This window comes from Takifugu rubripes, chromosome 2, assembly GCF_901000725.2.
Source record: "Takifugu rubripes chromosome 2, fTakRub1.2, whole genome shotgun sequence".
Lineage (NCBI taxonomy): Eukaryota > Metazoa > Chordata > Actinopteri > Tetraodontiformes > Tetraodontidae > Takifugu > Takifugu rubripes.
The window spans coordinates 2061134-2131572 of NC_042286.1; the positions used below are offsets into that span (position 1 = coordinate 2061134).

General features: G+C 43.4%; 4 protein-coding genes across 7 annotated transcripts; 1 reads left to right on the plus strand and 3 right to left on the minus strand.

Moving 5' to 3' along the window:
• Positions 1–464: 464 nt before the first annotated feature.
• Positions 465–18814, minus strand: pals1a (protein associated with LIN7 1, MAGUK p55 family member a). Its single transcript, XM_003962283.3, has 17 exons — positions 18609–18814; positions 12162–12470; positions 11774–11951; positions 11209–11309; positions 10526–10633; positions 9224–9301; positions 8984–9124; positions 7526–7687; positions 7204–7281; positions 6916–7099; positions 6729–6800; positions 5912–5983; positions 5329–5496; positions 5162–5251; positions 2846–2958; positions 2652–2762; positions 465–2551 (listed from the first exon to the last, which is right to left on the minus strand). Exons 2-17 carry the CDS (start codon positions 12345–12347, stop codon positions 2375–2377), a joined length of 2019 nt encoding a protein of 672 aa, XP_003962332.2. The 5' UTR covers positions 12348–12470; positions 18609–18814; the 3' UTR covers positions 465–2374.
• A 702-nt stretch (positions 18815–19516) lies between these two features.
• On the minus strand, positions 19517–38624 carry LOC101062745 (gephyrin-like). 3 transcript variants are annotated; one of them, XM_003962285.3, is made up of 24 exons: positions 38433–38622; positions 36118–36196; positions 35418–35475; positions 35236–35328; positions 34960–35054; positions 34758–34824; positions 34012–34305; positions 33767–33868; positions 31794–31931; positions 30144–30186; positions 29924–30061; positions 29746–29838; positions 27690–27745; positions 27023–27142; positions 26889–26947; positions 25973–26126; positions 25448–25569; positions 25056–25143; positions 24877–24950; positions 24139–24203; positions 23302–23405; positions 22901–22997; positions 22630–22768; positions 19517–22534 (listed from the first exon to the last, which is right to left on the minus strand). In XM_003962285.3, exons 1-23 carry the CDS (start codon positions 38494–38496, stop codon positions 22635–22637), a joined length of 2337 nt encoding a protein of 778 aa, XP_003962334.1. In that variant the 5' UTR covers positions 38497–38622; the 3' UTR covers positions 19517–22534; positions 22630–22634. The 3 variants fall into 3 exon arrangements, with proteins under 3 accessions (XP_003962334.1, XP_029682628.1, XP_029682637.1); XM_029826768.1 differs by lacking the exon at positions 33767–33868 and having other exon boundaries at positions 38433–38623; XM_029826777.1 differs by lacking the exons at positions 31794–31931; positions 33767–33868 and having other exon boundaries at positions 38433–38624.
• Positions 38625–42990: 4366 nt separating this feature from the next.
• tedc1 (tubulin epsilon and delta complex 1) lies at positions 42991–47273 on the plus strand. Of its 2 annotated transcripts, none has more exons than XM_011614315.2 (8): positions 42991–43308; positions 43445–43520; positions 43602–43819; positions 43909–44046; positions 44302–44367; positions 44527–44613; positions 45034–45174; positions 45483–47273. In XM_011614315.2, the coding sequence occupies exons 1-8, from the start codon at positions 43165–43167 to the stop codon at positions 45837–45839; spliced, it is 1227 nt and encodes a 408-aa protein (XP_011612617.2). In that variant the 5' UTR covers positions 42991–43164; the 3' UTR covers positions 45840–47273. The 2 variants fall into 2 exon arrangements, with proteins under 2 accessions (XP_011612617.2, XP_011612608.2); XM_011614306.2 differs by having other exon boundaries at positions 42996–43308; positions 43445–43523.
• Positions 46196–48931, minus strand: LOC105418615 (uncharacterized). The gene is made up of 3 exons (XM_029832920.1): positions 48862–48931; positions 48375–48538; positions 46196–46873 (listed from the first exon to the last, which is right to left on the minus strand). Exons 2-3 carry the CDS (start codon positions 48375–48377, stop codon positions 46232–46234), a joined length of 645 nt encoding a protein of 214 aa, XP_029688780.1. The 5' UTR covers positions 48378–48538; positions 48862–48931; the 3' UTR covers positions 46196–46231.
• Positions 48932–70439: the final 21508 nt, after the last annotated feature.

Genomic DNA, 70439 nt, shown 5'->3' on the forward strand with positions numbered 1-70439 from the left:
CATGGAGCCTGTTTCTGATTGTTTGGTCAGAAATGTCATCCAGGCTCTTGAGACTGTGCTGGGAGACACAGCAAACCTTCTTGCAACAGCACATATTGATGTGCCATCCTGGAGGAGTTGGACTACTTGTGCAACCTCTGTAGCGTCCAGGTACAGGTTTTGGGGGCCGTCTCATTGTTGCCCCTCTGATGCTCCTGTTGTTGATTTCATTAACAAGAAAGCAGCAGAAACTGATTAACAACCCCCTCTGCTACTTAACTGACCAGATCAGTGTCAGAAGTTTGACTGATAGGTTGCTATACTCTGATTAGTGTTCCTCTAATTTGTTTGAGCAGTGTACATTTACAAAATTGGAGGAACTCAACAAACGTAGACAAACTGGTGTTTCATTTCATGGTCATAACATAAAATCTTGCTTTTATTTTTGTTCCAGGTTTTAAATAAATAATAAAAAAACAGACTGATTTGTAGTAATTATCTATTTATTTATTTATTGTGAATATTCATACAAAATGTTTTTTTTTCCTCAGGAAGAAGTGGCGTTTCATAAACATGAAGTGGTATCAATAAACTTTACATTCAATATAGTCAGTTTCATGTTACCCAAACCCCCACACTCCCTCTCTGCTGAGGCGGGGGAGTCATATCCTGCCGTCCATTGGTGCTGTCTGGACTACACACATCTATTCATATTCCAAATACACAATTGCTCTACACGGTGATAACAGTGATACAGTGTCAGGCCTACGTTGAGTCACAATAATACTTCACCGTCTTCAAAGACAAATCCAGACACATACGTTCAATCGCACACACACTAAATATATCATGACTCCAGCATCGTGTGCTGATAAGGAAGCATGACTAAAATCTAGGACTTAAAGGCTTTTGTGAATCTGCAGAGGTCACTTCTACTTAAATGTGATCAAACAGGAATGGAAAACATCAGACACATTGATTCAGAAATGAGGCAGAAGATTCAACAGTCAGCAGAGAAACATCAAGTGCAGTGTGTGTTGTTTTAGTGTTTATTGTTAAGTGTATCACCAGGACGACCATGTTCGCACAGTTGCAACCAGCAGGCAGAGGGCGGGGTCGCACCCATTGCTGTTTCCAGTATAAACCGAATGTGAGAGGGTGCTTTTGGTCATTCGTAGGAACTCTGTGGGTCTTTCACAGTAGTGTCGAACAATTTGTACACTTTCTGTGCTCCAAGCCACAAATATAGAGGAAGCCTGAGTATAAAATCTCTCCGATTCTCAGCAAAGTCAAAAAGAATAAAAATGACCGTCATAATTTAAATACTCTTCAAACATAATGCTTGAAATGATTACAGGGTGCATTTCTCCGAGGAACAACACAAAAGACAGGGGAAAAAAAAAAAAAGAACGGTTTGGTCACGCTCAACATCAAAGAGTAATTTTCCTCCTTTTCAGGACAGTCTATAGGCAAAGTGTGTGTGTGTGTGTGTCGTTATCAGTGCCATAAGATCAATACACTCTAGAAGATGCTGATTATGTGCAGAGAAATATCACTTTTTGAAGGAAAGCAGAGAATTAGGGTTAAACAACAACTATAAAATCTGAGATTTCAAGAAGCCACATTAGTGTTTTCAACATTTACACAGAAATGGGTCATTAACTCAACACAGCAACAGTAACGTTGGACTTTGATGTGCTGAAGAGTTAAAGATTACTTTTTAATATTTTGGACTCAGTCGAGAAGATCTACATGTTTGGGGTTTAAAAACCAAAACACACAGAGTATAAACATTAACCAAGCAGTGTTAGAATAGAGAAAAGTCTTCATTTTAAAACGGACCAATTTGGAGCATATATTCAATATAATCAACAGTTATTTGGAAGACAATATGTGTGGCCGTTATGGTTGAATTGGGAATTTTAGGGAAATATTTCCAGAAAATAGAAAAATAAAGTTGCAGCATTAAAATCAGCATTTCGACAAAGTTTTAAGTTATGATTTAAATATCACAAGATGTTTTGTTGTTGTAAGGCTAACAGTCACACATGTCTATATTTATTTACTGAAGGTGCAACGCATAATACGAGAAGCTATCAAATACTGGCATTGTGTGTGTGTGGGGGGGTCACGATCTGAGAAAATGAGACTCACCTAGCAACTATCAAACATATTGCACCTCTAATATTGTGACTTCTGTAATGACCCTACAACATAACAACAATTCATTAAAATGATGCCAGTGTTAGTCCAAAACACTCAAAATCTCAGATTTATTTTAACCCCAACACTCTGCTCCACCGCTGTCACAGCATTTCGGTATCTACTCCAACCTCTGGAAATGTGTCCCCCACTATCAACACCGTGACTGGTGGTTGAGTGTGTGTTGTGAGTGTTAGCGTAACCAGGAGCATGGCACCCACTGGGGCTCAGTGTCCAGTTTGTTGATGAGTCGCAGCAGCTCATTAAAGGCTTTGTCCTGGTCTGTGTTGACAATGATGGCGTCAAACAAGTGACCGCAGCTCTGCTCCATCTCTCGGGCTCTCTCGATGATGTCACGCAGCTCCTCAGGCTGTTCACCACACACATACAGATGTTACCGTGGCATTTAGAGATGGAGGACCTAATTCTAGTCTTATTTGGGTGTAGATGCAGAGAATGGTCAAACAAACCTTGGGGTTCTTGTTGTCCTTAGCGAGGAGGGCTCGGAGTCTTTCCTGTGAGGGTGGGGCTATGAAGATGATGTACGGCTTTAAATCAGAGCTTCTCAGCACCTTTAGAGCCTGGGAATACAAACACAGTTCAGGAAATCTCTCTGCTGAGTCCATGTGCTGTAATGTCGTACGCGTGCACGTGTGTTGAGCACCTGTGTGTGCAGACACAGCACACAGATTTTTCCAGTGTTGATGACCTGCCTCACAGAGTCCGTGCTCGTCCCATATAGATTCTTCTCAAATTCGCCAGATTCGATCAGCTTCCCTGGAAGTAAAACCAACATATCTGAGGCTTCCAGCCATCATTTATCTTCAGTTCCAACCATGTTCTACCTTGGTAAACAACATGATCAATGTTGTGCTGCACATCTACAACCCACTTGGAAAATTTACAGATCTTTTTACTCTAATTTTATGTACAAATAAAAAAAAAATCATACGTCAGCTTTTACCCAATAACCCTCCAATGAAAAAGCGATGGAGAATCTTGATCTTTAGGAAATTGGACAATGCTACATCTACATACAGGATCTCTGGTGCTGAGCAAGAGTGACCTTCGGGCCAGTTCTGGGAACAGTCCTGGTGGTTCTCAACATCTTTAATTTTAGAATGCAATGAGATGGACGGTGAGACCTCAGCGCTTTAGAACATTTACGTTTTTTTGGTTGTCTTCATCAGATCTGTGCCTTAAAAAGAACCTACCTTCCACATTCACATGTATTTCATTTGACCAATAGACTTTTCCTGATATGATTTTTCAGACATGAAACCTCATACAATTGTATTAAATACTGTTTTCTATCTGTTCTGTTTTTTCCATCCATCTTTTGTTTCGTTTCGTTTTTTCGTGCTTATCCGGATCCGGGTTCAAGGGGCAGCAGCTTCAGGAGGGATGCCCAGACAGCCCTCTCCCCTCCACTTCCATCAGCTCCTCCGGGGGGACCCCCAGCCGCTCCCAAACCAGGTGAGAGATGTAATCCCTCCACCTGGTCCTGGGCCGGCTGCCTCCCGGTGGGACATGTCCGGAACACCTCTAAAGGGAGGCGTCCGGAAGGCATCCTAACCAGATGCCCGAGCCACCCCAACTGACTCCTCTCAATGTGGAGGAGCAGCGGTTCTCCTCCGAGCTCCTCCCGGATGTCCGAGCTTCTCACCCTATCTCTAAGGCTGAGCCCTGCCACCCTGCGGAGGAAACTCATTTCAGCCGCTTGTAACCGCAATCTCGTTCTTTCGGTCATCACCCAGCGTTGATGGCCATAGGTGAGGACTGGGACGTAGATCGACCGGTTCGACTATTGATCTGATCCTCTTTTCCAGCACCCTGGCATAGACTTTCCCAGGGAGGCTGAGGAGTGTGATTCCCTATAGTTGGGACACACCCTCTGCTCCCCACTCTTAAAAATAGGGACCCCAGTCTGCCAGTCCAAGGGCACTGCCCCCAGTGTCTAGGCAATGTTGCAGAGGCGTGTCAACCAGGACAGCCCTACAACATCCAGAGCCTTAAGATACCCCGGGCGGATCTCATCCGCTCCCGGAGCTCCGCCGCCAGGCAGCTGTTTCACTACCTCGGCAACTTCCGCTCTGGAAATTGGATGGTCCACCTCCTGGTCTCCTGACTCTGTTCCACCTTGAGGATACGTGTTGGTAGGATTGAGGGGCTCCTGGGAGTATTCCTTCCACTGCTGGATAATTGCCCCAGGAGACATCAGCAGCTCCCCACGCACACCTGGTGTGAGCAAGTTGCCGCCCGCCGCCCCTAAGGCGCCGGACAGTTTGCCAGAATCTTCTCGGAGCCAACCGAAAGACTTCCTCCGTAGCCTCACCAAACTCCTCCCATGCCCGAGTTTTTGCCTCCGCGACCATCTCGGCCACAGCCCGCTTAGCCAACCTGTACCGGTCAGCTGCTTCCGGAGACCCACAGACCAGCCATGACCTGTAGGCCTCTTTCTTCAGCGAGAGGGTTCCCCTCACCTCTGGTGTCCACCATCGGGTACGGGGATTACTGCCACAACCAGAACCAGCGGCCTTGCAGCCACAGCTTGTGACAGCCGCCTCGACAATGGTGGAGCGGACATGGCCCATTCAGACTCAATGTCCCCTATTGCCCTCGGAACGCGATCAAAGCTCTGTCGGAGGTGGGAGATGAAGACCAGCCTGACAGGTTCCTCCACCAAGCGTTCCCAACACACCCTCACTAAGCGTTTGGGCCTGCCAGGTCCGCGCGGTGGCTTCCCCCACCACTTGATCCAACTCACCACCAGGTAGTGATCAGTTGACAGCTCTGCTCCTCTCTTCACCCGAGCGTTCAAAACATATGGCAAAACATATGTTTTGGACACTCGGCCATATGTTTTGGACACTCCATCCATCCTGATTACGAAAAATTTAGTGTGCGGCTCGTGTAACTGATCCCAGATCCGTTATCTGAAGAAAGACCAGAAATCGTAGACCAGATCTTGGCATCGTACCTGCAGTCTGTTCGGCCTCAAATGTCTGACGGGACACAAAGTGGTAATCTCGGCCGCTCTGCTCGCCTTCTCGACGGCTCCGAGTGGTGTCTGCACACACAATGAAAGGCAGGTAGAGATGGCTGCTCCATCAGTGTGCGATTGTGTACGGCTACGTGTGATCTTACGAGGTACGGCTCCAGCGAAGCGATCTGGTTGGTTGTTCAGCAGTCTCTGTCTAAGCTCTGCCTGTCCACAGCCCGTCGGACCAATCAGTGCGATCGGCCTCTTCCGATTGGCCGGTTGGTGATACAGAGCCATTTCCTCGTAGGTGAGTATCTCCTCATTGTCGACATCTTGGCAAATGGAAAGATAGAATCAACAAATAACAACAATTATGTTGTGAAAGGATAAAATATTCTTAACAAAGACTGTTAAAGTTGAGCAGTTCTCATTTAGAATTGTCAAACAGCAAAAGTTAATGTCAGTTTACCCTGGACCCACTGGGCGCTAGTGCCAACTGGTGGCATACACCAGTTTACACATCTGCTTTTACAGATTGTGTCACGTACTATTTACAAATAGGGAAATGAGTATTTGCACACTTGAGTACACATTTACAGCTGCCACTGTGCACCAACAGATTGTGTCACACATTTACAAATGGATTAGTTGAAATACTGGCTTCATCGAGAAAATGCATGCTCCACTTTGTTTTTATGACACAAAGAAAATGATGACACAGCGTAATAAAATACAAGTAAGTTGTACCATCATTCCTATGGGCATTGTAGAGCAGTTTCTTTCTCTTCCTTTTGTTCTTCTTGGCACACCACAGTTTTCCTGAACACAAGCACCAGTCACATTTTAGAACCACAAATTTGCTCAAAAGAATAAAGGGAACACTTAAGCAACACAATGTAACTCCAAGTCAAGCACACTTGTGTGAAATCAAACTGCCCCCTATAGAAGCACCTACTTGTGCAAATAGGCTAGACAACAGGTGCAAATTAGAGGCAATTAGCATGACACCCCCAATACGTTTCAGTTCCTATGCTTTCTTTTTGGTCAATTCTTAATGCTGGAGGTGCTTTCGCTCTAGTGGTAGAAGGAGACAGAGTCTTCACCCCACACAAGTGGCTTAGGTAGTGCAGCTCATCAGGATGGCACATCAATGCGAGCGGTGGCAAGTAGGTTTGCTGATGTTAGCATAGTGTCCAGAGCATGGACACCATGGCTGCCAGGAGACAGTCCAGTACATCAGGAGACATGGAGGAGGCTGTAGAATGGCAACAACCCAGCAGCAGACTGCTACGTCTGCCTTTGTGCAAGGAGGAACAGGAGGAGTACTACGTGGGATACCTGCGGCTTAAAATCCGGTGCGGCTTGTATAAGTACAAAATTGATTTTCTTACTAAAATTAGATTATGCGGCTTTTAATCAGGCGCGCTCTGTAGTCCAGAAATTACGGTATGTAGGTATTTATATAAGTATTTACTAGGATGTGTTATTTTAGTGTTCCCTTTATGTTTTGAGGTGTGTATGTGTGTATATACACGCCTACATACACAAACAAAAAGACACTTACCAGACTTCTCTGGCTCCTTGTCCTCCTCTATGGTCTGTTTCATAGCCTCTCTCTGCTGCTGGAAGCTCTTGCCTAATGAAAAATAATAAACACTTTTAGAATGAAACAGATTTAGCTGTAGACAGAGGCAGTCAGCCAGGTCGTGTTCACCTGACCGAAAACAATCAGCCCTGACAAAAAGCACCACCTGGTACTAGTCCAGCTAGTGGCTGGTTGTCCTCGTCTCCATCCCTGTAGGCCTGCCACCAGTTAGGATCCGATTGGCTGATGATGTGAAGGATGTCTCCCTTCTGGAAGGACAGGCCCAACTCTCTACATGGCACGTAGGGGTCATCCGACGGGTCATAATCAAAATGAGCCTTTACATGGACCTGGAGGAGACGCAGCACAAAGTTGGGAGGAAAACTTTTAGACAATTCAATTCCCAAACTGTAACATACACTCTTTTATAGGAGCCTGGCAGTGAGGAACTCACCACATTCTCTTTTACAGGAGGGGGTCTGGTATGAGTGCTGGGAATAAGCACAAAGGTCAGGAGGCCGTGCATGTCGGCCTGATGTGAACATATAAACACAGAAAAACAAGCGGTCAACATACTTTTATAGTCTCGGCTGCATTCATGTGTATTTAAATAATGAATCAAAACACATGTTTAAGTGTAAGTGCAGTTGAGCCAGGGTCGAACGATGTAAAACAAAATGGAGAAGCAGAAAAATGGTTTAACTCGCTGATGCTGGAGATTAGATTGCATATGATAATCTAAGATTTTCTCACAGCAACCATATGTTCATACTTACAAGAATATCAAAGACTTGGTTGACATCTTTTCCTCTGATCTCGACACCGTTTATCTCCAATATTTCGTCTCCCTCTGATAATAGGCCGCTCTTCTCTGCTGCCCCTCCTCGAACAATCCGACTAATCACTACACTTTCCATTTCATTACGAACCGTCGCCCCCTACAAAACATAAACAGCAATAGAGAACATTCTGGTTTACTGAAATCAAGTCATTACAACATTTGTGGGGCACATTTATCAGAATAATTAAAGCTACTCATCAGTTAAAAAAGTGAAAGTAGTGTACAATGTAAAGAAGACAGAGAGCTTATTGATTACCCTGGTTAACTCACATACTGTGTGCTTTTCCATCAGCCACATATTACTAAAATACCATTTTCATTATTAATTTCACTTATGAAAAGCCAAAAATGGCTGAGGTTGGTTTTGCTATTCAAGCAGTAACCGTTGTAATCACTGAATAGATTTAAACATATCCAGGAAGAACAAATGTAATATTTGGGGCACTTGTGAAAATTGGATGTGAAAATTAATGTGCACAAATGTGACAAAAAATATTTGAATTTCCTTCATGTATTAAGCTGTGGCACTCTAATAGTCTCTGATCTAATTTGTTGGATTGCAATGGGAAGCAACGTGCAGTTTGCTTGGCCACACCTGCCTGGTCTGTGACTCATACTGTAGATTACATGGTGTCAGAAGTCAAGGGAAAAATGGATGCTGTCTATGATTTGGAAAGTAATCTCGCCAGAAAAGGGAAAGTGTGGATTCAGAAGATTGAAATATAGCTCAAATATGGAAAAAGTCAAAGGTGCCTCATTCCTTTGATGGCCTGCGACAGAACCTGACGAAAGAGAGTAATTTATTCTTAACCAGACTGAATCTGTAACAGATTTAAAGAATCAAATAAAGACTGAACTTAGAGGAGACAGTGTATCGTGTGGTGTAATAAATGAGCAAATACTGTAAGAGCCAGACAGATGTAGAAGGTGTTCGCCACGTTAGCAAAGCGAGCACCGCTCTGTAAAAAAAGCTACGTGACGCCACAGTAGTCTGAAGAACTCCCATTATTGAGAAAACATGTCAGCCTGACTCTCACATGAGTCTCTGCGATTCTCGCATTGAAGCAAAGTTTACAAAAATGTCCGCTTTCTTGAAGTAATGAAACCCCTTGAGATTGCCTGTGAAAAGAATCGAGATGTTTTGAGATGGGAACAACCTGGGATCCATCCAGGACAGGCATACCTACTGCGTAACAGGAGCAATTTAAAAAGAAAAATCTTCCTATTTGTAGTTTTAGACCTAAATGATTAGGAACGTACAGCCCCTTGTTTAAATCGACCAGACTGTCCTTAGAATAATGACCTAGAGAGAACCTTAAGCAGAATTTGTTAAATAAATGATAAGAAGGATCTCCTCTATCAACAGTCTTAAGTGAAGCAGTGCTGCTCTCACCAGTGGTATGTCTTTGGCCTTCTCTATCCGAATGATCTTAACAGTCTCTCCTCCCCACTGGGTCAGTGTCTCTCCTTGGGTGGGCAGCGGCTCAGGCTCCATTTCTTTCTCTGCTATGCTGTCGTGGGCCTGAAGCAAAGACTGCAACACAAACACACATACAAGAGGAATCTTAATAAGGTTCCATTGATACAGACAAAATCCAAGGAAGATCATTGGTGTGTGTTTGTGTGCCTCTACCTGCACATGTATCTCTGAGAGCAAGCTGTGTAGTTCCAGTCCTTCTTTGTTCTGGCATTGCTGGAGGAGACTTCTGACCTGCGTTCATGCCATGAATGTGATTCAATTAACAAACTCTTTTTGGCAGGTTAAGGGAATGTCCTGCTAGTTTGAACACCACCAGGATAGAAACTACAAAACCTCATTAGTTAAGTAGGCTGACCAACTATTTTCTCACACAACTTTAGTCCAGTCTGTATAAAACAGATCAACATAGTCATTTCCAAAACCAAAAAATAAAAATGAGATCCCATATCCTCTGCAAAGGCTATTAATTCCCTTCTATGTATTAATCAGTTCTAGTGTTTAGGCCTAAAGTCTAAATAAGTTCCTATCCTCAGTGTATGAGCAGTTATCTACTAGAAGTAACAATTTTAAGTTTGGAGGTATGACCCAACATTCCACTTGAGGAGACGTGTAAAAAAACAACAGCTACAAAAAGAATACACAACCAAATGTTGACAATCTGTTAAGTTAACTGGAAAGAAATAAAGAATATATGTGAGAAAAGCGGTCCAAAAATTAAAAGATTTTACAAAGTGTTTCAAGGGGCCCCAATCGAACAGCAATAGGAGCTGAACATGAAATGTTTTGTATCCCGGTCATGCACCTCTGTGCACGGCCACATTTTTACATTTTTGTTTCTGTCCAATAAGCACTTACAATAGAAACATGTTTCTGGGAGCACAAGAGCCAAAGCTCATTTTCCTGAAAGCCAAAAACAGGGCAGGGGGTGGAGAAACCCACACAGAGCAGAAAATATGTGCCTATTTTTAACGAGGTTTAACCACGGAACGGGGAGTTATCGCAGTAAAACGTTTCAACACCAACTAAGTAAATAAAAAAGTGAATAATAATTTCATAATCATGTTTACACTTGCAATATTACTTTGAAATGACTCATGAAGGAATCATAAATCAGTGCACTGCAACAAAATGTTCTACCTTCTTTACAAACGTTAGAGTAAAATCCTGTTTTACAGAGTAATTCTTTTGAAAAGTGAAATGAAACCAAAAAGTTAAATGATTATTATGAGAAAATCTGCTAAGCTTCTGCTGAACATCTAAAGACTGAGGAATGTTTGCATGATTATATGCAAAGATGTGTGTTGCTAAGTACACGCAGGGTACGAACCAGTGTTTCAGCTTTAATTGATGCTGAACAAAGCTTCTTTGTCTCTGTCCCTGTTATTAAGCACTCAATGACCAGAGCTCTGTGTGTGTGTGTGCGTGTTACTTTTGGATTCATTAAAATCATGTTACCTCCATGGCCAGCTGAAGTGCCTGCTCTGTGTGTGGGTACGGAGGAGAAGGTCGGTGCATGCTGGCGGCCACTGCATTATGTATCTTCAGCGCGGACTGGAAATCAGACTACCAGAGAGAAAATACCAGGATGTTCCATCACACTTGTAAACTCTGTTGTAGTTTTTTTTTTGTTAAATCAAACAATCTCAGTCTGGGTAACACTAACTCTTTGCAAGTAAATCATTTTGTCAATGATTTCTGGCATCCAAACCAATAGGTATTATTTAAAAGTCAAATCATGGAACAAAATTGAGAATATATGACTTGAAAATACACCTTAGAAAGCAACAATGCTTCCAAAATAACAGTAAACATCCCATTTATTTACTACACTGATCGGACCGAAACAGTCAAGTTATTTTTTTAACTTGAAGCATTGAGAGAAGCTTACGAAGTTTAATATCAGCAATATCGGTACTTGCAATTCCAAAAATATTTTAGCTGCCTACATACAGCCTTCAGCCTCCCTTTCCCTGTGTGGGAATCTGTGAGGCCCCACTTGTCACGGATCTCCTAGCTCAGTCAGTGGGGAGTGCGCTGCTGCACAAATACCTTCTACCTCAAAGCTCAGGAAATCTTGAAAAACAACACAATCACATACTGTCTGCGAGCTTTTCCGATCTTAATTCCCTTTATATTACCTTATGCAGCAGGGTAAGAACCAGCTCTATGTCATTCTGACTCTGCTGGTCAGCAAGGCAGCCCCGGACTTGCTTCAGCGACAGCAGCAACTCCTCCAACTCTGCAAGCAAAAGAAAAATCAGAAACAAAGGAAAGAGCTTTCTCAAATCAAGAAGAAAAAACAACCAGTTAAAGGAGCCTTTCCTGTTGAATGACCTTACAGTTAAAGCTACAACTGCCGGCAGATTAGCATTCGTATCAAAGACTGCAACTTGCTGCAACGCTTTACCTCTGCGTGTCAACAGGACCACTCCTGGCAAACTTTTAATTAAGTTCCCATCATGAGTCTCCCCTTCCCTCCTCTTTTCCTGAACCATTCCTGATGTCTCACATTCTTCTTGCAATAAGCAAGCTAACTTTCTGAAATGGCACCTGGATAATCGTAATATACTGCTTTAAAATTCTTAAGTGTTACTACTTAATAGTAAATGATTACTTCTTAAATCAAGAAAATGGCGGTGACTGCGTTATTTAATACCTGAGCAACTTCAGCTTGAAAAGGAAATGTAAAAATCTGCATTTTACCCAGTAGAGCAGGTGTGTGCTGGCTACTGAGCACCGGCTGCAGTGGTGTGTGTGAGTCTTGGAGAAATGTAGGATTGTCAATGCCAATGTGAGGATGTTGGGAGAGTTTCCTGAGTCTTAGAGAAGCATTCAGGTCCAGCTGCCGGCCCTCCTCCTCTTTACGCCGCCGAAGATCTTCCTGGCACAGGTGCAAACAAACATATTCATTCTGTGGAATCACGATTTTTTTTAAAGTTTTTCCTGTATTCTGCAAATAGTGCCCAATTCATCAATGCATAAAATATTGTTTTTGCATTTGTTTTGAATTTCAGTGGCATTTAACATTAAAATACAGGATAAATAGATGTTTTGATTCAGAGCAACAGTGAGTTGGCATTTTTATACGTACTTGGTGCTGTCGTATCCTCTCCAGCTGTGCAGATCGACGCAGCGGTAGCGTTCGACTCCCCAGCTCTCCTGGACAATCTACAGCCATTTCCCGGTGCTGCTGTCCCCCCCTCAGCTCTTCATCTCCTCCTCGGCCTTCTCCTCCTCCCTCTCCAGCCACGTGGCCGTTTAGATGGGAAGTAGTCATCCCTCACACCCCAGAGTCAAAGGCGTGTTGATTCAAGAGGAGTTCAGATACTGTTTGTATCTCTCTAGGGGAAGCAAGTCTAAGACGGCAGCTCACTAAACATGACTGCCATGATAGATTGACCTAGAATGGACAGAAGAACGGATAAAAATAAATTAAACAGCATTAAAACAGCTCATATCTGAAAATGTTGAGGTTTTTTTGGAAATATTTTACAGCTGCCAGATGAACTCCGAGTCATGTCTAAACCAAAGGCTGAAACTAGTCATAAATCAGATTTGTGCAATGTGTAGTGATACTTTTGCTTGTCCACCTTGGACAAATGCATCTCGTAAAGCAATGTTTAAGCCACGTCTGGTCCAAATATAATTTGCAGTGATCAACTCCACGAATCTTTCTACTAGGAATGAATCTTGATATTGACTAAATATCAGCATCGGCTGATATTCCCCTCGTTGACTGGCATCGGCCTTTCCGCAGATTTGGCGTTGTCACACACGCCATGTTGGGCGTTGGTCTGTTGGGAACTGGGCTGAGAGTTCTAGGTTCGAGCCACATTGTAGACAAAACATGGAAGGTGCCAAAACACCCTGGGAGCACTGCCGAGGCACCCTTGAGCAAGGTGCCGAACCTGCAAATGCTCACATGGGCCCTGTGATGAACTGGCCACTCATCCAGGGTGGCCCCTGCCTTCGCCCATTGTGTAACCTCCCCATGACCCCGAAAGGGATAAAGTGATTAAGAAGATGAGACGAGACAATTTGAGGTTTTGCGTCCACTACTTCCTTCACCAAAACGCAGCAGCAGCGTCATCGGGCTCCGACAGGCAGCTGATATTGAGGGTCGTGGTAGGGACGTGTGGTCGCGTACGATCGCGAGATATTACCGCTCGTAGTGTTTAACTTGGAAGTCCAACGATCATGTGTGTTTTCAGAGTGACAGACCGTATCGACCGAGTTTTACACCAGATCTGAGAAAGATCTGGAAAGAGAAAGATGAATTTGACCTCATTCACATATACTGTAATGGTGGGCTGAATAACCTTAAAACAATCAAGTTATTATTTTATTATTTCTTTGATTACCTGTGGAATAAATGATAACAAAACTCAATGCAGTGATTTTAAAAAAGGTATGGGAGATGGGCCAATTTCTTATTTTAAAAATCTGCATCGGCCCACATTACCCAGTTTCTGACGTTACAACACAATAAAAAATAAATTAAAAAAAACATTCAATTTCAGGTTCCTCCATCAACACTACAGATTCATGCCCATGGGACCGTTTTGACTCCCACGGCTCAGCTAACGTTTCTACAGATGCTGCTCTAAAAGGTCGTCTAAGGAGCAGTGTAAAGGGTGCTCGAGTCACTTCTACTTCAATGGTCGGCTTTCTCTCAGCAGTCCAAGCGTAACAATATAACGTCATCAAAGTCCTCACACTCGCACTCATAACCATGACAACAGCTTTGTCAGCAGAAGGAGGTTCCTCTGTGTGCACAAGTTACATGTTATTAATGGGACGGGTGGTGGGAGGGAGGGGTTATGGATGACAAAAATCAGTGGGGGTTCAAACGAGGCCAGTAAGACGCAAATAATCAGTGAGAGACAGAGACACACACACAGAGAGAGGACAAACATGTGGAAGATTGATGGACGGATGATATCTTCTTATCTGTAGGTGTCACGACAGCATGTTGCTGATAGGATATCGCCTATAAACACACACACACACACACACACACACGCGTCCCATGCAGCAGTGAGGAATGTCAGGCGGTGCTGGGAACAGAATTCCAGTGATGGGGGAGGGGTAGATGTGTGTGCTCAAAACCCACCGCATTTACATGTTTTCATTGTCAAAATTCAACATAAAACAAAAGTGCAGCGTGCAAGTTCAAGCAGAGCACAAAAGCTCTGTGTTGAATCCCTATCTGACAGTAAACTCGGATTCTTCGGATCTGGATCTGGACGAGAAGATGGACAGAAGGATGGATTGATGGACGTTCACAGTGCGTTGGATACACAACACAACATGCTGTGTACCGAGATCATTTGACTTTGCTTGGTTTTTGCGGCTCTTTCCTTAGCAAAGGCCAGAATAACCACATTGACTGCCAACTTGTAAATGAATAAAAAGATCTAATTTAAAACAGTAACTTTGAAAGATATTTCTGGACAACAGTGCAGAAAATATGCTAAATGTGACGGCTGATAAGGCTGCATTTCAGTGACGAGCAGTTTAACCTTTAAACGTTTCTGCCAGAGGTCAGTCAGCTGACAGTGAACACAATAAAACAGTAAATGATGATCCAATTCTGGCAATACTTAGAGGAATACAGGAAAAATGGCTTAAATCATAGTTCAGGTGCAGTGTGAAGCAACAGAAACACACACTGGGCACTGGGCAGACACACCATCCCAAATAAAGTCTAGATTTGCAGTTTTTTTTTATCTTTATGAGGTAATTTAAGATTACATCTTTTATTGAGGGAGACCCAACATCCTAAATTCCATCGCATATTTGTTCAAAGAGGCTAATCAGTTTGGATTTTTACAATTCCCTGCGTTCCATTATTGTAATCTCCTCGACTGTTCATGAGATTAACATACCTGGGCTATCAGAATATTTCTGCTGCCCATATTACACTTAAATGGAAGAAATCACAAGTTCTACAAACATAAAACTGCTCTTACTTTATTGTTGGTAACCAGTAATAACAAAATCAGACCCCTCTTAAATGTTGCTGCTGTACGTCTCCACACTGCAGTTTTGGGTAAAAATCTGGCTTTGTTTTTTGTAATAAGGTGACTGACAGGCAGAGAAGGGTGACATGTTTAAAGGACTAAGTGATGTTGCAGCTAAAAACTTGATGTTTACCTTTGAACATTATCTCAAAGTGGAAAGTTGCTGTATAACAATGAAACACTGTGTCAGGAGGCTGCAGTGGAATTTTAGAGGTGGTTTTAGGCAAATATGAAAATAACAAGAGTGATAGTACATTGCACATACTACCAGGAAATTATTGAGATGACACATCAAATAATAATAATCAAGAAATATCAAAATATAGTGCAAGAAGCCAATCAGCAATCAGCCAATCAAGTAAGTCCAAATTTTGTGCTTTGGGTTTGCAATTTTCTGTTAGTTTACTCAAACCTGTTATAATTGATCATAATTACCTTTGAAAAGTACTGTTGTATGTTTGTACAAAAACAAAAATACTATACTATATATCCTAAACTATCCTCTTCAGGAATTATAGCTCCCCAAAGCATAAATTTACAAGTAACGCCAATAACTGCATTACACAATCTAGTCAAAATATCAAATGAAACAAAAAAATACTTTAGTTGTTTGGAGCAGTTTCTGCTTTAAGAAGTAAACTAATATTACAACAAAATGCATTTTGTGTGGAGGCAAATTAGGCGCAAACAAGGGCTTAAAAGCAGCGTTAACCAAACCCAAACATCCACAGTAAAGGCAAATACGGTGATATGAGGGTAGATAAGATAGGAAAGAAGAGGAGAAGCAGCATGTCTGACAGGCCAGTTTGAAATGAAGAGCCTGGAGAAGGAAAGGATGATAAGATGAGTGGGCTGAAGAAGAGCTGCATGAGTTTGGATGACATTTAACAACATTTCCGTCCACGTTTCGCTGATAATTGGCTTGGCTGACGTGCTACAGACAAGTAAACATGTTCAGGTGAACAGCAAATTAAGAAACAAAATCTACATCATTGTTGGTTTGAGGAAGAGAACCTCATCCCCTTTATTATCAGAGACAAGTATGTTATTACCATAAAATGTCACCTGCTGAACTTCATCCAATAACATTGCTTTCTCCTATGACGTGTTTTCAAATGAAAGGTTTTGCTAGATTAGGGCTTAGTAACGTCAGCCATGTGTGTCACTACTAACCGACCACGAATTCACAGACGGACTGAGAATAAGCATCAGGAGCAACAGCTTCACTTGCTGTTTTCTTTACATTGACTATATCAGAGTGTGACAAATGTCACATTTTGTGACAAACCCCCCAATAAATCCAACAGCCTAATGTGATCATTTAGAGCTGGAGCAGAACGGCCTCTTATCTCGCTCTCTCTCTCTCCCTGTCTGTCTCTCACTCACGCTCGCTTTCTTAAAAAGGTCTGTACCAGCCTGTACCAGACAAATAAAACACAGGGGGAATAAACTCGGATACTATTAGAATACTTTAAATCATGAGATAACCTCCAAGTCTCTCCTTGTTGTTAGCTACACCAGCAGAAACTAGTGTAGTAGAGTAAACGTCTGATGGGATATATTACCAAGAAAAGCACCGCACCCTCGGATATATCATCATAAATGTCTTTCTCATCTTCCATCTCCTCTCTTTTAATTTGGCTGTATGATCACGTTGTGACGCGGCCGTGCTTAAGTGTGCACGAGCCAGGGAGGAGAGAGGTCTTAAGTGGGGGAAGCATTACTTGGAAAAGAAAACTTAACCACTACCTGCATGACAAATAACAGTTTCTACGCTCGTAATGGTCAGAGGATGAAAAACAGAGCAGTTGGAGACAGGTATTATAGATGGAGCATTCTGGTTCATGTACTTTCAGATGTTTAGACAGACAATACTGGCACAACGGATGATTTCTGAGTGTGTAAATATTATGGACAAGTTCTCAAAAAACTATTCATAACACTATTATCTTTTACACTGTATACACTCATATAAACCCATTAAATAGTACTAGAACAACAAATTATAATAAGATAACAACAAAAACCTTTAAGAAAAAACACTAATGAAGCATTAAACCACTTTAACTGACTGATCAGCAGCATTGAGCTACTTAGATCAGAAGCTTTTATATATCTGACTAATCCAGTCAGTCTGTCAGACTAAAATACTTATTTTGGGAACTATTTTGGTTTTGCACAAGTCTAACCCGGGCCTGGTGTCAATGGCAACCATCAGCGATCCAGAATGAGCACTAGAAAACATTCCACAAAACAGAGGACCTCAGTACTATTTTGGCCTTTGGCCCAAATGCGGCCGTCCTTGCCGCCGTGCTGAAACGCTGCTTTCTGTGTTCTCAGGTGTGTTGGCAAACAGGATAACGTTCTATACAGAGATCGGTTTCAAAGAATTTCAGTGTTTACAGAGTGGGACTTCTTTTTTTTTTAAGGACCTCTTAAAAGTCAGAATCACAGCATCAACTGTTGTGTCTAAAAATCGGGTGTAGCTTCATTGATTTTGATGTTTTCCTTGAATTATGCAAGCCTAGGATGACTTTGATGGAGGGTGCAGCACTTCTTGGCTACAAATATGAACAATGAATGCTATGTATGCACCTGCAGCGTAGTGGAATCAACCAAGACCTGGTAACACACCCAAAGCATGCAAGTCCATTTTTCCTCTTATTGCTACTATGATCAGAGCGTATTTAGGGAGTTCTTTTTTGGTATTAACAGGTAAAATATGACATGGGACTAAGGATTCCCATCTGCTGTTTATATCAGGTTCCAGCTGAGAACCTACATGACAAAAAGTGCCAGTAAAGCTTCTTCTTTAGCAACATTGCTTAAAAAATATTTGTGCAGGTTTTAGCTGTCCCTGAACGCACCTTTAATTAATTTATGGCTCTTTCCCATCAGGTAAGTGTCCTAAAAGAATGGAAACAACCTTCTGCCAATACTTAAGACGACCCAGGCTAAATCGCTGTTGACTATTATGGGTCAAAATTGTAGATTTTAACATATATGCGTGTGTAGCCCGATAACTTTAGGGTGCCATCCATCTTTGATTGAAGAGTATCTGAATTTCTCATGTTAATTGTAGTGCCAGGTGTTGACTGACTATAGTTATTACCGAAATGCAACCACATATTACCGCACTCATAAACACTTATAATTATGAGGAAATACAGTTTTGTTTCAGCACTTTCCGAGGCGGAGTTTTCAGCAGCTATGAAACCATTAGTTAGGGGGGGTAAATTGCTTTTTTTGTTGCGCAAGTTCGACTAATTAATAGCAGATGAGTTATGAGCTAATTCACAATGAGCGCAGATGACGAGTCTTTGGTGGTTATAAACCGTCCCTTTAGTTTCAGGTAGAAGCTACCGCCTGAAACTTCAAGTGTGTCAGTCTTTTTCTTAAAGTTTATGAATCTAACGCGTTATTTGTTCTGACTAACCAAGCTAACACCCTCGTTTCTGTAGCACCTGTTGATAACAAAGCCGCCTCATACCAGACAGAAAACACTGGATTCTTACCCGTATCGGAGCCGTCCGCCTTCCCCTTTGCTGCTAAATCCGATCGGACTTTCCTGGTTGAATTTTGGGTTTTAATGCAGCGTGTTGTAGTTGGGCGTTTATTGTTTTAATTCACAGTTTGAGTCAGTTGGTGCTGGTTTGTCGGGCAGTATCAGCGAACCTTCGCCCCTACTTCCTCCTCCTCTGACTGTCATTTGATTTCCAACCCCAGAGGTGGGAGGAGACAACATACCAAGAACCGGATGAATACTCGATGCTGATTGGACACAGTGATGAGAGGACTCCTGATTTAGGCCAATCAAACACGTTCATACATCATTTGGGTGTACCACGTGATCATTCCGGCTGCGTTCCTACTTTCTTTTCATAATTTTAAAACTTAAGCGGTGCTAAATGTAATATCACACACCATAACTGAAATCTAGTTGACCTGACTGCATTAAAGACCAAAACACATTCCGTGTAAACACACCACTGTATAAATGTATATTAAATACATCTGATTACAGCACTTTTTGAAAGATTGGAAGAGCATCAAGAAGCCCACGTGTAAAATGTTTCTCGAGCAATATTACTCAAAATCCCTTCATAAATATTTTTTAATTTAATCTTTATTGACCGTGTTTGAGAAAAACGACCCATTGGGCATAAATTATGACACAATTCTAATATTTAAGTTCTGCAAATGGATATTGGACACTGTTGTAAATCACTGAAAGAATAATTCTACATACATCCTCATGTAAGACACCAAAAATGATTTAATCTAAGACATATTAGGACTTACATTATTGCAAGAAACTGTTTTGGACTTTGGATTCCCTTTTTGTCATCATCAGGTAAATATGACAAAAACAACAATCTATTATTAGGACAGATAAATAAAAAGAAACTTGCCATTGCAGAAATACAGAATAATGAGGATTATTTTTTATTAATTTATCTTCAGTTTCAATAATATCATTACAGAAAAAACATCCTCTTCATTATATTTATACAGTAGTAGTAGAATGCTGTCATTGCTTCATTACAAGTGCTGGTCATAGTTAATAGTGTGTGCAGTGTGACACTGACTTCAGTCCATTGTTATGAATCACTCCACACAAAGGCAGTTTATCAATAACCTGCTTCTTCTTACTCAAATGAATCTATTTAGGTTTAAGTGGTCCTCGATGGGCAGGTGCCAGGATGCGTGGTGAAGCTGCGTTCATGAATGTGGTCACCCCCTGAATGACAACATCAAAACAGCTGCAACGAATGTCACCATGTGCTTGTACTTTGTGTCACTGGCATGAAAACAGCATTAATCCCCAAAAGGTGTGTGGTGCACTTGAGGTAACTGGGAAGAACATCCGACAGAGAACTCAGTGACATGATAGCGTTGGTACCAGAGCCTGGATGTTTAAAGTTCATTCGCTCCGTGAAAAAGAAAAACCATCCAAAAGGCTGTTATGTCAAATCAGAAATCCCACCCAAGTTGCTGCACTGGTGGTCTCACACCTGGACTGAAACCTGCCCAAAGAGGACAAACAAGCACCCCTTTATAAGCATGCAAATGAGGTTAAGGGGGAAAGGGTAAAAAAAGAAAGGGAATGAGGACAAGACAGAATACAAGGACAGTGAAGGAAGACTCAATCAACTGACCAGAAAAAGCAATTCAAACCCAGAAAATTCAAACTGGTGCCGTTTTTTGTTTCAGGAAAAATTGCAACATTAAAAACGAATCCGTATCAGGTATCTGATCAATGTTGGAACAAAAGTTTAAGGGGGGAAAAGCCTCGTGGACCTTTGTGTACATATAATAAAATCAAAGCAAGCATTTTAGCAGCTATTCCATTATGAGACCTTTGAACATGTCAGTCAGGTTTGATCACACTCAGCAAGAATCAAAAGAATTCCAAGTTAAGTTCTGCTACACTGTTGTACGTTTGGGAGTAAAAGACATTTAAATCATCCTTGTTAATAAGTGAACAGCTTGAGATTAGTCATCAGTATGATATCAGAACCATCAAGCCCGACTGGTTGAAGCAAAAAGTGAAGTAGGACTTTAGAGAGGGAGGCTGAAAAGACATCAGAACGGAATTGGCAACCATTAAATTGGATAATTCCTTTAACAAGCACCGAAACACTGATACAGTAGAAATACACCAGTAATGAAGGTTAACAAGCACCTCAATGTGACACCCTGCTTCCAAGTGATGAAGACTCTGACTTGGTTTATTAGAATATCTTTTTTTTCTTTTTAAATTGTCATCAGAGTTTTCCAAAAGAGGACCCAAAGTATCACAACTGCCCTGTGGTGGTGGGCTGCAGTACGGCTTCTCTTTCTCTTAGACAAAATAGAATCATTTCTCTTGTTTTAGCGAGCTGTTGTTCATAATTTTCAGCAGTTTGGCAAATAACTTATTTAGTGTAAAAATGTTGTGGAACCGGTCCCTGTCCACAAATAATGTCCCCCACTTAAGACAGCAGCACTCGGACTCCAGACAGTCTGGCTTCACTTCAATACATGTGACAACGCAGCGCACATCTCCTATCACGTCAATGGCAGCACTCGCTCAAACAGCTTTTCGTTTGTGGTTTTATTTAACAAACAAGATTAGCATTGTCACATACAAGACGGCTTGGAGAGAAGCTGTCAGAATAATAATTGGTGTTAATTTTAAGATGACAATTCCTGGAATGACCAAAATTAGCACATCTTATGAATTAAGCGTTGCATCCGCGTCGCTGTGCGGTAGTTCATTTTGACTTGCATATGGCGTTTTATTTGTTGCAATATTCCCTAGAGCATCGAACATGTATTAATGCCAACTGAAAATAGTCCATTGACAAAAGGTTCTCTGCTTTGAGATTGGCACAATCACTGGTTGTGGTCTTTTAACAGGATCTCTAGAAATTAAGAGAAATAAATTAAAACAATCACACTATCCATAGTTTATCAATAGTCAAAGTGCAAATATCAAAGATTATACTATTTAAGTTTTACATTGTTTTACAGTGTAAACTTTGTACCTGTACATCTGCTGAATACAGGATTAGACCATACTATTAAAAGTTAATATAATAAATACTATATATATATATTTTCTTTTTAAATTATTATCATTATCATATTGTTAAAGTAAAACCAAATTAATGGTTACAGTATGGTCACTATTAGCTCACATTGCTGTAAAGTTGGCTACTGTTGGAATTCAGTCAGTTAAATGGCTTTCGTTGACCGTTGGTAAGCTTTGTATCTGGGGAAAACACAAAATATTTAACTCTTTTTCAATTTTTAGCGAGAACTAAAATATTGCACTTGTACAAACTATCTTTCCAACTGCAATGAAAATGCAACTACTTTAAAGTCATGTTAATGTCTTGATCAGGAAGTGATATACAATTACTGCACAGAGGCTTTCAGGATTATAGCTGGAGAGGGAGAATGAAGAAGTGGAAGTACAAGAAATAATGAAGATGGGGAAGAAGGATAAGGAGGTAAGGGAGGAACGGGTCTTTATATCTCTCTAGCTAACAGGGAAAAGGGTTAATGCACAAAGCAAATGAACAAGACAGAAGAGGGTGTGATTACTACTGAGATGATAATATTCAATCAGAATCATGATCATAATAATAAAAAGAATATTAATTCGAATATTAAGAATATTAATAATAATAATATCATCAAGATAATAATAATAATAATATTACAGAGTCTAATGTTTTTTAATTTCATCTTTTCTTTTCTTTAAAATACACTGATCTCCTCAGTGCAGACCAATGAGGATTTTGCCTCTGCTGGCTCCGACTGGCTGTTGCATATGACATCACAGCTGATGGCGACCAGGTAGACATGCATCACTTCCTGCCCCTACCAATTTCCTGTCCAGACAGGAAGTCCTGGCACTGCCATGGTAATCGGTAGCAAATTAGATTGTAGTCTGCAGGAATATTAAAAGTTGAATTAAACAAGTAAACAAACAAACAAACAAACAAACAGGTGTTTGTGTAGACAGACAGCCGAGATAAGTCACACCTGCATCATAACCTTCCAATGACCATGACATCCACAACCTCTCCCTTATGCAGTTCCACATACTGCTCTGTTTTAGGCGGCAGCATCAGCAGACCGTTGGCACTCCGCATCGACATTAACCTGCTGGATACCTGGTTACCTGTACAAACAGGGAGCAACAATCTTTGTTTGTGTGTACAATATTTACAAATGAAGAAACTCTAAATGAGGAAATCACTGATGTATACAGGAAGTATTCCACACCATTCTACAACTATGTATGCATGGTTACCTGTGCTTTGTGCCCAGGGCAGCGGCTCCTGATGATGCCAGGTGAGAATGCAGCGATGATACTCCGGTCGAGGATCCAGTTTTACATCACATGAAAGCTGGAAGTCATGCAGCCGTATTTAGCATAAAACTGCATTTCCAATAACTACTAACAACCACTATAACACATTTAACCTCTCCTTCTTCAGTGAATTTAAAGGTGAATTTATGGGTGATGATGACCTATTGGATTGCTAGTCATCGAGAGCTACAGTCCAGGCGGGTTTTCCGTCCAACCAGGTAGAATCCCGGCTGGATTGACTCCCGCAGGAACTGGGTGACCGTGACATATTTACTATTTATCCATCCGTCCATCCATCCATCCATCATCCATCCATATATGTGTATGTGTGTGCATTTTACCCTAGCTTTAATAATTGTAGGTCTGGGGTCCAGAATGCCTTGCATCTTCCTCAGAGCCGGAATCACAAACAGGTTACAAGTCACCACTGCAGACACTGGGTTACCTTGGAAGCAGACACAGCTTCACTGTCTCAGCTCTGTTACTAACTAAACCTTTAAAACCACAGAAAATACTATCAAGCTGACATGAGCACCTTCCTAATGTTGAAAGTATGAGTAAAAATGCTGCCTCCCTCCCTTTTGCCATCACTTGTCCAAATAATTTTGCAATTTATTACTAACAGAAAGATGTTTAACAGAAAGATGTATATTCCACATCAACTGTAAGTCAGTTTACTCCAGATATAATGAATAGCATTGTCTTATTCCTTCCAGCTGTACATCTGTTTCTTTTTGCCAAATACAAAGACTAAAGAAGGATACTATTTTTTTCTTGCCTGGTTCAGATAAAAATAAGAAAAAAGTCATATACCTTTAAATATTTGGGGTGCTAACTGCTTACAGTGCACAGAGGTGTGATGATTAACCAGTGGAATTTCAGATAAGACTGACTCAATACACACCCTACAGATATAAGTGACACTCTGCTCTCAAAATATTTATCCAGACAAATAAAGGCTCATTTTGGGCCCCGTCCATGTCAATATTTAACAGCTAACTTTGTAATTCTGGGGCTCAAGCTGTAATAACATAAAATCACAACCCGGGTGTTATATTTGCTATCATATCTGCCATGATTCATTCGTTGTTACAAAATAAGAAATGTTTCCCAATAGTAAGAGATTTGCAGGGGCAACGGACCACAATGTGCAACTCGATGGTTGGTTACCCTATTACCTGGCAGAGCAAAAATGAGTTTGCGAGCTCCGTCAATGTCAACCGTGGCAAAGGTAGTAGGAAGACTGAAGGGCAAAAACGGGATAAAAATAAAAATCATGACAACAAATCCAATAAGAACAAAATATCCAGAATGTACAGGCTAACAACAACAATGGTAACACATCTACCGGTATGCTAATTAGAAATAGTGAGATTGGTGCACACATAAAGTCCTGACCAGGAGTCAGCAAACTTGGGCCATGGCTCACTTCATTATTGGGGGTTTTAAGAATAGGAAAACATCATTTTTCTTGATCAAGTCCAAAAGCTTTGTTTAAATTAACTGGATTTTTAAGCCTTGGCACTGTGAAATGGATCATTAAAACATTGTTTAAACATAAAATTGGTCATAAATTCTCCATTGCAGAAAATGTTGTGATGCTGTTTCCTAAAAACTCTGTTGATTTACCACATTTGTTGTTAAGGCAATCACAAACACACTTCCGGACATATGAATCTATTTTAACTTGGTAACTTTGGTATTAAATAGAAGCTATCTTTAATTGACATAAACATTTACAATGCAAGTATGTTTGTTTTACTGTAATTTGTCAGCAATCCAACCCATCAAGTAGAATAGAACAGTGGTAGCTAACTGTATTGCTAGCTACAGCTGGAAAAACATAATAAAGTAAATCATATGATTAGAAGCCAATCTTTGACAAGTAAAATTTCCCCAACTAACTCTATTCTCACCCAGGCTTCATAAAGACTCGTCCAAAGTGGATCTGAGCATGAAGGTCAATATCCAGCACCTGCTTTAGGTAGTCCTGATGAGACACACAATCACATCGCATTTCATCTTGGAAATTTACAAACTAGTCAGCAAATGAGTGAGGGCAGTTTGAGGAGAGGGCTCATTAGTTGGAGCTTACCTTTTCTCCCATGGACACCCCACCTGAGGTGATGATGACGTCAGCACGGCTGATCCCCTCGTGCAGCGCAGACAGCAAGTCATCGGGGCTGCAAACACAAACAGGGTGTATCAAGCCCACCGACTGTCCGTTAGTGTTCATTCACAGCAGAAATCAAACTTAAACTCAAATCAAACCTCAAATAGTACATACCGCGAGTCACCCCAAGGGTTAAAAGCCAGTTTAGATTTAAAAACTTTCTACAAAATCAGTGAAATGATAACATATGACCTCATTTCTTTTCTCATCACTGACAGAGTCGTGGTTCAAGATACCACATTTCCTTTGTTCCAACCAACTTTGAATGGAGTACAGGAAATCCTTCAATATTTATGAATCTAAAACTTTCCTACTTGTCTCCAACAATTCCGAGGTTGATGGTGGGATATCCATGCTCCTGGATGGTGGACAACAGTGTTGACCTGTTGGAATCTCTAATCTTTCCTGGGTGAAGGTCATCCTCTGGATTCAGGAGCTGCACATGCACAAACAGGAGCTGTTTTTTTAAAAACATGCTGGAAGTCCTTGATTTCCACTTTCCCTACATGTCAAAGATGGCCTTCATTCCAATCTCACAGGCAGTTGAAGCACATAGACACAGACAACGTTTGGGTATCTTTGCGTCCTGTCTGACCTTGGACGCCCTTAAAGTCTCAGCACTTAGTAGTTCAAGTTCATAAAAACAAATTGTGAGGTAGACGCCATTTTTTATGGGATTGCAAAACCAACATTTTAAATAGATTGTTTTAAAGATAAGCACTGAAGGTTGTCAGCAACTGTATGGCATTTGTAGTCTAAAGTCAATTCTAGTTTTCAGTTTCCGAGCAGTTCCTTTATTATTTTCTTTTTTCTAACTCAAAATGTGCTTTTGTTTGTACCTCATTTCCCGTGGACATGACAGCCACCACAGGGAACTTGTGGACGCTGACCTCAGTCATTCCCACTGTAGCCAGCAGGCCGATCTCTGACGGGCCCATATGTGTTCCTTTAGCCAACACACACTCCCCTCGCCTGATGTCATGACCAATTGGCCTGTACAGTCACAGAAGGGTCAATTTAGTCAGTGGGGCTGTTGAGCAATTCAAAAATAAATAAAAACTGTGACAAATATAAATTACAGCAATAATCATTAGAGTGGTTCTATTAGTAGCTTTTAATTTCTAACCAAATGAACACAGTGAGTAAAGCAATGACATTCTGATAAAAACAACGCATTCAATGCTAATGTCATTCAAAATAATGGTCACATGGATCGAAAATATAAGTTATCCTTACAATCTTTCATTATCATGTCTTTAACAAAGCTACCGTGAATGGGGAAGGTTTTGATTGGGTGTCGCTGACGTGCCTAAATTCTTCCAACCAAACCTGGTCTATAGGTCACTGCCTTCCACTTTGCATGTTATTTATGGTTCATGGACTTCTGGCTGCACATCAGCTCGACATGCGGACCAATAACCGTGGCAAACATTTATACATGCACGTGCGCTTACGCCTGGTTTTGCATTTACCGTACTCTGTGCAGCTACTAATAAGAAATTATTTCCAGATATTTGCTGCTACCTGGAGCTAACTGAGGCGTATGTACGCAGATTCACTAGAGGTGTTAACTTGCTGTTTCCACCAGTGTGGTGCTTATAGTCAGAGGGCAGCATAGAACTTTACAAATCAATTTTTTAAGAAGAATATCTTTTCTATGATTATTTGCCATTTCGACAGCTTCCTACAGCAGCTTTGGTGGTGACTCTGCGATCCCTCGCAATTCTTAAGCATTTAACGGTCATTTGTTTTTACCTGATGTCCTGTCCGGGCCGGGCCTGGACCATAATCCTCACCTCAAGCTCCTCTGTGCCCTGAGATATGAAGGACAGAAAGGCTGATACAGTCCACCATGAACAGCCAAACTAAGATGGCGCTTGTTTACTTACATCCTCAGACTCCCGTAGAAGCTCTGTATCTTCTACCTGGACAACAGCATCAGCTCCACAAGGAATAGGAGCTCCAGTCGTCACCCTCATCACCTGACCTGGCATTATTGTGTGAGTGGGCTACAAACACAGACAACTTCAATGCATATTTATTTCTGAGGTCTGTGACAGCGCTTTAAGCGAACAACCAATAGAGAAATGATACCACAAATCTCCCTTTCTGCATATGTTTACACAGTACAACTAATGTCCCACTTTAGTAAAGACATTTCACATCAGCCTGATATGGATATTAAAAAGAGAGAAAACTCATTTTTTGGACAGAGGGACTTTCCCCCCTCACAACAAGGGGGGAAAGTTATGTGAATTTGGGCTCTGCAAATATTTTGGAACTGATCAGATGCACATTTTCACAAAATAGAAGTTGAATTAACTAAAACACTTATACAAAGGTAACTTTTTAAAGTTGTCTGAAAGCAAGAAAATGCAACCAAAATGTGATGCTACATTCCTAATGCAACACACAAGAAACTACAGAACAAGGAAAAGAGCAATTACTATTTTTATTATATTTCATGCAGTGAAAATGCTAAAGAGAGTGTATAAATAAAGCAGATGCCCCAGTATTTTTGTATGAAAATTAAATGCATCATGTATTGAAAGTGACCTGCTGTCCAGCCTGCGATTCCCCCATGATGAAGCGATCTCCTGGCCCATCAGCAGCTACAGACAAAATAATGAGAACAGAATAATGTCTGAACAACTGACAACATACATGGAATTTAACCTGCAAATAAGCAAATGCTAAAGTATCGCCTGCCGATCCTCATCCTTTTGGAGTAGAAGGGTTTTAGTACTCTAAAGACTGCAGCAGCTACTGAATTTATCCTTGTGCTTGTACTGGAGCAGATTTTCCATAGGCACACTTGTCTGAGGTCTGATGTAGGACCCCTCTGGCTTTAGTGGCCCAGTGATTTGTGGATTAGTTAGGAGAATTGCTGCTGCCATCTTGAATTCTCACATAAATCAATGCTATCTACTGGCAACACCCACAGAATGGAAACACCAGCGCAGGTCAAATGTCAATATCTTGAAAAGAAAAAAAGGAATTTTGCTCCATTGCCATTTTACAGAAGAGCTACCGGTATGTGAATATTCCATCAGGTTTAGATTAAAGGATTTGCCAGCCCAGGTTCACAAATCATGTCATGTCCTCAAGCTGCTGTTGTGTGCGTGGGTTTGAGTATTCTATGCGTGGTATAATAAATTGCTCTATTGTTCCAGAGATTAGACCTATAGACCTGAAACTAGCATCTCAGGCTACGTTCCCACTGCAGGCCTCCATGCTCCAAGATCCCATTTTTTATGTGTGTGTGTTCAGACGACATGTTTCAATGTGGCCTGCCTGCAGACTGCAATGTGAACAGCTTACACTCCTGAAGTGAAGCCACATGTGCAGTTGAACATTCCTGATGTCATGCACGGAACATTGAAGCTAGTCTCTAGTTTAACAGTGTGTGGCAGCAGCCGGCAAATTTGTGAGCAACTGCGATAAGACCACACAAGTTTGGCTTGCACCGAAGTGTGACCCCCTCCCAATAATAATTAATTCTGCTCCAAGTCTTTTTTATCTCTCGACTGGCTAACTCCATTATTGCTGTCTTCTTTTTTTAATCATCGTAATGATGACGTCCTTTTCCACAGAGCTGTAACAGGCGGGCCAGCTCGGTGGTGGGGATGAAGCTGAAACCTCTGGCGACAGTGGCAGAGAGGAGAACTATTGACAAACTGCGGAGCATCATGGACAATGTCCGCCACCCTCTGCACACTGTCATCCACAGCCAGAGAAGCCTGATCAGCCAGAGCTGCGCCTCCCCAAGTTCATCAGACTGTTCAACTCCTCACTGGGGGGAGGAGGGCCAACAGAAGGACTGGAATAACATAATACTGTGATATCCATTCATTCAGTTCATTCAGCCATCATTTATTTACATTTTTATAGTTTTATATTTTATATTTATATTCTATTTTTAATTTATTCTCTTTTATTTCTTATTTTATTCTATTTTTATTATCTTTAATAGGTTTAATGGTGTGTAATGGTGGTGGGTAATTTTGTACAGTGCTGTACGTTTTTTTGGAGATGCTAATTTCCCTGATGGACACCCCCTAAAGGGATCAATAAAGTACTCTTGAATCTTGAACATATGTTGCTCCAGAAAGACGTCAAACTGGCATTAAATGCTGGCTGTTCATGTTGCATTAAAAAAAAAAAATCCAGTACGCATCCAATTCAGAACCATAGTTGGAAGTGACCTGAACTGGATTTGACTTGTGCTGTTCACACTGTCAGAAACAAAGCAGATTCAGGTCACGTTTGAGCGAAAAAAATCTGATTCAGGCCACTTTGGCGGCAGTGTGAATGAAGGCGAAGGCAAAGTTGCCCAGCACAAAACTGAACTGAAGCAACTTCAGCTTTGATAGAGCAGCGGAATTTAATAGTTTTCCATGTAGGTTCCATCTCTTTAAGTTTGCATAGAAGAGCCAGAACGTTGTTCCATCTGTCTTCTTTATGACTAGCATCAGCTTCTTTCAGCACTTTTTTTACACCTGAGTACAGTTATTATGTAATTAAATTCTTTAACTGTTTCTGGTTTAAGAAGCTAAACAGATCACTTTGGCTGCGTAATACTCGTATTTCTGCCTGATATAAGTAGTCTCACCTCGTACAGCATAGCCATCTTTAACAGAGGCGGGAAATGGAGGAAGATTGTCTTTGGCATAGATGTCCTGAGCAAGCACACGGCCCAAACCATCTGGAGAAAGGAACAAAGGTCACGTCAGTAATCAGCTGATCTGGTCTAATTCACCAATAATCACACACATATGCAAAAGCCTCACCTCTGTAGTTAATAACTTCGATTCCCAAGATTGGTGTCATTTCTAGAACAGTTATGAAGGCCTTGTCCATGGATGTTAATGGGAACGGAGACATGCGATGACGGCGTGCCACTTTGCGGATGTCCACGGCACTGTGACCTATGCACAAAAATTAAAGAGAAAAGAGGTGAGCATACAGAAGAGATGACGGTGAGAACACACACGCACACACACAACTTACTGGCTCTTAGAATGTTCTCATTACTGCCACATCGTGACTGAACCTGCACAGAGACAGAGAGATATTCTAGTTGTGTTCGTCGTAGCCATGTTTAAAGCAACAGCCCCTCTGTGTTGTGTCTTAACTGCGCAATATTATCAGAAACTACGCTTAGGATAGAAATGCTATCAATTAAATTGGGTAACTCAACCATGAAATTAATTCTAGTTTTGTGCTTCTGCATTTCTTTTGTCCAGTTTTGATAAAAACCTGCTTCTACTCAAATCTGTGTGGGCAAAATCTAAAAACAAATAGGATTGTAAAGCGTGTAGTCATATTAAACAAGAAAGGTTTCAAAGTAATGCTGTGTGCACGGATCCCCTGGACACTGTAAAGCACAGACGCTGTTCGTCAGGGTAATTTAGAGTCCCCTATCCACCTCATCTGCATGTTATTGGACTGACAGGACACTGGAGTGTGCTAAGCTACGAGGCCACTGTGCTAACCACCGCAAAGAAAGGTGGCCAATTCATTTTGGTGACTGCAGCTCCAAGTCCTGGAGCCCCTTTAATGAAAACTGGGGTCAGTTGCAATTAATGAAAAAGGCTTGTTACTGACTGCATGCCATCAAGAGATTTTAATTATTTTTGAGCCAGAGCTGAGATGAGTTCAAGGCCTCATGTCCCAGACCTCAGTGCCCTGTTCATCAAGTTACACACAGTACAGTAACTTTCCTCTCCACAGTCAGGGTGCTACATATATTCGTTGATTGACTTTATCAGACAATGATTGCCACACTTCCTGTTTATTTAGGTTCCTATGTAGTGTGTGTGTGTGTGTGATGAATTCTACATTTTATTAGTCCATCACTGATTATTAGAACTTTGCCTGCAGTTCACTTGTAAACGAGGAACCTCAACTGAACTGAGAAAACTTCATTTCTGAAGGGGAATTGTTACATCTTGGTATATATATATAGAAGCTTTTTGTTTTTTAAAATTAAAGAAAGTAGTGCTGGGATCTGCTTTTAGGTACAAAGACATAAGTTCCTACATGAGCACATCAGCATTGTTTCTTTCCATCAACACAAATTGGATGTTTTATTTTGTTTTGGACTAAATTTACACCAAATTCAAAAGATGGCTGCATAACACCAGTTGAACCGAACGTTCAACGGGGATTGTTGCGCTAATTCATGTGAATGTACCACAACTTGAGTCATTTCTCACAGACTCATTCACTCCCATTCAAATCCAGGCCCTGAAGCATTTCACTCAAGTGAAGTGAACATGGCTGCGGGCTCTAAAATGCCATGCAAGTTCTGAGCCAAGACGCTGAAACCCCACTACCAACGCAGATCTCATGCAGAACCACGTAAGAGCGGAAGTGAAAAAATTACATGAAATTCATGGTCACATTTAGGGATTTCAATTCTAATGTCAAACGACACTTATATTTGTGAAGGACAGCAGGATAATATTCAAAGGGACAATAGAGGCAGAAACAATGAGTAAAAACTTCCATCATGCAGCAATTACCCTGCGAAAATTTGAATTTGGATCTGCTGTGTCATGCCAACACGCCTTTATATGGATTTGGTAGGAGAATGAATTGGATTTACGGTTACGGCTTTGTGATGCTCTGCGTGCATGAGTGAAAGCTTGTGTGTACCTTGGGGGTCGGACATGAGGCGGTGGAAAGGCGGGAGTTTGCCTGTGTTGCCCGTGGTGACTCGGAAGGGGTGGAGCTTAAAGAGGCCGAATCTCGAGGAAGCACCTGAACACCTCGAGAAATGATCGAGTCTGGGATCTACACACACACACACACACACGCACACGCACACACACACACACACACACACAGTAAACAAAAGCTTTATCCATATTCATGAAATGTTCCATTAAGCATCAGTCTCACTGCTTCAGCATCCAACCAAAACAAAACAGCAAACGTGGTTTTTCATGCATTTTCTTTCAATTTGAATGCTAAGAATTTCCCCATAAATCTGTTTTTCATCACAACACTTAATGCACAACTTAACATTTTACTTTAAAGCAGTAGAATCAAAATGGGATTCACTGAAACTGTAGCTTTAAATGATTTAAACCAGATTACAGATGAATATAGTAGTTAAGTATCTGCTGTGAGAAGTTTATTGAGTCTTCTCTTCCCTTAGCAAAGGGGGGGATCATTGGGTTACGGAATTTGCTCTCACATCATATGTGGCACATTCACATGGGATAATAAAGTCTGTGTTTCCCTCAAATTCACTGACCTGATCGTGACTCTAATTATTTCTACCATTGGTAATGTAGTAGCACAAAATGATTATTTCATGATTAATGGCTTTGCAGCACAAACAGTCATTTAAACATTTGTGTGTAGAAAAATATGTCATGCAAATTAAATTACATGTAAATCACTTGAATAGATGGAAAAAATGCACGTGAAATTAGGATTGGACAGGAATTTGAAGCCAAGTCCCAAACTAGCCGAGCCATTTTACTGGATTATTGAACTGCAGCAAAGTTTTTTTTATGGTTTCTGGGCCTCACCGGCTTCCTGTATGATAGACAATCATTTAAATTCTAATACGCTTTTTAATCTTTATTGTTACCGTTATATCACATCAGTGGAACCATGGACATTTTGGCTTGTTAACTGTTTTTTCTGCGTGTAAATTTAACAATAAAACCTCTAATTTGATAATCTGCAGATGTGTATTTACTTTTCGTGTTCATTTGGGGGAAAAACAAAACAAAAAAGCTATTAATCCTGGATTAACAAAAGATCCTTTGCTGTTAATGACTGTTTGAAGTCTGGCCTCCATAAACAACACCAGTTGTATCCAGCTGTTGAATTGCTGTTTTTTTATCCGCCTAAAACTTTAAAGAATTTTCATTTTTCCTTCCTCAGAAACTCATGGTATTCTGTGATATTTCCCATCACTGTCAGCAATGGATTTTATGTACAAAATTCTTGATTTGATTACTTCCAAAGATTTTTTGATCAGTGATGGTCTAACTCTTTTGGTCATCTAACTGTGTTAGTTCCAGTCAAACAGTGAAGAAAATTTAAATTTAACCCATAAATTCAACCATATCTCCTGTGTCATGTGATTTAAAGCAGAAGTCCTAATTCTTGATGCTAAAACTGGAGGTATAAAATGGCTGCAACAGTCAGACCAGTTGTTTGTCTGCAGTTCAATCACGTGCTGTTTTATTCCAAATGCTGGTATATTGAGGCAAAAGATGAAATTTATCTACGTAATTGCTTAAATCTTTATGGACCTACAAGTAAATTGTATTTATAAGAAAGTGCTGGACAGATTATATATACGTGTGTATGTGTGTATGTGAGATTTATCAGACTTTTTCACAATAAAAATCACCTTAATTCGCAATTCACAATCTCTGGCCACACCAAAGAAAAACTGACTGTAATGTAACATAATATGGCCTGTGGACTGTTAGCCATGTTCATAAAGAACCACCGTTAATATCACACATTCAAATCAAAACTCGATTTACTGGGACCAAATATGAACTGATTCACTTGAGATCAAAGTGCATTCAAAGACCTCTCCATATCTGCACAACAAAGAATGGGAGGGGAGGATGGGTGTGCATGTGTGAGGGTCTCACCTGCTCGTCATGGGAACAGGAACAAGTGAAATGAGAGGGAGGGGCAGGTGTGTGTCCGGGCAGGTAGGGACCCCCTTTAGCCATGATCACAGCATGGCTCGTCTGATGAACGCACATGCATGCAGGGATATCCAAAAAGGGCAGACAGACAGAGGGAGGGATGTCCCCACACACAGACAGGTGGATGAGATGAAATGATTTTCATTATGACGTCACAAATGAGAACGGCCCTGTCTCGCCGTTACCTTGGCAGCGATCGCCGCTGCGGTGATGTGCGAGGAGCCGTGCTGGTGATGGTGGTGGTTGTGCGCGTGTCGGCTTCTCCTCCTGTCGTCCTCCTCGTCCTCCTCTTCCTCGCACTGGGTCCCGCGTTCCATGGTGTGTGTGTTGGAGTGCGCGTTGCTGTGCGAGTTGCTCAGCGGCGGGGAGGAGGAGGGCAGCTGCTGCAGGGCGGCGTGCGTGGCTTTCACCCCAACTGTTGCCTCGCGCAGCAGGTCGATGGCGTGCGGCAGAGCGGGAAGAATGAACTGGAAACACTCCTGCGAGACAACAACGCCGGAGACCCATTCAAAAAGCCTGTCAAACTCAAAGATAAGACGGCTCAACATCAAAAGGAGACGTGGCAGCGCTTCTAAATGATGCTGTCCCACTTGTCTTCACATCCGTTGCTTCAGATTCTTATGATGTCACAGCCTGAACATTTAAAGCTTTCAGGCGTCCATGAACACCTGTTTGATATAGTCTTTGACAGCGTTTAAAACCACCTCCACTATTCTGTGTTGCTGCACAACACACTGAGTATATGGCTTTTGGTTTGAGTGTTCATACATCAAACAATTATTTTTCATTTAAAAGCAACACCGTAAACAGACCATTTTATACAAAGCGGCCCCACTGAGCTTGAACCAATTTCTGTCATGAACTTCACCTCAATGACCCACGTTTCCCAGTTTGTTTAAGCCTTGTGAGATGAAACCCAAAAGAATTGTACCTGAGAGCCCTTCTTGCTCCCTGGCAGGTTGATGATCAGAGTTTTACCACGGATTCCACACACAGGCCTGAAGAAATGGCAGTAAAACAGAGATTAGACCCGGAGAGGAGCTGATCCACACTAAGCAGAAAACAGAGGTGCACCTCCTGCTGTGGGCAGCATGTCTGAATAACTATTAAAGGAGACACCAAAAGATCATTACCTGGACAGCATGCCCAGAGGAGTGACATTCAGCGAGCCCATCAGCATGGCCAGAGCCATTCCAGGAGCCTCTCTCTCGATCACCTCTTTGGTTGCCTGGGACGCAATCGTCCGCTTTTAGTTGCAATATTTAAACAGCTCGTCTGCCCGGTTACTGCATCTCCACAAATTACTTGTCAGAAATATGGACCGTTTCCTATATCACCGGCTTTATTGCTGGTATGTGTTCTGCACATGCACAGTTCACAATAAAGTTGTAAAATCCAGGCACTCGTACCTCAGGGGTGACGTCACGTGGCGCGAATCCAGTTCCTCCAGTAGTGAGAATAAGATTCAACTCAAGGTCGTCACACCACTCTAAAAGAGTTTCCTGCATCCGTGTAAAACACACACAAGCTCTGATACATCAATACACAAGTGGTAGAGTCCACATGCGGCATATTAGAGGGTCTCCGTTACCTTAATTTCATCAATCTCATCTGGAACTATCTTGTAGGCTACGATGACGCCCCCTAATCTGCAGCGGTAACACAAAGAACACCTGAATGTTATGTTGGAGCAGATCATCATGCTTTCCAAAGATCCTCGAGGCTCTTATGGGATTCACAGAAAATGATTTCAAAATGACTTGATTAAACTAAACAGAGAACAGAAACATTCCCCTGTTTTTTTTAATGCATAATACTACAGTGTTGCACCAACCTGTGTTTGCAGGTTTCAGTTCATGCTTTGTTCATGTGAGTTTGGGCTGGGAGGAAATACACCCAATTGATAATTATTTCATTTATTCAAGAGGAAGTCATGTCTATCCAGCGTATTTTAATCGTCAACCAAAGAACACACAGCCGATGCCCAGACACGAACACTGTGAAGGCATACACAGCTGGAGCTGGATCTACCCACAGCTCCAGGGTTGCCTTGTCGACCAGCCTGCTGCAGCTAACAATCCTAGGGAGCAGCAACGAGAGGAGCTGACAACAGTGCAACAGGTGCTGGGATTGTTTATTTTCAGAGCCCATTTCAAGACAACTCCTTCCATTTAATTTATATTCCATTTCAAAGCCAGGCCCTGATGGGAGAATCAGTCTGCTTTGTTTTGAATACTGGGTAATCCTTCTATTACTCAGAGGCTCAGACAATAAGACACAGATCTACTCACAGTGAGGGATCATGGACCAGGTCCTTTAAATTGACTCCACTTCTGTCCTCAGCCAGGTTCCTGAAGCAACTGTCACTGACTGAAAGAAAACCCAACACACGACCTTTAAGGTGGTATTCATAACTTCCGAATGAAACTCAAGACAGATGTGGGGAAAATATATAGAAATTAAGACGTTTGAGTGGTTTCTACACAGAGAAGAAAGGAAATTTGTCCAGTAATTGAGACAGCCCCCTTCTTCATAAGGATAATCGGAGGTGTTGTGTTAAAAGTTGGGGTTGTAAATGTGCGTCTTTAACCTGAACTGGTCAGACAGCAGATTCTTGTCCTGAAAGATTTAAATACTTTGTTGGATGACTGTCCAGATGATAACCTTGAGACAACATGGCTGTTAGCTTAGTTCAGCGGGACTGGAAACAAACTGGTGGAATACAAATATGCTAATGGAGGCCAAACACATGAGTGGCCTGCAAAAACAACAGAATCAAATAGGAAAGTGCAGCAAACTCTCATACAAATCCACAAATATTCAATAACTGGGGCTAAATCCGAGCTGAGGCTTTTACGCTTCATAGCTCTATGAGGGAAAAAGAAAACTCTTGTTTGAAGTAATACAATGTCCTCAAACTTCAAATCCAGGGTTTCCCTGGTTGTCTCAAGTGTATTTGGAGACCTGGTTGAACACAAAATAGCATGTTAAAAATAACAGCTATGACTCAATGTTTACAATGTCTGATAGGATGAGGACAAAATAAATGTGCAGGACCTTAAAAATTGGAAGGAAAGACAGTGACGTGACACAATTTACAGAGAGAATAGTGAGTACGCAGCAGAAGCAGCGTGGCATCTATCAACGGTGCCGGAAGAACCACAAATCTAAAGTGCTGAGCCTAAAACTAAGAGTACAAATGACGGAAACCGTACATATGTGCATACATGTTCTCTTCCTGACAGCACAGCTGTCATAAAACCAGGTCTAACGCAACATTCAGATTCATTGTGGGTCCTGGATCACACGGATCTGGATCAGCATCGGCAAATCCTGCTTCAAGTCAACTTGGTCCAATCTGGTCTTCCCAGTCACGTGGTCTCACTGGCAACAATTCCCATGAAACATCCAAACACAACATGCTTGTCAGTGCTCACAAGGCCTTTCTAGTCACTCATCTGACAAACCAATGAGCTTAATTGTTCCACTGTGGGGATTCTTTTGACCCGCATTCGGTGTGGAGACTAAAGCCCTGTCAACAGTTCCTATTTGCAATAATAAATCGGCAAATGCCTTCTAATTCTTGGCCTTTGACAGTTGTCGTCCGCAGTAGGTGTGCATTAAGCTCTTACACACTTTAGATGGAAGCTTGTGTTTGTCAGCTGGGTGGAAGGTTAGCGGCTGTTAGCCGGGATGCTAGTCGCTGCTAGCCGCGACCGTTTTGACATGACTCTCACGTCCACTGACGCTCGGGAAGCAGGTAGCAGCTTTTGGAATGGTGGCTGCAAAACCGAACGCTGCTCCATTTTCTCGTCTTACACCACCATCCAGCATCAGCCGAGGTCATTACTAAAGCTGCAAACCTGCAACCTGCAAAGCCGAATTCATGTCGATTTGACGCCGAGTCCCCCCCCACCAAATAACAGCTATAAGGTCGGGCTAACACAACCACGACTCATTAGTAAATAAAATAATAGGGTATAAAATCAAGACACGTTACGCCCATATAAGAGCGAATGAGCCAGGATCCGATAAGGAATATAAATAAAAGCGCATCCCCGCTAGAGGCCAACGTATCGGATCTGCAAAGAGACATGAATAATGCAGCTGATGTAGGCTCTGTAACGCCACACTGGGGGAAATATATATTTAATTGTGGCAAGGTAGCGACACGCCGCACCACCAAAAGACCCCAAAAATGAAGCAAACCTGCGTTAACCTCAAAACCAGAAAGCAACCGCTGGATGATAAAACAAGTCCTTCATTTTGAAAATCTTTTCGAGGACTTTTCTTTCCTGCTGTCCACTTAACGCCGATTTAAATACCCCGACCGACCATTGGACGTTAAGGACAACGTCGTTGTCCAAGACTTTGGAAGCTGTGGGACCTTAGAAGCCAGACCAGAGCGTTTGGAGACGGGCTGCACATCTGTCGGGGCTGTCAAAATGCAGTTGGCGTTAGCAACCGGTTAGCTTAGCATGGAGCAGCACCAGCAGCTAGCCTCGGCACTGAAAACGGCTCGCATCGTGACAGCGACGTTAACGCCACACGGGCGCACGACCCGCACCGGGATTCGCTTCGGTTCGATCTCAAAAGGCCGCCTTACCTGTGAGAATCCCCACCCGTGTCTGATGGTCGTGGTTGGTGAGCACCATCCCGTCCGCCGCCATGTTTACAACCTCTGTCGGTACTGAGCCGGCACATACATAGAAACAGGGCAGCGCTGCTGCTGCTGCTGCTGCTGCGCCTCTGGAGGAGGAGGAGGAGTGCGTGTGTGTACGTGTGCGTGTGTGTGTGTGCGCGCCTGTCCTCTGCTGGAATAAATGTCAGAAAGCGTCAAACGGAGCGAAGAGGCAGACGCGACCAAAGTGTGGACGCAGAGCGAAGTTGGAAACCTGGGAACGTGAACGCACCATTTATTTATAACGGACGGAGCGACGGCAAATAAGGGAGAAGATGGGAAACCATCTAAAACTAATGATAAAATCAAACCAATCAGCAGAAAGGTTCGAACAAATCAGGGAAATCTGGAAAGCCAGCTGGCCAGAATGGATCAGTCTGCAGTCAGAGGAACAAAACGAGTCTGGGATCAACAGAGAGTTGTGATCATGTTTATTAAATGTTTGGATTCTCATGATGGAATCACATCACAAATAATTATGACCACGAAAACACTCCTTCCCCCCATCATTTTGACCCTGGCCATCAAGGTTTGGGGGCCAAACATGTTGATGTTTTGTTAGTTCCTCAAACTTGGAATTTACAGGAATCACAGTCACAAAAAAGTAATTTAGGACATTAAACATGAATTAGGAAATGCTAATGCAGTAAAGCCCACAGTGTCAGTGAAATGTTGCCAAAGACGCGTGTTCTGCAATGAAGGGAAGGGAATCTTATCACTAAAACAAATTAAAAAAAATAAAAACGTGCAGAATGTAAAAAAGAGGGTCACACTTTTAAAACCCCTGGTCTACATCTGAAACCATGAAGATGGAGATGTCGAATTAAACAACATTTATCTCACCAGGTCTAATCAATAGTATTAGGGGGGAAAGATGGTTTATGTTTTGTTTGACTATTGTTAATGTTTACACACACCCACACACACACACACACATACACACACACACACACACACACACACACACACACACACACACACACACACACACACACACACACACACACACACATTTCAAAGTCCAATGCTCTCTCCCTTTGTGGACAAAACCTTTCACACAGATTTACCAATGTGAGAGCTAATGTTTTTATTCTTAATGCACAGATGTGCAGAATGTTTAAGGATATATTTTCTTTAAAAAGCAAAAGAATCTTGTTTTAACATTTTACAACTTTTGTAAATTCCCTGCTGCATTTAAATAATGCTAAGTCTAATGCAATCTTCCCTATCTGTTAAATCAAAATACAGCTGTCCATTGTGGCAGAAAAGTTCTGAAATATCAATAAAAGGCATTTAAACGTTAGAAAACTCCTGCCTTCTTTCGTCCCCTGGAGGACAGGATTAGAGCAGCACCCCCAGAAGAGGCTATCTGCCCTTCAAAACTCTTCAGCTGTGGACTTGAAATGTTTTTTTGGTTCATTTGTTTTTCTTTTGTTTCATATAGGCTGATACATTCTGAATATTTTCCTGCAATCTCCATGATGTCATTTTTCATTTGTCTTCTTACTGTCTAAATGCACGAAGCCGTAATCTGGCACAGAAATGTTGTGTTACCTTTACATTATACTTTACAAATGACTTAAGAGGCAACATAATTTACTAAGAGAGAAACAGAGATACAGAGACAACAAAATATAGTGTGTTTGTTCGTCATGCCCAACTTTTGTAGCCAACGACAGATTTCCAGCAGAGGACGCCCTTGTATCAAATCAGCTCATCTGACTAAAAGTCTGGACTCACTGAAGGGCCCATTATCAGCAGAATTTAAAAAACAACAACAAACAATTACAATGAAAAAAAATGTTTCAGTTCAACTTACTTTAACATAAAGCCTTATGAAGCCCCAAATAACAAATTTGCAAAATGTTAAAGGTGTCATTTTTGTTTTTTCCATTGGTCACTGTTAACATTATCATTGGGTGATGCTAGTTCAGTCTGTTGGGAACTGGGCTGAGAAGGGGAGGCTTCTCAGTTTGAGCTCCAATGCAGACAAAATATGGAAGTTGTTCTGACAGTAGCAGAAGGAGCCAGAACACCTTTATAGCAGAAACTAGCAACTCATCCTGCTTTTGCCCATGTGTACCCTCCCTGTGACCCTGAAAGGGATAAAGTGGATAAGAAGACGAGGTTAATTAGGTCTGTTCATTTAATGGCTGTGCTGCAGGCAGTTATAGAGAATCAAACAGAATTGTTTTATTGGGATTTCCTGTTATATTCTGTATTGGTTGTCTGTCTCTATACACCTCACACAGATTCAATGGTGATGCTACAAATGGTAAAGGTTCAGCAGTATCTGGCTTATGCAAGTCCACTGATTAAATGCAGAGTCCACTGTGAAGCTTTGTTGTACCCAGATGCACACAGGGAGAACATATAAACGCCACACAGAAAAGTGCCTGGCTGCACGGGGGATTTGAACCCAGGACCATCCTAACCACTGTAAACCTATAGAATGAAGTTAATTAACAAAGCTTGGTTCACTCTCCAATGTACATTATCTTTATAGTTGCGCTGTCATGCTCCCGTGCATGTGTTGGCTCTGTTATCTCCTTATTCCCCGTTGAGAAAAGGCTGGAGTTGACTTTCAGGATCCATTCACTGATCCTTTGGTCATTGTAGTAGTCATCATCGCCGCCCTCCTTCAGCGTCTGCAGTCCATCTTTGTTTGAAGAGCCCTCCGATTCGGTTTCAACAGCTGAATCACTGGAGCACAAGTTCTTTTGTTGTTTAGGATCTGAGAGCCTGGCATCATGTTCACCCCCTCTGCGGTCAGAACCGGGGCCACTAAAGCCCTTCTTGGGCCGTATTGCAGAATCAACAGGTACTGAGGGCGGTGGTTGACGGAGCTGACTGGCTGGCCAGATTACTGCCTTGTTTGCTCCTCCAAGGGCCACATGGGTTTTATTGCATGGCTCTGATTGCAGAATAACTGTCTTACCTTGACTTCCAAACACACCAAACATGGACGTTCCTGTCAACCCGCTTCCATGAGAGGTTTGTGGTTTGACTGACTCCAGTCTGTGCACTGAAGCAGGATCAGCTGAACTTCTGGATCCACTGATCGGAGGTAGAGAGAGGCCTGTCGTCCGTTGAGGGTTATTTAAAGATCTGCTCAGGATGTAGGCTGTGTTGGGGAACTTTGCAGACGTCTTCATCTGCGCTGGTGGCCGTATTTTCATATCTTCAGATAATTTGCTCTCCATCCAATGGACGCAGGGGTCTAATTTTTGACTTTTCCTCTTCTTGACATTGAGTCTCCATCGTCCAAGTCTGTCCAAGTCATTTCGGGCAAAAGAACCTTTCATAGTTTTGTCCTCTTCTTGGCAAAGGATCCCATCACTGATTCACATGGGGCCACTTTCCTGTCCTTTATGCTGTCACACACACACACACACACACACACACACACACACACACACACACACACACACACACACACACACAAACGCACGCACACTCTGAGACACTTGATCTGTAACATTACCTGTGAGGCTTCAGTTAATGGAAGGCATGAATCACTGTCACTACAGCCTCTGGTCCTAAAACATCAGTTAGTCGGACTGAAAAACCTGTTTTTTAAGAGTGAGATATGAAATTTGTCTGTGTGATCTACGTATGTACAAAAGGTCAGTATAATCAGTTTGAATTTGCAAGCAAGTTGAGGCAAAATTGTGTGTAGGACTGAAAAAGAAGGATAAACATTTTCTGGGACTCGGATTGCCAGTGGTATTAATGGGATTACCTTTGTACTTAAAGAACAAAACTAAAGTCTAAAAAACCCCCCCAAAAGATCACAATGGAACCAATAAACTACACCAGTTGTTTGTCTCCTCAGCTGTAGTTCTGTGTCGACAAACCAACTGTCTCCTAAATTGAGGGATCAGACATACAGAGGTTGTTATTTATCTTTTATTTAATGACACTGGCACAAATGTTAAGGTCTTCCATTTGGAGTTCTGCTCAGTTATACTCAGGGATACTGAGGATATCGGATACATCAGAGTGGAACTACTGGCCAATGTCGGAACAGAGCAAACAGGAGATGAGCTGTGGAGTCAAACTCAAGGTTTCAGTTACAAGTCACATCTTCTGCTGATGTGTGTGTGATGAGCTGTAAATAAAGGTTCACTTCAAAAGTGTAATGATGATAATTAGTACTAGAAGATGTACACATTTCTTCATTTATGTATTTCTGTATTTTCTCATTACCTTATTTATTTTTATTTCTGTGTAATCTGTATTCCAATCCTACAAGTTCAGCACCGTCAGCCAAACCTATACAGAAATACATAAATAAACAAATTCACATACAATGAATATAAACATATATACATAAATAGTCCAAAATTAAATTTAAATTGACCAAAATGTATGTTTTTATCAATTCATTTACCAACAGTCATCCCCTCCGAGTGTAAAGCAATGATTCACGGAAAAAATAAGACCCGCCCATAAAACCACATCTCTGATTTGTCAACGCAGATGTCAATCACATCTTCTTATTACTTCCTTGACAACGACATCCAACCCGGAAATTGTTGTTTGTCGCGTAACAACAATGTTGTTTCTGGGGAAGAAACGTGTCTGAAGTCGACTTGGAACGTTGACTCTCGTGTAGATTTCTCGGTTTGGATTAAAAACAGATGCGGAGTAAATAATGAAGCGAGGTAAATCCGCAGCAAGCGTGGAAATGAAGCAGGTGATCGCGGCTCTGTGTAGACTGCTGACAGCCACTGGACTGGAGGTTGTGCCCCCACCGGAGACCTTCAGGCGGGCTAAATTTGGCGGTGGACCTGATGTGGTACAGTCATTATTATTTTGATGAGTTCACGCTTATTAGTGGTCCGCGCACTTTGAAACATTCCTGGTCATCTCAGAGGAAACTTTGTTGTGCTAATCAAAATGACATGATGCAAAGAAAGTGTTCTTCTCTCCAGGAAGGTCAGTTGCTGCAGCTCCTCATGGAGATCCTGCAAACATTTGGGACTGTTTCCTGTAAGGACGGCATGGAAGGTGGTCAGTGACCTTTTGATGGAATGGATAAAACGTATCATTAAAGTGAAATGTAATTCCTTATATTTCTTTTTTGCACAGGTGAACTCAGAAAACAGGTCATTGCCGGCCTCTGGCAGACTGGATACTATGGTGCTTGGATGTATAAAGGGTCGGGGGACAAAGGGCACGGAGGAGAGAGGTCGACCAGCAGAGACCTGCTCCTGGCACTGGGTTGGCTCATCGCTACAGGATCATTGGAGAAACTGCTCACAAAGAGAGTCCAGCAGTTGGACAAAATGCTGCTCACGCCTACACACGTATGCACTGATTTAAATAGATCAAATATAAATGTGGGGAATGCTGGTGTTATGAACTCTGTCCGTGCATGTGTGTGTGTGTCTATTAGGGCAGTCTTCAGCTCTCCAGCGAGCTTCATTTTGACCCTGCATCCCTGAGGAGACTTCAGTGGCTGACTGGCTGTTTGAGACACCAGGGTTGGAGTTTACTGTCCATGCAGGAAGAAAGAGCTCATTTGCTTCACGCAGTGAGAACATTTATTTCACTCCCACCAATATAACTAACGTAAAGATACCAGGAACTTATCAGCACTTTTCAAGACATTCACATCTGAATAATTTAGTAATAAATATTGATGGAATTTTGTTGCACTCCATTAAAAAATATTCAAGTCTCTATTTCCAATGTCAACACCATAATAAACCAATCAATGCATGAAGCTAAGAACTTAACTTAACTTGAACCCATTAGCAGACTGTCTATAATATGTGTTTTCTTTAAGGTTGTGTTGGGCCTTCTCCCTTCCTCCATATCTTTTTGCAATCAAAGCTCACCACTGATAAAGGAGGTAATACAATTTTTTACATCAATTTAGAAACACTATTATGTTAAAAATTCATGTGACGAGCTGACCAGTCAGTGCTGCACCATCCTAATTGCATCATTTCATCATTTATCTTGTAGTAAACTGTGTGTGTGTGTGTGTGTGTGTGTGTGTGTGTTACAGGATTGCATGTGCATTTGGCAGCTCTGTGACCTCCTTGAAGCATACCTGTCCTGGAAAAAAGCAGAGACCATTTTCTGGACCTGGATGGTAGGTTTCAAAGACACTAAGATAAAAAGTGACTTTACAAATGTGGCAAGAGTCATTTGCGGTGCTAGCTATTTTAGGTACTTTATGTTTTTGAAAAACATACGATCACATGGGCACACAAAAGAAGCAAAAACAAATTATATTGTGAATTATTTTCATCCCAACTTTAGTTAAAAATGAAAATGTTCTTCATTTTATCATGATGTTCTTCTCATTTTGTGGAGAATTCACAGTAAAGCAGAATTTCTGAATGCGAAAGTAATGAAAGAATACAGATTCCACAAAGTAATCAAAGGGCTTTGATGTGTCACCCACCTCACTGGACATTTGCTAGGACCAGAGGTCATGATTTGGTTTATATTTTTGCAGCATGTTTATTGCTGATTAAAGCGTTTGGTTTTTTGTCGGGTGTGTGCTTAGGACAGTGTGTTCGACTCCAGTTTGACAGATCCACTGGTCGAGAAGCTGCCGTGTGTGCCTGATGGAAGAAGAGAGTGTTATCATGGAAAGCGAGGGCTGGAAACTCTGGAGGAAATGCTGTTAACACTGCCCAGAGTACAGGTGTGCAGCACGCCAACGCGTTCTCTCCGGTTATTGTTTTGACCATTTTAATTTTTGTGTTTGTGTTTAAATGTGATTTTTGACTTTGTACTTTACCCTCTTTTATAAGTTGCAGTATCTGTGGAAACTTTTTTTGTCGTATTTTTAAAGCTTTTTATGAAAGTTAGATGTCTTTTTAAACGATGTTTTAAAGAAAGTTGGTTTTGCTGATTTTTGAATGCTACCTATTTGATACTAAAAATCTATTTTGGACGGTGCAGACTTTTATTTTTCAAAACTAGGTCTAAATGATATTCCTTTCATCTCAGACACAAGAGAGGAGGAACAGGGAGAAGCCAGAGGACAGTGGACAAGGTGGGAAGTTCTCGGGGAGAGAAGACGGCCCCTTTCTTCCTCCTCTGCTCTTCCCACTCCTGTCAGTACCTTCCTTCCTCCAGGTCTACCGACCCAGACTCAAAAGTGTGAACTCTAGCAACCGCCCAGCAGAGAATGCGACCAGAGACTGCAGACTTCCAGATGAGCTGCGGATATCTGAGGCTCAGCAGCTGCTTCAGTGCACAAAGACTCTGCTGTGGGACAGAAAGCTGAGACATAGACTTGCCAATCGGTTGCAAATGCAGGAGCTAATTGATAGGCTGCACGGCTTGGTGTTGATACCTCCATAGGTTATACTGGACATTCCTTTCTTCTGCACAGAATCTCAAAGTTTAAATTTATAGAGCTGATGCATTTATTCAAGCACTCATAGATACAGTCTGTATGATACATTCTTGGGATTTTTTTATGAATTAAAGCTAAACATTTACGTCCCAGGCCTTTACACTGTCAACAGGGCATGAAAGAGTAGCTGGCTGTGTGAGGATGTTGCGGCGGGCTCCCTGTTGACCGGAGGTCTTGTCTGAGTCGTGATGACCGGGTCTTTAAACGGGGAAGCGTACTTCAGGTGGAAGAAGTCAAGGAAATTTAAAGACGTTATTTCCAGACCATGGATGCCCTTTGGGAAGCCAACTTTGACAGATAAATCATTGCTTATTTGTTTTAAACGATGGTTAATCCTTCATTTGTCTTTTCCCAGGCTTCCATATTGTTTTTTGTATTGCTCCAGTATCTCATAGTTATCTGTGATGAATTCTTGGATTGTTTCCAGCATGCTCTTCATGTCACTTGCGTCATTCTTGTTTGAATGGGGTGTCACCATGTCGTGGATGTTGACGATTGCCATTTCAATCTGCGTCGGTCCAAAATACTCTTCTTTTCTATCCAACACATCGTCATACTCTGTGTCTATGGTTTCTTCTGTCACTTGCAGTTGAAGCTTCTCTACCTTGAGATCAGACATCTTCATGCCCATCTGTGATGCTTCCAAATGATGTTTGTTCTCCACCATCTTGAGGCCCTCTCTCAGCTGTTGAGCCTTCTCAAATGCTGCAGACAGCCTCTCTTTGTATTTTGTTTTTATCTGGTCAAGAACCTCCACGTGCCTCATAACGCCCTGCCCGTCTTCAAACTTCGTGGACATTTCAGCCACCAGCTCCAACATGTCCCAATCCGTTTTGGACTTCTCCACCTCCTTGAGGAGCTGCTGATTTCTCTTTACCTCATTTTCGTTGTCCTCTGTTTTTCTCGGAATCATTTCTTCCATCTCAAGGCGGATTGTCTTGTGCTCCTCTGCTTCTTCATTTATTTGTTCAGTCTTCCGCTGTAATCGAAACGTGTCATAACTTATACAGGGCAGTATTGCATTCTTGATCTTCTTTTGGAAAACAGATATTTGTATTTTCAGTGTGTCCCGGGCTTGTTTGTACGCCTCATACTCTGAATCGAGACGCATGTTCTCATCTTGCCGGGAATCGATAATGGCCTGCTGCTGCTGAATGCGCTGCTTCAGCTCATGCATCGACAATCCCTCTAATACGTTTGGTTCTGTCATTTTACGTTGGAGTTGTCGTCCTTTCGCTGTCAATTGTGCTGCTTTGACAAGCTCCTCAGTTTGAGTTAGTTTAATAAAGGACAATATAAAACGTTGCTATAATGATTTACTACATCAAAGCCATGGCTTTGATTTGGAAAACCTTTTTTAATAAACCTCCTTAATCAGAGACACCAGCTTCTGTAAAGGGTTCACTCACATGTCACACTGCTATCCTGGCTACAATCTTTTGCCTGTCAGGCTGATCATGATCCCCATGGGGGGGATACTCTATTGTATTCCATTCTATTTTCCATCTAATTAGCCGGGGTTTATGGGATGGAGCGTGTGTTTTAGTGTGTAATAGAGTAATATCTTATTGGAGATTGGAAGATGGACATCACTTTTCATGAGCTGAAGTCAAAGATCTAAGAGTTTATGTGCACAAAAGGTGTTCCTGTCAAATATTGTCAAATCTTTAAATCTGTTAATGAGCAATTGCCCTTTGCTGAAATCATCCATTCACCTCACCAATGTGTTTCATGATGATCTGACAGCATGATTATTGCACAGGTGAGCTTTAGGATGCCCACAGTTAAAGGCCTCTGAAATGTGCAGTTTTACACCAGTCGGTGTAAAAAATGTGACTGTAACAGACAATATAAACTTAAAATTAAGAATTATAACAATGGTTGATGTGCAAATGAACATTACGTGTAATGATACAATAACAAATATTTATAATAATACATTTATTGGACAAAACTATTTTTGTTGGTCTCTGTTAGCCTTTTTTCTGCTAGCCCCACATGGCCTTCATCTGTTATGCCATCAGTCATTGTAAAACGGTGACCAGGCCAGAAAATTTTGGGTAAAATGTTATGGTTATCCTGTAACTGTTAAGTCAATACTTTTTCACACTTATGTTTTATATTAGCTAACAGCTAGCGTCTGACTTGCTTGAAAAGGTTATGTACCAGTATTTCATTGGATTAATTGCTGGTGACGATGCAGCCTGTGGGCAGGCAAAAAAATCCACACATAGGGTGGAAGCTGCTGATTGGCAGAAGCTTTCATTCCAAGATTCCCTCAGGCTGCTTAGTGGATGAACAACTGAGGGTGAAAATGGATGTTGTGTCCAAAATCATTCAAAACTTACTATGGGTTGGTCCGGGCCAAAAACAAGCACTGGAGGTGAACCAGACTAGTGTCTAGCTGATGTGTCTCTAAACCACCCATAAGCACACGTGTCAACACACAGCCAAGAGAGACAAAATAAATCTGACCTTACCATGGACAATTACATAAAAGAGCCGCCTCAGCTGAAGCGTGCTGCTCTCAGGGACATGACAAAGGTCAGCGAACCTTCCGCTTTGATGTTTACAGTGTGCCGCCGACACATCGACTGGACACGTGCAGCAGATTAATGCAGGGTTACATTGTGCTTTTTGGTACCTGAGGTGGTGGGGACAGCCAAGTTAGTGTCATCGTCCTTATTACGTTCAACCCTTTTGGGGGGGTTAACGTAAAGACTAACAGACCACCAGGGAAAGACTGATACAGCTTGTCAAGATAGTGCTTTATTTCTTAACAGTAAACACGTGCATATATCAGGAGTGGAGGGAGAGGTGGAACAAACGGGTCTGTGCCAAAATAAAAGTAAAAAAACAGGGCATCTTAAAACATCAAAAACACAACGGTGGCCACAGCCCATAACCTAGTGTAAATAACAAACAGAATGTCAACGTGCGGCAATGTATGGGGTACCCCGTCCTTACCTAGTCCCACCTGCCCTCCACAAACTCTTCCTGTCCAACCGTGAGCGAGAGAGAAAGCCCCCATGAAATAAGGGAGGAGAGCCTTTAAAAGCAGGACTCCACTGGTGATTGGTCAGATAGACACAGGGGAGCCAATCCTAAGATACCCTGGGAGTCCACAGGTGGTGTCAATCTTCCTCATCACCAGCACTGCCTGCCTTTCGGTGTTCCACCAGTTCTCTCAGCCTCTAGATGGCGCCACTCTGGGAGGTCACCGGAAACAAAGAACACAAAGAAGAAACACTAAAAACTCCCCTGACACGTAACACCCCCTCCCATATAAATCCAACCCAAGGTTGGACAATTTTATATTCTGCCTACAGTGCCCGAGACAGCGCATCCGCAAGAATGTTTTCGGACCCCTTTTTGTGATTAATTTCTAAATTGTAATTCTGGGCGATTAAAGACCAACGCATTAATCGATGGTTATTATTATACATCCTTGAGAGAAAAATAAGAGGGTTATGGTCTGTAAAAACCTTTATAGGTTTTGTGCTAGAGGCAAGATAGACCTCAAAATGTTGCAGAGCATACAACAGTGCAAGCGTCTCCTTTTCGATTGTCGAGTACCGGAGCTGATGTTTGTCGAACTTCCTTGAGAAGTAGGCTACAGGATGGTCGACACTTTGGGGATCCTCTTGTAGAAGAACGGCTCCAGCCCCGACAGCACTGGCATCTACTTCCAACTTCAATGGCAATGAAAAATTGGGAGCGGACACGACGGGGTTACAGCTAAGGAGACTCTTGAGATCCTCAAACGAATGTTGGCACTCCCTGGACCAAGCAAATGGCTTTTGAGGACTGCTTAGTGTAGTCAATGGGGCTGCCACGATGGAAAAATTCTTCCAAAACCTACGGTAGAATCCAGCCATACCAAGGAATCAGCGCAACTCCCGCCTGGTTGTTGGGGCAGGAAACACAGTAATGGCTGCAATCTTTAGATCAGAAGGGCGCACCTGTCCTCCGCCAACCTGCTGACCAAGGTACAAGACAGAACCTCTTCCAAACTCACATTTAGGAAGGTTAAGGGTTAGCGAAGCACCTGCCAGACGTGCAAAAACATTCCTCAATGTGGCCATGTGAGACGTCCAGTCATCCGAGTACACAAAGAATTTCATCCAAATAGGCTTTGCAGTGTGGAACATCACACGGGACCTTGTTCACGAGCCTCTGAAAGGTAGCAGGAGCGTTGCAGAGACCAAAAGGCATAACAGTATACTAAAGGAAGCTGTCTTGTGTCACAAATGCCGAGATCTCAGATGCCCGAGGGGTCAATGGAACTTGCCAGTAGCCTTTCAGTAGATCCAGTTTGCTGACGTACCGAGCTGGACAAATCTCATCAATGCAGTCATCAATAAGTGGCAAGGGATGTGTATCAGGGATTGTGACGGAGTTCACCTTTCGGAAGTCTGTGCAGAATCTTGGGCTGCCATCTGACTTCTTATCCAGCAAACAAAGTGAACTCCACGGACTGAAGCTGGACACAGCAAACCCATGTTGCAAAAGGTAGTCCACCTCCTTCCTCATGCACTCCCTCTTTGGAGGACTTACTCGATAGGCACGTTGCTTAATAGGTCTTGAATTAGTCAAGACAATGTTGTGTGTAATGGCGGTAGTCTGAGTAGGAATGTCATTAAACAAACTGGGGAAATTGGATATCAGCTCTCTAATATCATTACTACGGTCACTTGAGAGGTGGGACAAAAAGTGAGACGAATCAGAAAGCAACTCTGAATTCTTTAGTGGGACCCCTGGGGGTGTAGCACCACGCATAACCAACCCATCTTCTTCAGGGCAGCTCACCGTGTCAACTGATGATACCGGCAAGCCTACATCACTTGTAGTTGAAACCGGGTCGCTTCCCCCATCCTTCCCAGGCGAGTAGTAAGGTTTCATCATGTTCACATGACACAACCTATTTCTGCGCCTGCGGTCCGGAGTTTGAATGATGAACTTGGTGTCATTAAACCTTCTTCTCCAGAACATAGGGACCTGAAAACTTGGTAGACAAGGCAGAACCAGGGACGTAAGTGTCTTCTGCTTGTTTAGAGAGCTGCTGTTACCAGCAAATTTCTCCACTAAGATTAATTTTAAACAAATATGAAATTGCCTCAAAAGGCTAAACAAACAACAAAATTTCTATTTCCAAAATATATCTGTAATTTCAAATTGTCCATGTCTAATATGTCTAATTACCAGCCAAGCCATAAACCACTTGGAATGTTTCCCAAACAGCTCCTTGAGTTTTAATGCCACACCACCAAAGCGCCCTGCTGCTTTGTACAACCTTTGTACACTACATGTGTGCTTTCCAACGACGTCCAACCCAAGGCTTTGGCTTAATGTTTCCCTGGAATCGATCTGCAATGTCTTTAAAATGTTGAGACACTCTGTTAAACGTCCCAAACATTGACATGTCATCCTCAAGGGTCATTTTGATAATAGACTGAAACATTTCAGTTGGTAGGACAGGTTGAACAGGGGGTGTAGTCAGAACAGGGTCCTCAGGCTCATCAGGCTGGATAGGTGGGTCAGACTCATCTGGTGAGGCAGGCTGGATAGGTGGGTCAGATTCATCTGGTGAGGCAGGCTGCAGTGGTGAGTGTGTTGTTGTCGTCATATAACTGTCCTGCTTGAGCATCCAAACTCAGATAATGTTCTCCATGCCCCTCTGCCACATGACCAAGTACAAGCACTGGATTGTTGTGACAATATATGTTTGCAAGTGCATTTTGTAATAATCTTCTCAAAATGTAATAACTTGTTACATAATGCAGCAAAATTTATTACAAAATGCGTTGGGGCAGTTTATTACAAAATGCGGCAGTTTATTACAAAGTGAAATGAAAAAGTGAACACATTTTGGACGTTTATTACAAAATGTACCGTTATTACAAAATGCGGCTCAACACTCCTCTCACTGGTAAATTGGCTTTATTTGAAAATCTGTTTGAATAGACCATGTGGCCATTTTACCCCTATTAGAGGCATCCTTCGGAAGACGGACTGCTGAATGAGGTTTTAGATAAAGAAAGAAGGATGTTCATCTTTGATCGCCCCTTATTCAGGCTCAGGCTGCAAATTTTAAATTTTTAATAATTTCACAAAACTGGCGATATTTGTGTTACACATATACAGACATCCTCACATTTCTAACCTAAACCCAATTTTAACACCCCCCCCCCCCCCCCCCAAAACCATGTCTGAATTCTTAATTAAGGTAATGGATGGAAAGATCGAGTGCCACCGTGCTGATGGCCAGTTCAAGGGGTACCGAGGTCTTCAGGTGCGTCTTGAGCCGAAATGACGTTTTGGCATTTGAGAGCTGCATTGTCCTGCCAGTCAGACTTGGTGGATCCAGGGCGATATTCCTGACCGTACAATTTTATAAGATTTTTGACATTTTGAGACAAAGTCTTGAAATCAGGATCTGGTGAACCAGTGTCTGGTCCAGGAGGAAGGTCTTCAGGTGCGTCTTCAGCCGAAATGAGGTTTTTCCATAAATTCAGGATTTTACATACACGTGAATTATCTGGAAGCCACGGGCATTTGAGAGCTGCATTGTCCTGCCAGTCAGACTTGGTGGATCCAGGGCGATGTTCTTGACTGTACAATTTTATAAGATTTTTGACATTTTGAGACGAGGTCCTATCCGGTGAACCAGTGTCTAGTCCAGGAGGAAGGTCTTCAGGTGCATCTTGAGCCGAAATTAGGTTTTTCCGTAAATTCGGGATTTTACATACATGTGAATTATCTGGAAGCCACGGGCGTTTGAGAGCTGCATTGTCCTGCCAGTCAGACTTGGTGGATCCAGGGCGATGTTCTTGACCGTACAATTTAATAAGATTTTTGACATTTTGAGATCCTGAGGTCCTGACATCAGTATCCAGTGAACCAGTGTCTGGTCCAGGAGGAAGTGTTGGTAGTGAACCAGTGTCTGGTCCAGGAGGAAGTGTTGGTAGTGAACCAGTGTCTGGTCCAGGAGGAACTGTTGTTAGTGAACCAGTGTCTGGTCCAGGTGGAAGTGTTGGTCGTGAACCAGTGTCTGGTTCAGGAGGAGGTGTTGGTAGTGAACCAGTGTCTGGTTCAGGAGGAGGTGTTGGTATTGAACCAGTGTCTGGTCCAGGAGGAACTGTTGGTAGTGAACCAGTGTCTGGTCCAGGTGGAAGTGTTGGTCGTGAACCAGTGTCTGGTCCAGGAGGAAGTGTTGGTAGTGAACCAGTGTCTGGTTCAGGAGGAGGTGTTGGTATTGAACCAGTGTCTGGTCCAGGAGGAACTGTTGTTAGTGAACCAGTGTCTGGTCCAGGTGGAAGTGTTGGTCGTGAACCAGTGTCTGGTTCAGGAGGAGGTGTTGGTATTGAACCAGTGTCTGGTCCAGGAGGAACTGTTGTTAGTGAACCAGTGTCTGGTCCAGGTGGAAGTGTTGGTCGTGAACCAGTGTCTGGTTCAGGAGGAGGTGTTGGTATTGAACCAGTGTCTGGTTCAGGAGGAGGTGTTGGTATTGAACCAGTGTCTGGTCCAGGAGGAGGTGTTGTTAGTGAACCAGTGTCTGGTCCAGGTGGAAGTGTTGGTCGTGAACCAGTGTCTGGTTCAGGAGGAGGTGTTGGTATTGAACCAGTGTCTGGTCCAGGAGGAGGTGTTGTTAGTGAACCAGTGTCTGGTCCAGGTGGAAGTGTTGGTCGTGAACCAGTGTCTGGTTCAGGAGGAGGTGTTGGTAGTGAACCAGTGTCTGGTCCAGGAGGAAGTGTTGGTAGTGAACCAGTGTCTGGTCCAGGAGGAACTGTTGTTAGTGAACCAGTGTCTGGTCCAGGTGGAAGTGTTGGTCGTGAACCAGTGTCTGGTTCAGGAGGAGGTGTTGGTAGTGAACCAGTGTCTGGTTCAGGAGGAGGTGTTGGTATTGAACCAGTGTCTGGTCCAGGAGGAACTGTTGTTAGTGAACCAGTGTCTGGTCCAGGTGGAAGTGTTGGTCGTGAACCAGTGTCTGGTCCAGGAGGAAGTGTTGGTAGTGAACCAGTGTCTGGTTCAGGAGGAGGTGTTGGTATTGAACCAGTGTCTGGTCCAGGAGGAGGTGTTGTTAGTGAACCAGTGTCTGGTCCAGGTGGAAGTGTTGGTCGTGAACCAGTGTCTGGTTCAGGAGGAGGTGTTGGTATTGAACCAGTGTCTGGTCCAGGTGGAAGTGTTGGTATTTCAACACGCACCTCCTCCTCGTCCTTATCGTCACATTGAGATTTTGGATCTACCGTCGGCCTCTTCTGGTCACCTGACGCCTCATTCACCATGACGGCAACGGACGGTGGCCCAACCAAGGTTGACTGGACCGGCTTGGACGGCTTTGACCCATCTGGAGTGTTGTTCTCGCCTGTGCTCAGTCTGGGCAGCGCCACACAGGGATGCGATTCAAGGATGGGCCCGACACCACGTGTCACGCTGGGCTCAGGATCCATAATTGTGTGTTGGTCCGGCTTCTTTTCGTGTGTCTTCACCGTGGTAAGATTAGAGACGATATCAGGATTCCCAAAAACCTCAGTTTCTTTCTTACTGCTGTCTCCTGTAACCTCTTCATCCAAGCTTGCATGCTGTGGGCATGCAAGCTTGGGCTGCTTGAGCTCCACCGTTATCTTGCTCCGTCCACCGTAGGACGGGGAGTCTGGCAGACTGATGCTTTCACTACACTCGCCTGTAGTACTCTCCCCACTAAAGCAGCACCCCATCTTCTGAAGCCTGAATCAGAAACAAAAAAAAGCCACTGCCATGACCACTCAAACTTAAACAAAGTTATTGACAGATCCGTTCGCTGCTCCAGCCCCCTCCCCAGCCAAGAATAGCACAGGTGAGAGGCTCACGCCCCTGCCAATCATTACGGCGTGAGCAAGGCCGAGTTAGGCTACAGTTTCAGAGGGCCCGGCACAAGGAACACAAGCCTCGCCCCCACCACTGTGACTTGCATTAAACCAGCCTAACTTAGAATTTGGTCGAGTTGCCAGCAGAGCTCAACTTGATCCCAATCATCAACTCCCAATCACTTACCTTTCTAACTTTAACCAGTGTGCACGTCAGTACGTACCTTATCTATCTTAGAGGGTGATGCTCGGTTGAGTGATCGAAGAATGAGGCTGATCTGATTCTGAATCAAAAAATCTATGCGACTGGAGAGAAATGAGTTGTCTTCAGGTAATGGTGGTTTTTCAGCTTAACCTATAATGGTTATTGTCTGTTTTTGTTTCAATTTTTATTTTAAGCAATTTATGATCAAAGCTCAATGGCTTTGAATTCAAGCCTTTTATCTACTTTGGCCTCACAATGTCACAATGAACGTTTTTATCACTTCCAGTTCTATTCGACAGTTGATACATTCCCTTTCCGGTTGAAAAAGTTACTTGTAAAAGTGTTCCAGCCGCTTGTAAAAGTGTTCCGTCACTTGTAATTTGTCTCGGCATTTGCAAAAATGTTTGTTTGTAAAAGCGTTTTTTTGTAAAAGCGTTTTCTAAAAGGTGACAATATATGTTTGCAAGTGCAAGTGCATTTTGTAATAATCTTCTCAAAATGTAATAACTTGTTACATAATGCAGCAAAATTTATTACAAAATGCTTTGGGGCAGTTTATTACAAAATGCGGCAGTTTATTACAAAGTGAAATGAAAAAGTTAACACGTTTTGGACGTTTATTACAAAATGCACCGTTATTACAAAATGCGGCTCAACACTCCTCTCACTGGTAAATTGGCTTTATTTGAAAATCTGTTTGAATAGACCATGTGGCCATTTTACCCCATTAGAGGCATCCTTGGGAAGACGGACTGCTGAATGAGGTTTTAGATAAAGAAAGAAGGATGTTGGGCGGCACGGTGGTGTGGTGGTTAGCACTGTTGCCTCACAGCAAGAAGGCCCCGGGTTCGATCCCCGGTTGGGATTGATTGGGGACTTTCTGTGTGGAGTTTGCATGTTCTCCCTGTGCCTGCGTGGGTTCTCTCCGGGTACTCCGGCTTCCTCCCACAGTCCAAAGACATGCATGATTGGGGATTAGGCTAATTGGAAACTCTAAATTGCCCGTAGGTGTGAGTGTGAGAGTGAATGGTTGTGTGTCTGTATGTGTTAGCCCTGCGATTGACTGGCGACCAATCCAGGGTGTACCCTGCCTCCGCCCATTGAGCTGGGATAGGCTCCAGCCCCCCCGCGACCCTCAGTGGAGGAACAAGCGGGTGAGAGTGAGTGAGTGTTAGCCCTGCGATTGACTGGCGTCCAGTCCAGGGTGTACCCTGCCTCCGCCCATTGTGCTGGGATAGGCTCCAGTCCCCCCGCGACCCTCAGTGGAGGAACAAGCGGTAGCAAATGAGTGAGTGAGAGAGTGAAAGAAGGATGTTCACCTTTGATCCCCTTATTCAGGCTCAGGCTGCAAATTTTACATTTTTAATCATTTCACAAAACTGGCGATATTTGTGTTACACATATACAGACATCCTCACATTTCTAACCTAAACCCAATTTTAACCCCCCCCCCCCAAAACCATGTCTGAATTCTTAATTAAGGTAATGGATGGAAAGATCGAGTGCCACCGTGCTGATGGCCAGTTCAAGGGGTACCGAGGTCTTCAGGTGCGTCTTGAGCCGAAATGACGTTTTGGCATTTGAGAGCTGCATTGTCCTGCCAGTCAGACTTGGTGGATCCGGGCCGATATTCCTGACCGTACAAATTTATAAGATTTTTGACATTTTGAGACAAAGTCTTGAAATCAGGATCTGGTGAACCAGTGTCTGGTCCAGGAGGAAGGTCTTCAGGTGCGTCTTCAGCCGAAATGAGGTTTTTCCATAAATTCAGGATTTTACATACACGTGAATTATCTGGAAGCCACGGGCATTTGAGAGCTGCATTGTCCTGCCAGTTAGACTTGGTGGATCCAGGGCGATGTTCTTGACTGTACAATTTTATAAGATTTTTGACATTTTGAGACGAGGTCCTATCCGGTGAACCAGTGTCTAGTCCAGGAGGAAGGTCTTCAGGTGCATCTTGAGCCGAAATTAGGTTTTTCCGTAAATTCGAGATTTTACATACACGTGAATTATCTGGAAGCCACGGGCGTTTGAGAGCTGCATTGTCCTGCCAGTCAGACTTGGTGGATCCAGGGCGATGTTCTTGACCATACAATTTAATAAGATTTTTGACATTTTGAGATCCTGAGGTCCTGACATCAGTATCCAGTGAACCAGTGTCTGGTCCAGGAGGAAGTGTTGGTAGTGAACCAGTGTCTGGTCCAGGAGGAAGTGTTGTTAGTGAACCAGTGTCTGGTCCAGGTGGAAGTGTTGGTCGTGAACCAGTGTCTGGTCCAGGAGGAAGTGTTGGTAGTGAACCAGTGTCTGGTTCAGGAGGAGGTGTTGGTATTGAACCAGTGTCTGGTCCAGGAGGAACTGTTGTTAGTGAACCAGTGTCTGGTCCAGGTGGAAGTGTTGGTCGTGAACCAGTGTCTGGTTCAGGAGGAGGTGTTGGTATTGAACCAGTGTCTGGTCCAGGAGGAACTGTTGTTAGTGAACCAGTGTCTGGTCCAGGTGGAAGTGTTGGTCGTGAACCAGTGTCTGGTTCAGGAGGAGGTGTTGGTATTGAACCAGTGTCTGGTCCAGGTGGAAGTGTTGGTATTTCAACACGCACCTCCTCCTCGTCCTTATCGTCACATTGAGATTTTGGATCTACCGTCGGCCTCTTCTGGTCACCTGACGCCTCATTCACCATGACGGCAACGGACGGTGGCCCAACGAAGGTTGACCGGACCGGCTTGGACGGCTTTGACCCATCTGGAGTGTTGTTCTCGCCTGTGCTCAGTCTGGGCAGCGCCACACAGGGATGCGATTCAAGGATGGGCCCGACACCACGTGTCACGCTGGGCTCAGGATCCATAATTGTGTGTTGGTCCGGCTTCTTTTCGTGTGTCTTCACCGTGGTAAGATTAGAGACGATATCAGGATTCCCAAAAACCTCAGTTTCTTTCTTACTGCTGTCTCCTGTAACCTCTTCATCCAAGCTTGCATGCTGTGGGCATGCAAGCTTGGGCTGCTTGAGCTCCACCGTTATCTTGCTCCGTCCACCGTAGGACGGGGAGTCTGGCAGACTGATGCTTTCACTACACTCGCCTGTAGTACTCTCCCCACTAAAGCAGCACCCCATCTTCTGAAGCCTGAATCAGAAACAAAAAAAAGCCACTGCCATGACCACTCAAACTTAAACAAAGTTATTGACAGATCCGTTCGCTGCTCCAGCCCCCTCCCCAGCCAAGAATAGCACAGGTGAGAGGCTCACGCCCCTGCCAATCATTACGGCGTGAGCAAGGCCGAGTTAGGCTACAGTTTCAGAGGGCCCGGCACAAGGAACACAAGCCTCGCCCCCACCACTGTGACTTGCATTAAACCAGCCTAACTTAGAATTTGGTCGAGTTGCCAGCAGAGCTCAACTTGATCCCAATCATCAACTCCCAATCACTTACCTTTCTAACTTTAACCAGTGTGCACGTCAGTACGTACCTTATCTATCTTAGAGGGTGATGCTCGGTTGAGTGATCGAAGAATGAGGCTGATCTGATTCTGAATCAAAAAATCTATGCGACTGGAGAGAAATGAGTTGTCTTCAGGTAATGGTGGTTTTTCAGCTTAACCTATAATGGTTATTGTCTGTTTTTGTTTCAATTTTTATTTTAAGCAATTTATGATCAAAGCTCAATGGCTTTGAATTCAAGCCTTTTATCTACTTTGGCCTCACAATGTCACAATGAACGTTTTTATCACTTCCAGTTCTATTCGACAGTTGATACATTCCCTTTCCGGTTGAAAAAGTTACTTGTAAAAGTGTTCCAGCCGCTTGTAAAAGTGTTCCGTCACTTGTAATTTGTCTCGGCATTTGCAAAAATGTTTGTTTGTAAAAGCGTTTTTTTGTAAAAGCGTTTTCTAAAAGGTGACAATATATGTTTGCAAGTGCAAGTGCATTTTGTAATAATCTTCTCAAAATGTAATAACTTGTTACATAATGCAGCAAAATTTATTACAAAATGCGTTGGGGCAGTTTATTACAAAATGCGGCAGTTTATTACAAAGTGAAATGAAAAAGTTAACACGTTTTGGACGTTTATTACAAAATGCACCGTTATTACAAAATGCGGCTCAACACTCCTCTCACTGGTAAATTGGCTTTATTTGAAAATCTGTTTGAATAGACCATGTGGCCATTTTACCCCATTAGAGGCATCCTTGGGAAGACGGACTGCTGAATGAGGTTTTAGATAAAGAAAGAAGGATGTTGGGCGGCACGGTGGTGTGGTGGTTAGCACTGTTGCCTCACAGCAAGAAGGCCCCGGGTTCGATCCCCGGTTGGGATTGATTGGGGACTTTCTGTGTGGAGTTTGCATGTTCTCCCTGTGCCTGCGTGGGTTCTCTCCGGGTACTCCGGCTTCCTCCCACAGTCCAAAGACATGCATGATTGGGGATTAGGCTAATTGGAAACTCTAAATTGCCCGTAGGTGTGAGTGTGAGAGTGAATGGTTGTGTGTCTGTATGTGTTAGCCCTGCGATTGACTGGCGACCAATCCAGGGTGTACCCTGCCTCCGCCCATTGAGCTGGGATAGGCTCCAGCCCCCCCGCGACCCTCAGTGGAGGAACAAGCGGTAGAAAATGAGTGAGAGTGAGTGAGTGTTAGCCCTGCGATTGACTGGCGTCCAGTCCAGGGTGTACCCTGCCTCCGCCCATTGTGCTGGGATAGGCTCCAGTCCCCCCGCGACCCTCAGTGGAGGAACAAGCGGTAGCAAATGAGTGAGTGAGAGAGTGAAAGAAGGATGTTCACCTTTGATCCCCTTATTCAGGCTCAGGCTGCAAATTTTACATTTTTAATCATTTCACAAAACTGGCGATATTTGTGTTACACATATACAGACATCCTCACATTTCTAACCTAAACCCAATTTTAACACCCCCCCCCCCAAAACCATGTCTGAATTCTTAATTAAGGTAATGGATGGAAAGATCGAGTGCCACTGTGCTGATGGCCAGTTCAAGGGGTACCGAGGTCTTCAGGTGTGTCTTGAGCCGAAATGACGTTTTGGCATTTGAGAGCTGCATTGTCCTGCCAGTCAGACTTGGTGGATCCGGGCCGATATTCCTGACCGTACAATTTTATAAGATTTTTGACATTTTGAGACAAAGTCTTGAAATCAGGATCTGGTGAGCCAGTGTCTGGTCCAGGAGGAAGGTCTTCAGGTGCGTCTTCAGCCGAAATGAGGTTTTTCCATAAATTCAGGATTTTACATACACGTGAATTATCTGGAAGCCACGGGCATTTGAGAGCTGCATTGTCCTGCCAGTCAGACTTGGTGGATCCAGGGCGATGTTCTTGACTGTACAATTTTATAAGATTTTTGACATTTTGAGATGAGGTCCTATCCGGTGAACCAGTGTCTAGTCCAGGAGGAAGGTCTTCAGGTGCATCTTGAGCCGAAATTAGGTTTTTCCGTAAATTCGGGATTTTACATACACGTGAATTATCTGGAAGCCACGGGCGTTTGAGAGCTGCATTGTCCTGCCAGTCAGACTTGGTGGATCCAGGGCGATGTTCTTGACCATACAATTTAATAAGATTTTTGACATTTTGAGATCCTGAGGTCCTGACATCAGTATCCAGTGAACCAGTGTCTGGTCCAGGAGGAAGTGTTGGTAGTGAACCAGTGTCTGGTCCAGGAGGAAGTGTTGTTAGTGAACCAGTGTCTGGTCCAGGTGGAAGTGTTGGTCGTGAACCAGTGTCTGGTCCAGGAGGAAGTGTTGGTAGTGAACCAGTGTCTGGTTCAGGAGGAGGTGTTGGTATTGAACCAGTGTCTGGTCCAGGAGGAACTGTTGTTAGTGAACCAGTGTCTGGTCCAGGTGGAAGTGTTGGTCGTGAACCAGTGTCTGGTTCAGGAGGAGGTGTTGGTATTGAACCAGTGTCTGGTCCAGGAGGAACTGTTGTTAGTGAACCAGTGTCTGGTCCAGGTGGAAGTGTTGGTCGTGAACCAGTGTCTGGTTCAGGAGGAGGTGTTGGTATTGAACCAGTGTCTGGTCCAGGAGGAGGTGTTGTTAGTGAACCAGTGTCTGGTCCAGGTGGAAGTGTTGGTCGTGAACCAGTGTCTGGTTCAGGAGGAGGTGTTGGTATTGAACCAGTGTCTGGTCCAGGAGGAGGTGTTGTTAGTGAACCAGTGTCTGGTCCAGGTGGAAGTGTTGGTCGTGAACCAGTGTCTGGTTCAGGAGGAGGTGTTGGTATTGAACCAGTGTCTGGTCCAGGTGGAAGTTTTGGTATTTCAACACGCACCTCCTCCTCGTCCTTATCGTCACATTGAGATTTTGGATCTACCGTCGGCCTCTTCTGGTCACCTGACGCCTCATTCACCATGACGGCAACGGACGGTGGCCCAACCAAGGTTGACCGGACCGGCTTGGACGGCTTTGACCCATCTGGAGTGTTGTTCTCGCCTGTGCTCAGTCTGGGCAGCGCCACACAGGGATGCGATTCAAGGATGGGCCCGACACCACGTGTCACGCTGGGCTCAGGATCCATAATTGTGTGTTGGTCCGGCTTCTTTTCGTGTGTCTTCACCGTGGTAAGATTAGAGACGATATCAGGATTCCCAAAAACCTCAGTTTCTTTCTTACTGCTGTCTCCTGTAACCTCTTCATCCAAGCTTGCATGCTGTGGGCATGCAAGCTTGGGCTGCTTGAGCTCCACCGTTATCTTGCTCTGTCCACCGTAGGACGGGGAGTCTGGCAGACTGATGCTTTCACTACACTCGCCTGTAGTACTCTCCCCACTAAAGCAGCACCCCATCTTCTGAAGCCTGAATCAGAAACAAAAAAAAGCCACTGCCATGACCACTCAAACTTAAACAAAGTTATTGACAGATCCGTTCGCTGCTCCAGCCCCCTCCCCAGCCAAGAATAGCACAGGTGAGAGGCTCACGCCCCTGCCAATCATTACGGCGTGAGCAAGGCTGAGTTAGGCTACAGTTTCAGAGGGCCCGGCACAAGGAACACAAGCCTCGCCCCCACCACTGTGACTTGCATTAAACCAGCCTAACTTAGAATTTGGTCGAGTTGCCAGCAGAGCTCAACTTGATCCCAATCATCAACTCCCAATCACTTACCTTTCTAACTTTAACCAGTGTGCACGTCAGTACGTACCTTATCTATCTTAGAGGGTGATGCTCGGTTGAGTGATCGAAGAATGAGGCTGATCTGATTCTGAATCAAAAAATCTATGCGACTGGAGAGAAATGAGTTGTCTTCAGGTAATGGTGGTTTTTCAGCTTAACCTATAATGGTTATTGTCTGTTTTTGTTTCAATTTTTATTTTAAGCAATTTATGATCAAAGCTCAATGGCTTTGAATTCAAGCCTTTTATCTACTTTGGCCTCACAATGTCACAATGAACGTTTTTATCACTTCCAGTTCTATTCGACAGTTGATACATTCCCTTTCCGGTTGAAAAAGTTACTTGTAAAAGTGTTCCAGCCGCTTGTAAAAGTGTTCCGTCACTTGTAATTTGTCTCGGCATTTGCAAAAATGTTTGTTTGTAAAAGCGTTTTTTTGTAAAAGCGTTTTCTAAAAGGTGACAATATATGTTTGCAAGTGCAAGTGCATTTTGTAATAATCTTCTCAAAATGTAATAACTTGTTACATAATGCAGCAAAATTTATTACAAAATGCGTTGGGGCAGTTTATTACAAAATGCGGCAGTTTATTACAAAGTGAAATGAAAAAGTTAACACGTTTTGGACGTTTATTACAAAATGCACCGTTATTACAAAATGCGGCTCAACACTCCTCTCACTGGTAAATTGGCTTTATTTGAAAATCTGTTTGAATAGACCATGTGGCCATTTTACCCCATTAGAGGCATCCTTGGGAAGACGGACTGCTGAATGAGGTTTTAGATAAAGAAAGAAGGATGTTGGGCGGCACGGTGGTGTGGTGGTTAGCACTGTTGCCTCACAGCAAGAAGGCCCCGGGTTCGATCCCCGGTTGGGATTGATTGGGGACTTTCTGTGTGGAGTTTGCATGTTCTCCCTGTGCCTGCGTGGGTTCTCTCCGGGTACTCCGGCTTCCTCCCACAGTCCAAAGACATGCATGATTGGGGATTAGGCTAATTGGAAACTCTAAATTGCCCGTAGGTGTGAGTGTGAGAGTGAATGGTTGTGTGTCTGTATGTGTTAGCCCTGCGATTGACTGGCGACCAATCCAGGGTGTACCCTGCCTCCGCCCATTGAGCTGGGATAGGCTCCAGCCCCCCCGCGACCCTCAGTGGAGGAACAAGCGGTAGAAAATGAGTGAGAGTGAGTGAGTGTTAGCCCTGCGATTGACTGGCGTCCAGTCCAGGGTGTACCCTGCCTCCGCCCATTGTGCTGGGATAGGCTCCAGTCCCCCCGCGACCCTCAGTGGAGGAACAAGCGGTAGCAAATGAGTGAGTGAGAGAGTGAAAGAAGGATGTTCACCTTTGATCCCCTTATTCAGGCTCAGGCTGCAAATTTTACATTTTTAATCATTTCACAAAACTGGCGATATTTGTGTTACACATATACAGACATCCTCACATTTCTAACCTAAACCCAATTTTAACACCCCCCCCCCCAAAACCATGTCTGAATTCTTAATTAAGGTAATGGATGGAAAGATCGAGTGCCACTGTGCTGATGGCCAGTTCAAGGGGTACCGAGGTCTTCAGGTGTGTCTTGAGCCGAAATGACGTTTTGGCATTTGAGAGCTGCATTGTCCTGCCAGTCAGACTTGGTGGATCCGGGCCGATATTCCTGACCGTACAATTTTATAAGATTTTTGACATTTTGAGACAAAGTCTTGAAATCAGGATCTGGTGAGCCAGTGTCTGGTCCAGGAGGAAGGTCTTCAGGTGCGTCTTCAGCCGAAATGAGGTTTTTCCATAAATTCAGGATTTTACATACACGTGAATTATCTGGAAGCCACGGGCATTTGAGAGCTGCATTGTCCTGCCAGTCAGACTTGGTGGATCCAGGGCGATGTTCTTGACTGTACAATTTTATAAGATTTTTGACATTTTGAGATGAGGTCCTATCCGGTGAACCAGTGTCTAGTCCAGGAGGAAGGTCTTCAGGTGCATCTTGAGCCGAAATTAGGTTTTTCCGTAAATTCGGGATTTTACATACACGTGAATTATCTGGAAGCCACGGGCGTTTGAGAGCTGCATTGTCCTGCCAGTCAGACTTGGTGGATCCAGGGCGATGTTCTTGACCATACAATTTAATAAGATTTTTGACATTTTGAGATCCTGAGGTCCTGACATCAGTATCCAGTGAACCAGTGTCTGGTCCAGGAGGAAGTGTTGGTAGTGAACCAGTGTCTGGTCCAGGAGGAAGTGTTGTTAGTGAACCAGTGTCTGGTCCAGGTGGAAGTGTTGGTCGTGAACCAGTGTCTGGTCCAGGAGGAAGTGTTGGTAGTGAACCAGTGTCTGGTTCAGGAGGAGGTGTTGGTATTGAACCAGTGTCTGGTCCAGGAGGAACTGTTGTTAGTGAACCAGTGTCTGGTCCAGGTGGAAGTGTTGGTCGTGAACCAGTGTCTGGTTCAGGAGGAGGTGTTGGTATTGAACCAGTGTCTGGTCCAGGAGGAACTGTTGTTAGTGAACCAGTGTCTGGTCCAGGTGGAAGTGTTGGTCGTGAACCAGTGTCTGGTTCAGGAGGAGGTGTTGGTATTGAACCAGTGTCTGGTCCAGGAGGAGGTGTTGTTAGTGAACCAGTGTCTGGTCCAGGTGGAAGTGTTGGTCGTGAACCAGTGTCTGGTTCAGGAGGAGGTGTTGGTATTGAACCAGTGTCTGGTCCAGGAGGAGGTGTTGTTAGTGAACCAGTGTCTGGTCCAGGTGGAAGTGTTGGTCGTGAACCAGTGTCTGGTTCAGGAGGAGGTGTTGGTATTGAACCAGTGTCTGGTCCAGGTGGAAGTTTTGGTATTTCAACACGCACCTCCTCCTCGTCCTTATCGTCACATTGAGATTTTGGATCTACCGTCGGCCTCTTCTGGTCACCTGACGCCTCATTCACCATGACGGCAACGGACGGTGGCCCAACCAAGGTTGACCGGACCGGCTTGGACGGCTTTGACCCATCTGGAGTGTTGTTCTCGCCTGTGCTCAGTCTGGGCAGCGCCACACAGGGATGCGATTCAAGGATGGGCCCGACACCACGTGTCACGCTGGGCTCAGGATCCATAATTGTGTGTTGGTCCGGCTTCTTTTCGTGTGTCTTCACCGTGGTAAGATTAGAGACGATATCAGGATTCCCAAAAACCTCAGTTTCTTTCTTACTGCTGTCTCCTGTAACCTCTTCATCCAAGCTTGCATGCTGTGGGCATGCAAGCTTGGGCTGCTTGAGCTCCACCGTTATCTTGCTCCGTCCACCGTAGGACGGGGAGTCTGGCAGACTGATGCTTTCACTACACTCGCCTGTAGTACTCTCCCCACTAAAGCAGCACCCCATCTTCTGAAGCCTGAATCAGAAACAAAAAAAAGCCACTGCCATGACCACTCAAACTTAAACAAAGTTATTGACAGATCCGTTCGCTGCTCCAGCCCCCTCCCCAGCCAAGAATAGCACAGGTGAGAGGCTCACGCCCCTGCCAATCATTACGGCGTGAGCAAGGCCGAGTTAGGCTACAGTTTCAGAGGGCCCGGCACAAGGAACACAAGCCTCGCCCCCACCACTGTGACTTGCATTAAACCAGCCTAACTTAGAATTTGGTCGAGTTGCCAGCAGAGCTCAACTTGATCCCAATCATCAACTCCCAATCACTTACCTTTCTAACTTTAACCAGTGTGCACGTCAGTACGTACCTTATCTATCTTAGAGGGTGATGCTCGGTTGAGTGATCGAAGAATGAGGCTGATCTGATTCTGAATCAAAAAATCTATGCGACTGGAGAGAAATGAGTTGTCTTCAGGTAATGGTGGTTTTTCAGCTTAACCTATAATGGTTATTGTCTGTTTTTGTTTCAATTTTTATTTTAAGCAATTTATGATCAAAGCTCAATGGCTTTGAATTCAAGCCTTTTATCTACTTTGGCCTCACAATGTCACAATGAACGTTTTTATCACTTCCAGTTCTATTCGACAGTTGATGCATTCCCTTTCCGGTTGAAAAAGTTACTTGTAAAAGTGTTCCAGCCGCTTGTAAAAGTGTTCCGTCACTTGTAATTTTGTCTCGGCATTTGCAAAAATGTTTGTTTGTAAAAGCGTTTTTTTGTAAAAGCGTTTTCTAAAAGGTGACAATATATGTTTGCAAGTGCAAGTGCATTTTGTAATAATCTTCTCAAAATGTAATAACTTGTTACATAATGCAGCAAAATTTATTACAAAATGCGTTGGGGCAGTTTATTACAAAATGCGGCAGTTTATTACAAAGTGAAATGAAAAAGTTTACACGTTTTGGACGTTTATTACAAAATGCACCGTTATTACAAAATGCGGCTCAACACTCCTCTCACTGGTAAATTGGCTTTATTTGAAAATGTGTTTGAATAGACCATGTGGCCATTTTACCCCATTAGAGGCATCCTTCGGAAGACGGACTGCTGAATGAGGTTTTAGATAAAGAAAGAAGGATGTTGGGTGGCACGGTGGTGTGGTGGTTAGCACTGTTGCCTCACAGCAAGAAGGCCCCGGGTTCGATCCCCGGTTGGGATTGATTGGGGACTTTCTGTGTGGAGTTTGCATGTTCTCCCTGTGCCTGCGTGGGTTCTCTCCGGGTACTCCGGCTTCCTCCCACAGTCCAAAGACATGCATGATTGGGGATTAGGCTAATTGGAAACTCTAAATTGCCCGTAGGTGTGAGTGTGAGAGTGAATGGTTGTGTGTCTGTATGTGTTAGCCCTGCGATTGACTGGCGACCAATCCAGGGTGTACCCTGCCTCCGCCCATTGAGCTGGGATAGGCTCCAGCCCCCCCGCGACCCTCAGTGGAGGAACAAGCGGTAGAAAATGAGTGAGAGTGAGTGAGTGTTAGCCCTGCGATTGACTGGCGTCCAGTCCAGGGTGTACCCTGCCTCCACCCATTGTGCTGGGATAGGCTCCAGTCCCCCGGCGACCCTCAGTGGAGGAACAAGCGGTAGCAAATGAGTGAGTGAGAGAGTGAAAGAAGGATGTTGACCTTAGATCCCCTTATTCAGGCTCAGGCTGCAAATTTTACATTTTTAATCATTTCACAAAACTGGCGATATTTGTGTTACACATATACAGACATCCTCACATTTCTAACCTAAACCCAATTTTAACACCCCCCCCCCCCAAAACCATGTCTGAATTCTTAATTAAGGTAATGGATGGAAAGATCGAGTGCCACTGTGCTGATGGCCAGTTCAAGGGGTACCGAGGTCTTCAGGTGCGTCTTGAGCCGAAATGACGTTTTGGCATTTGAGAGCTGCATTGTCCTGCCAGTCAGACTTGGTGGATCCGGGCCGATATTCCTGACCGTACAATTTTATAAGATTTTTGACATTTTGAGACAAAGTCTTGAAATCAGGATCTGGTGAACCAGTGTCTGGTCCAGGAGGAAGGTCTTCAGCTGCGTCTTCAGCCGAAATGAGGTTTTTCCATAAATTCAGGATTTTACATACACGTGAATTATCTGGAAGCCACGGGCATTTGAGAGCTGCATTGTCCTGCCAGTCAGACTTGGTGGATCCAGGGCGATGTTCTTGACTGTACAATTTTATAAGATTTTTGACATTTTGAGACGAGGTCCTATCCGGTGAACCAGTGTCTAGTCCAGGAGGAAGGTCTTCAGGTGCATCTTGAGCCGAAATGAGGTTTTTCCGTAAATTCGGGATTTTACATACACGTGAATTATCTGGAAGCCACGGGCGTTTGAGAGCTGCATTGTCCTGCCAGTCAGACTTGGTGGATCCAGGGCGATGTTCTTGACCATACAATTTAATAAGATTTTTGACATTTTGAGATCCTGAGGTCCTGACATCAGTATCCAGTGAACCAGTGTCTGGTCCAGGAGGAAGTGTTGGTAGTGAACCAGTGTCTGGTCCAGGAGGAAGTGTTGTTAGTGAACCAGTGTCTGGTCCAGGTGGAAGTGTTGGTCGTGAACCAGTGTCTGGTCCAGGAGGAAGTGTTGGTAGTGAACCAGTGTCTGGTTCAGGAGGAGGTGTTGGTATTGAACCAGTGTCTGGTCCAGGAGGAACTGTTGTTAGTGAACCAGTGTCTGGTCCAGGTGGAAGTGTTGGTCGTGAACCAGTGTCTGGTTCAGGAGGAGGTGTTGGTATTGAACCAGTGTCTGGTCCAGGAGGAGGTGTTGTTAGTGAACCAGTGTCTGGTCCAGGTGGAAGTGTTGGTCGTGAACCAGTGTCTGGTTCAGGAGGAGGTGTTGGTATTGAACCAGTGTCTGGTCCAGGTGGAAGTGTTGGTATTTCAACACGCACCTCCTCCTCGTCCTTATCGTCACATTGAGATTTTGGATCTACCGTCGGCCTCTTCTGGTCACCTGACGCCTCATTCACCATGACGGCAACGGACGGTGGCCCAACGAAGGTTGACCGGACCGGCTTGGACGGCTTTGACCCATCTGGAGTGTTGTTCTCGCCTGTGCTCAGTCTGGGCAGCGCCACACAGGGATGCGATTCAAGGATGGGCCCGACACCACGTGTCACGCTGGGCTCAGGATCCATAATTGTGTGTTGGTCCGGCTTCTTTTCGTGTGTCTTCACCGTGGTAAGATTAGAGACGATATCAGGATTCCCAAAAACCTCAGTTTCTTTCTTACTGCTGTCTCCTGTAACCTCTTCATCCAAGCTTGCATGCTGTGGGCATGCAAGCTTGGGCTGCTTGAGCTCCACCGTTATCTTGCTCCGTCCACCGTAGGACGGGGAGTCTGGCAGACTGATGCTTTCACTACACTCGCCTGTAGTACTCTCCCCACTAAAGCAGCACCCCATCTTCTGAAGCCTGAATCAGAAACAAAAAAAAGCCACTGCCATGACCACTCAAACTTAAACAAAGTTATTGACAGATCCGTTCGCTGCTCCAGCCCCCTCCCCAGCCAAGAATAGCACAGGTGAGAGGCTCACGCCCCTGCCAATCATTACGGCGTGAGCAAGGCCGAGTTAGGCTACAGTTTCAGAGGGCCCGGCACAAGGAACACAAGCCTCGCCCCCACCACTGTGACTTGCATTAAACCAGCCTAACTTAGAATTTGGTCGAGTTGCCAGCAGAGCTCAACTTGATCCCAATCATCAACTCCCAATCACTTACCTTTCTAACTTTAACCAGTGCGCACGTCAGTACGTACCTTATCTATCTTAGAGGGTGATGCTCGGTTGAGTGATCGAAGAATGAGGCTGATCTGATTCTGAATCAAAAAATCTATGCGACTGGAGAGAAATGAGTTGTCTTCAGGTAATGGTGGTTTTTCAGCTTAACCTATAATGGTTATTGTCTGTTTTTGTTTCAATTTTTATTTTAAGCAATTTATGATCGAAGCTCAATGGCTTTGAATTCAAGCCTTTTATCTACTTTGGCCTCACAATGTCACAATGAACGTTTTTATCACTTCCAGTTCTATTCGACAGTTGATACATTCCCTTTCCGGTTGAAAAAGTTACTTGTAAAAGTGTTCCAGCCGCTTGTAAAAGTGTTCCGTCACTTGTAATTTTGTCTCGGCATTTGCAAAAATGTTTGTAAAAATGTTTGTTTGTAAAAGCATTTTCTAAAATGTAAATTTGTCTCCGGCTTCATAAAAGTGCTTCGCACTTCTCGGCCACCGTAACTGATTCAAAACGTTGCTATAAAATTTGGAACCGGTAGAATGAAACATGATTGTAGGATGGTTGTGGTACTCGATATGTGGTAAATGTGAGCGCATACACACACGTCAAAACAAGCGCTGCAGCGACCTGTTGTAAAGTTCACACGCAGCCCATTTTTTACCTGGAGCCACTCAAATTAATAATATCTTACATAACAACTGCATTAGAAAAGCGTGAGCTGCATTAACTGAAGTGATTGTTTCTGTGTTTTCCTTTTTTTTCCCGGGTCACGAGAAGGAGGCTCAGTCGTGCGGCTCCGTTTGATTGACTGTAAAGCCAAAAAAACCTAATTTCCCTGCAGCTCTGCATTTGCCTGGAAAAGGTCGCGCGCCGCAGTTTTCTTGGGTAAAGAAAAAGACGCCTGGGACATTTTATGTGAAGAGACGAGTGCACATTAAGGGACAAGTTCTAGGGGACGTTTGACTCTGATACAATAGTTGAGGCATTGATTCCCAGAGAGGAAATTACAAGAAACTGGACCTGGAAAATTTCAGATGCTCTTTGCAGTGTAATGTGGTCACCATAGGTTCCAGTTTTGGCCATTCTTTCCAAGTATCCATCCCAGTCATTGCCATCGACAAAGTTGATCAAGAGTGTTCCATTTCCAATGTATGGATAATTCCTGAGGTCTTGGACAATTTCATCTCTGAAGCTTTCTGGTGATCTAAATATTCCAAGGGTGGATAGCTGGTCAGCCATGTCTGCAAACTGACAATTTC

What these genes read in the sequence shown, in the direction of transcription:
- tedc1 (XM_011614306.2), top strand. Translation starts at nt 43,165, where the DNA reads ATGAAGCGAGGTAAATCCGCAGCAAGCGTGGAAATGAAGCAGGTGATC. An exon ending in TTGGCGGTGGACCTGATGTG is followed by an intron (nt 43,309 to 43,444) that starts GTACAGTCATTA and finishes TCTTCTCTCCAG; the next exon opens with GAAGGTCAGTTGCTGCAGCT. An exon ending in GCTCACCACTGATAAAGGAG is followed by an intron (nt 44,368 to 44,526) that starts GTAATACAATTT and finishes TGTGTGTTACAG; the next exon opens with GATTGCATGTGCATTTGGCA.
- LOC101062745 (XM_003962285.3), bottom strand. Translation starts at nt 38,496, where the DNA reads ATGGCGGCGGACGGGATGGTGCTCACCAACCACGACCATCAGACACGG. An exon ending in ACGGGTGGGGATTCTCACAG is followed by an intron (nt 36,197 to 38,432) that starts GTAAGGCGGCCT and finishes GTTTTCTTTCAG; the next exon opens with TCAGTGACAGTTGCTTCAGG. An exon ending in CCTCTGGGCATGCTGTCCAG is followed by an intron (nt 34,825 to 34,959) that starts GTAATGATCTTT and finishes CCATTTCTTCAG; the next exon opens with GCCTGTGTGTGGAATCCGTG.
- pals1a (XM_003962283.3), bottom strand. Translation starts at nt 12,347, where the DNA reads ATGACTACTTCCCATCTAAACGGCCACGTGGCTGGAGAGGGAGGAGGA. An exon ending in GCACACACCTGCTCTACTGG is followed by an intron (nt 11,310 to 11,773) that starts GTAAAATGCAGA and finishes TTTTGCTTGCAG; the next exon opens with AGTTGGAGGAGTTGCTGCTG. An exon ending in TGAGGCCGAACAGACTGCAG is followed by an intron (nt 2,959 to 5,161) that starts GTACGATGCCAA and finishes TTTTACTTCCAG; the next exon opens with GGAAGCTGATCGAATCTGGC.